This window comes from Thalia democratica, chromosome 3, assembly GCF_965202585.1.
Source record: "Thalia democratica chromosome 3, ktThaDemo2.hap1.1, whole genome shotgun sequence".
Taxonomy (NCBI): Eukaryota; Metazoa; Chordata; class Thaliacea; order Salpida; family Salpidae; genus Thalia; species Thalia democratica.
In genome coordinates, this window is record NC_139167.1 from 86,951,857 (window position 1) to 87,023,945 (window position 72,089).

Here is a 72,089-nt window from a genome sequence, read left to right on the forward strand (position 1 = left end):
ATTTACGACTTAAACATAGAAAAAAAAACTGAACAAATTACATATTCAAATGTTTGTTTAAAATATTAATGTCTGATCCGAAGTTTGTTTGCCTCTTCCAAATAAAGTTACAAAACAAGCTTTTCTTAAACGTAAAAAAAAATTCACACACAAGCACTTTTACGTTTTTTTCAACAAGTTAAGTACTGGTATCTTGTTTTTAATAACAGAAACAAAAAACAATGTTTAAATAGTTAAAATATATTTGAAAAATGTATTATTATGATTGAAAAAAATAAATTTATGATTTTTATCACTTTGTAAAAAATTTAGATCAGCTTTATTTTATATCTGAAAGTTATTAAATGACTACAATTAGTTTGATGAATAATTACCGAAAACTTGAAAACAGTAAAATTTCATCTACTCAATACTACAAAGTTTGAAAAAGAATACTTTAAATCTGCAAAAAGTAAGCTACGTAAAAAAAATTAATAGGTATTATTTTTTTACAATTTGTTAAAAACATATGGTTTGATTTTTTTGATTTTCTGTATATATAAGTTGTGGTTTGTAATAGTCAAATTTGCGTATAATACATTAAAAGTCGTAGTATTGTGTACGTAGTGTCAAATCTTATTATATAAATAAGGCATTAAAATACATTTTTTATAATTATATTCGTTTGAGTTTTTTTGATGTTTAGCTTTATAATAGCATGTTGATCGCATATACTTCTTTTACTTATTTATTTATTTATTTTAATAACAAAACTAACTAAAATCATAATTATGTTATTGGTTGAAAACTTATCATTTAAGTTTACAGTTTGGTTTTAGAAAAATTGTCTTTCAAAAAAGTATAATACGAAATAAGCTCTAAAAACTTAATAAATACTTTAAAGAAGCTTGTATATAAAAAACACATTTTCCTGATACAAATAAAATAAAAGTAACTATTAAAAACAGAGTATAAAATGTAACGATAAACTAAAACGCTAGTTTTTGATTATTTATTATATTTATTACATCAGGTGGTTTTCTTGCCAAAGAATAACAGCGGAGAAAGTATAATCGAAGAATTAAGAATAACTGATTTTCTACAAAGTAAATGAGGAAAATCACTAATAAAAATAACCTGGAATGAACTTCGAAGAGCTTTTAAATATAGAAAACTTAATGAAAAATATATCATAATGAAGTTCGATAAATATCTTTTGAAGCTAATTATATTGGACAATAATGAACTCAATTATAAGCACATTAACTATTGAAGATAGTTAATTTTACATAGAACACATAAAAGGAACATATACAATTAAAAAATATTGTTGTAGCTTCTTGTTTTGGTAAATGTTATGCACTTGGAAAAAGGTTATTTGATTTAATTATTTTAAATTGTACCGTAAATATATTAAAGAATATGTTTTATGGATTTAAATAAGTTTTTAAGAATCTAAAAAAAATATACTTTTTAAGAATTACATTTAATTTCACACTTTATTTCATTTCTCGTATTTATCCAACTAGTTTAAAATTGTAGTGAACACAAAATATTGTAACGAAATGTGCTAATGAAGCTTTTATGTTGCTTAAAATTAAATAGTGTACCAGAAAACTTTTATAATGTGACAATCAGCTTAATTATGTAGGCAAAGGTTTCATTAAAAATAACTAGTGTGATAAAATATGAATTTGTTATCAAACACAACTTAAATAAAATACTCTTTACTTTTTGAGTTTAGTTTTTTACCCATCAAAAAACCTGAAATCGCTTAAACTGACGAAAAATCGTGTTTATTTTTTGTAAATTAGCGGTTATGTTCGCAGCAGGGGCGTAGCGTGGGGAGGGACATTGGCGCATGCGTGCCACCCAAAAAAGAAAAGAAGTAAAAAAAAAGAATGTAATATCTTCATCCTTTATTGTTTATTTTTTCTGCTTAATTTGCCTTTCTTTAACTATGTTTATCTAGTATTCGAAAAGTTAAAGGAAATTTTGAATACTAATTAGTGACAAGATAGGGAAATTACCCAATATAATAATTCGGTGCGCAAGCGAAAATGCGCATCGATGTTGATAAAAAACTCCATAAGGAAAAAATTTATAACTTCACTAACTTTATAAAAGTTTAGACTCAAAAAGCACGCAACTAGTGTATTGCATCGCAGATATTAGTATCACCTTATGACAGATTTTTTTACAAAAAGTTTACAAAAATACGTCACGCTTAAAGGAAAATTAAACAATTTTACAAGTTTTTTTCTATGCTACAATAAACGTTAAGACTACTGCTAGTTTTCTGATCTTTATTTTTGTAAACATACAACAAAAAGCGTGTTGGCCTATGAGAAATAAACTTTGTTTGTGATTTTTAATTTAAACAAATACAACCAGATAAATTAAATTGAAAAAGTATACTTTTAACTTAAAAACTTTAAAGCAACAAACAGTTACTTTGAATTTATTTTACTTAATGAATTTATATCAAATATATTATTATAAAAACATCGTTTCAAAGCTAATTACAAAAGTTTTATTTTAGGGGATTTTTTGAGAAAAAAGTTTGCGCAACCCCTGACCAAAATACCACGCTACGCCACTGGTTCGCAGTAGTATCTTACATTTAGATAATCATACACTTGACAACAAATTCATACACAACATTTTAATTACATTCATTTTCTTTTTTATTCATGCTTCTTTTTCTGACCTTGCAGCATGAATTCATCTATGTCTCTTGGTAACAACCTTAAATAACGCCTATTAACGGTTAGCAACCATCTACGTAACTGTCATATTTATTAAAATTCTAAAAATCTAAAAAGTATGATATGAGATAAGCTCTGATAACAAAAAAACTGCTTTAAGGAAGTTTAAATATAAAATTAAATTTTCCTGATACAATTTATAAACTAAAGTTACAAAACAAGCTTTTCTTAAACTTAAAAAAAATTTCACATAAGCACATTTACGTTTTTCTCAACAAGTTAAGTACCGATAACTTGTTTTTAATAACAGAAACAAAAAACAATACTTGAATAGTTATAATATATTAGAAAAACGGTTTATTATTATTGAAAAACTGTAAGTTATGATTGTTATTACTTTGTAAAAAACTTAGATCAGCCTTATTTTATATCTGATAATCATGAAATGACTACAATTAGTTCAATGAATAATTACCGAACTTGAAAACAGTGAAATTTCATCTACTCAATCAATAAAGTTTGAAAACGAATATTTAAAGTCTGCAAAAAGTAAGCTACGTAAAATTTTTTTAGAATTTATTAAAAACGTAGAGCTTGATTATTTATTTGATATTCTGTATATATAATTTGTTATTTGTAATAATCTTGTATTATGTATAACTTCGATAAGTAATTCAACAAATAATTATCTATTTGAGTAAAAAATCAAATTTAGTTAAAACATACTTTACAGACTTTATGAATATAACTAATCTGTTTTTAATTAGATAATGTGTTTAACGCAAAAATATTACTAATTTTTATTCTTATATAGTTTTATATGTGTATACACTTACTTGAAAATTAAAACATAAGTTTATTAACATAAAAAAACAATTTATTTCGTTAAAATTTGCGTATAATTTCTTAAACTTCGTAGCATTGTGTAAGTAGTGTCAAATGTTATTATATAAATAAGTCATTAAAATACACTTTTTATAATTACATTCGTTTGAAGTTTTTTCGATGTTTAGCTTTATAATAGCATGCTGATCGCATATACTTCTTTTACTTATTTATTTATTTAAACAACAAAACTAACTAAAATCATAATAATTTTATTAGCTAATAACTTATCATTTAAACTTACAGTTCAGTTTTAGTTAAACTATCTTTTAAAAAAGTATAGTATGAAATAAGCAATAAAAACTTAAGAAATACTTCAAAGAAGTTTATATATAAAAACAAATTTTCCTGATACAAATAAAATGTAATTAAAAACAGAGTATAAAATGTAACGATATACAAAAACAATAATTTTTGATTATTTATTATATTTATTACATCAGGTGGTTTTCTTAACAAAGAATAACAGCGGAGAAAGTATAATCGAAGAATTAAGAACAACTGATTTTCTACAAAGTAAATGAGGAAAATCACTAATAAAAATAACCTGGAATGAACTTCGAAGAGCTTTTAAATATGGAAAACTTAATGAAAAATATATCATAATGAAGTTCGATAAATATCTTTTGAAGCTAATTATATTGGACAATAATGAACTCAATTATAAGCACATTAACTATTGAAGATAGTTAATTTTACATAGAACACATAAAAGGAACATATACAATTAAAAAATATTGTTGTAGCATCTTGTTTTGGTAAATGGTATGCACTTGTAAAAAGGTTATTTGATTTAATTATTTTAAATTGTACCGTAAATATATTAAAGAATATGTTTTATGGATTTAAATAAGTTTTTAAGAATCTAGAAAAAATATATTTTCTAAGAATTACATTTAACTTCACACTTAATTTAATTTTACCGTATTTATCCAACTAGTTTAAAAATGTATTAAACACAAAAAATTGTAACAAATGGTTCTAATAAAGCTTTTATGTTGCTTAAAATTAAATAGTGTACCAGAAAACTTTTATAATGTGACAAACAGCTTAATTACGTAGGCAAAGGTTTTATTAAAAATGACTAATGTGATAAAATATTAATTGGTTATCAAACACAACTTGAATATAAAATTCTTTACTTTTTGAGTTTAGTTTTTTACCCATCAAAAAACCTGAAATCGCTTAAACTGACGAAAAATCGTGTTTATTTTTTGTAAATTAGCGGTTATGTTCGCAGCAGGGGCGTAGCGTGGGGAGGGACATTGGCGCATGCGTGCCACCCAAAAAAGAAAAGAAGTAAAAAAAAAGAATGTAATATCTTCATCCTTTATTGTTTATTTTTTCTGCTTAATTTGCCTTTCTTTAACTATGTTTATCTAGTATTCGAAAAGTTAAAGGAAATTTTGAATACTAATTAGTGACAAGATAGGGAAATTACCCAATATAATAATTCGGTGCGCAAGCGAAAATGCGCATCGATGTTGATAAAAAACTCCATAAGAAAAAAGTTTATAACTTCACTAACTTTATAAAAGTTTAGACTCAAAAAGCACGCAACTAGTGTATTGCACCGCAGATATTAGTATCACCTTATGACAGATTTTTTTACAAAAAGTTTACAAAAATACGTCACGCTTAAAGGAAAATTAAACAATTTTACAAGTTTTTTTCTATGCTACAATAAATGTTAAGACTAATGCTAGTTTTCTGATCTTTATTTTTGTAAACATACAACAAAAAGCGTGTTGGCCTATGAGAAATAAACTTTATTATTGATTTTTAATTTAAACAAATACAACCAGATAAATTAAATTGAAAAAGTATACTTTTAACTTAAAAACTTTAAAGTAACAAACAGTTACTTCTAATTTATTTTACTTGATGAATTTATTTTAAATATATTAATTATAAAAAGATCGTTTCAAAGCTCATTACAAAAGTTTTAATTTAGGGGATTTTTTGAAAAAAAAGTTTGCGCAACCCCTGGCCAAAATACCACGCTACGCCACTGGTTCGCAGTAGTATCTTACATTTAGATAATCATACACTTGACAACAAATTCATACACAACATTTTAATTACATTCATTTTCTTTTTTATTCATGCTTCTTTTTCTGACCTTGCAGCATGAATTCATCTATGTCTCTTGGTAACAACCTTAAATAACGCCTATTAACGCTTAGCAACCATTTACGAGGCTGGCATATTTATTAAAAGTTCTAAAAATTTAAAAAGATGCAATTTATAAACTAAAGTTACAAATCAAGTTTTACTTAAACGTAAAAAAATTCACACACAAGCACTTATACGTTTTTTCAACAAGTTAAGTACCGATAACTTGTTTTAAATAACAGAAACAAAAAACAATGTTTAAATAGTTATAATATATTTGAAAAATGTTTTATTATTATTGAAAAAATTAAATTTATGATTTTTATCACTTTGTAAATAATTTAGATCAGCCTTATTTTATATCTGATAATCATCAAATGACTACAATTAGTTCAATGAATAATTACCGAACTTGAAAATAATGAAATTTCATCTACTCAATCAATAAAGTTTGAAAACGAATATTTAAAGTCTACAAAAAGTAAGCTACGTAACAATTTTAAAGAGTTTTTAATTTTTTAGAATTTGTAAAAAACGTAGAGCTTGATTATTTATTTGATTTTCTGTATATATAATTTGTTATTTGTAATAATCTTGTATCATGTAAAACTTCGATAAGTAATTCAACAAATAATTATCTATTTGAGTAAAAAATCAAATTTAGTTAAAACATACTTTACAGATTTCATAGACTATAACTAATCTGTTTTTTATTAGATAATGTGTTTAACGCAAAAATATTACTAGTTTTTAATCTTATATAGTTTTATATGTGTATACACTTATTTAACGGTTAAAACATAAGTTTATTAACATAAAAAAACAATTTCTTTCGTTAAAATTTGCGTATAATTTCTTAAACTTCGTAGCATTGTGAAAGTAGTGTCAAATGTTATTATATAAATAAGTCATTAAAATACACTTTTTATAATTACATTCGTTTGAAGTTTTTTCGATGTTTAGCTTTATAATAGCATGTTGATCGCATATACACCTTTTACTTATTTTATCTATTTATTTTAACAACAAAACTAACTAAAATCATAATAATTTTATTGGCTCATAACTTATCATTTAAACTTACAGTTCAGTTTTAGTAAAACTATCTTTTAAAAAGTATAATATGAAATAAGCAATAAAAACTAAAGAACTACTTTAAAGAAGTTTTTATATAAAGACAAACTTTTCTGATACAAATAAGATAAAAATTACTATTAAAAACAGAGTATAAAATGTAACGATAAACGAAAACGCTAATTTTTGGTAATTTATCATATTTATTGCATCAAGTGGTTTTCATGACAAAGTATAACAGCGGAGAAAGTATAATCGAAGAATTAAGAACAACTGATTTTCTACAAAGTAAATGAGGAAAATCACTAATAAAAATAACCTGGAATGAAGTTGAAGAGCTTTTAAATATGGAAAACTTAATAGAAAATATATCAAAATGATGTTCGAGAAATATCTTTTACAGTTAATATCATTGGAGAATATTGAATTTAATTGTAAGCACATTAACTATTGGAGATAATTATTTTTACACAGAATACATAAAAGGAACATATGCAATTAAAAAATATTGTTGTAGCTTCTCGTTTTGGTAAATGTTATGCACTTGGAAAAAGGTTACTCGATCTAATTGTTTTAAATTGTACCGTAGATATATTAAAGAATATGTTTTATGATTTTAAATAAGTTTTTAAGAATTTCATTTAATTTCACACTTTATTTCATTTCTCGTATTTATCCAACTAGTTGAAAATTGTAACAAAATGTGCTAATTAAGATTTTATGTTGCTTAAAATTGAATATAGTACCAGAAAACTTTTATAATGTGACAAACAGCTTAATAACGTAGGCAAAGGTTTTATTGAAAATGACTAGTGTGATAAAATATTAATTGGTTATCAAACACAACTTAAATAAAATATTCTTTACTTTTTGAGTTAAGTTTTTTACCCATCAAAAAATCTCAAATCGCTTAAACTGACGAAAAATCGTGATCATTTTTTGTAAACTTAGCGGTTATGTTCGCTGTAGTATCTTACACTTAGATAGTCATACACTTAACTTACTAGTTCAAGCACCAAAGTATAAGTTTTAAATTTAAGTTTTATCCCTACTTGTAGCTACACTGCTTTGAAAACAAAACCACTGTAAGTACAACTATGTTTTAAGATCTGCCAAAAAGCATTAGAAGACTCAGAAGCATATTTAAGGTTTTCAGTAGACTGTCTACCATTAGCACTACATACTTTAAATACAAGTAAACTCTCAATTCGCTAAACGTAACAACAAGTCGTGGTCCTTTAACTAAATAATTGTAATTGCGTAAAAGAGAACAATTAAAATAAGTGTAACTTATAAAGCAAGCTGGCTACTAAAATAACTCATTGATATTATAATCAATAGTTTCGACTCTATGCTTTGTGGCTATCTTAAGCTTTGTTTTCTCAACTCTCAATAAATAAATTTCTGAAACGACGAGTACTTATAAGCTGTTGTTGCAATTGCAAAAAAAAAATGTTATTAATATTTTGTTTTATCTTTGACTGTATATTGAGAGGAATTGTGTTTTTTCTACCTTTTTTTCCGAGGAAGGTATTTAAACGATACACCTTAAAACTTCAAAATTTTCTGTTCCAGACTGTATTTTTGTTAAGGGTTTTACTATTCCTATCGTGTTATTTGGTACTGTTAATGGTATGTAAAACTACTTTTAAAAAATTTTAATTTTAGTTAACATTCTATCTCTTTTTAACCTAGCCGTTTCTACTCTTGCATCATGTTAGTGTGATAGATTATAGAAAGTTGTTTTATTGTCTATTTGTTTGTATCTTACTGAAATTAACAAAAGCATGTATTATCTATTGTTTATAGCATAATTCTTTTTCTTTTTTCATCATTTAGGATCAGCCTTCCTTTTGGCACAAAAACCATAAAAATTTTAGTACAGCAAGTCTTAACATTTTATTTACATTCATTTTCTTTTTTATTCATGCTTCTTTTTCTGACTTTGCAGCATGAATTCATCTATGTCTCTTGGTAACAACCTTAAGTAACGCCTATTAACGCTTAGCAACCATTTACGAGGCAGTCAAATCTATTTAAATAATCTCTTTACAAGTCAGATTTAATTAAAAAAGCATACTTTGTAACTGTGATCATGAAAAAATAAACTAGTGTCTTACGCATTGGTTATTTTTATTAAAAGGAAAGTTTTTGAACAAAAATTTTTGTTTAGCGGTTCGTGTATTCCCTTCGACTACGAGTAGCACAATTCTTACTTACGGATTGAAATAAGTTCTTATACCGTTGTTTTAGAAAATTAAATTTTAGTTTGCGTCTTTAAATATGATCTAAATCTTTGAAAAGCATTTATTTAGGCTCTTTTGTATTTTGTAGCCTATTTTGTTCATTTATTGCAAGCTACATTGCTTTGTTTTAATTCATGTTGAATCAAAGTCACCAAAAAATAAACTTTGCTACATTACTTAAAATACATTGCTACAATCTTAGTGGTAGCAGAAACTTCAAACTCATTTTAGTTATGTTGAACATTCATAGAATCAGGATTACTAAATCCAACAAAAATACGAAAATTACTCAGGCATGCCATTCAAATTTAAAAAAAAAAGAAGTTTATAAAGTATTTATGATCAGTTGACATATCTAATCATTAGCAAAAAGAAAAGCATAACATATTCGCAGAAACAAAGAGATTTATATATAGAACAAACGTTTATTTGTTGTACTTACTTAAATGCTCGAGTTGATTTACGCTGATTTGCTTTTAGAACTCTGGCATCCATGGTATTTCTTCAATAAAATAGTTATAAAAAGCGGTACTACAAACAAGTACTCTGTATTTTTTCATTTTAATTACAACTACAACTTGTACTCTTTTTATTTAAATTTTATTCACTTATTAGTTCAAAAAACTGGTTTAAAATTAACTACAACTGCTTGAAGGGTGTGGCTTTTATTTAGTAAGATGTTTACTATTACGTTTTTTATAATAATAATTAAAACTTGTCAAAAATCAAGTTTTACAGGTTTTGTCCGTTGCTTGAAAGTTTTTTAGCATAAAGGCTAACGTGTAAAGTTTAAGTTACATATTAACAGTTAAACAAACATCTATAAAACTTTTGCAGAATGCATTCTGCAATGAAAATATTTAACTTTACACGCACTAAAAGAAAAATATATATCTTCAAAGACATATTAACACATAAAAATTTAAAAAAATGTAGTAAATCTGCAAATGTTTTAATTTGTAACATGAATTAAAAAGAACAAAAAATACATTCTATTTATTGAAAAAAGTACAAGTCTAAAATTAAAATATTATACAGCTTTAAGACTAACATTCGTCTTAAAATTATCTCAAAGACATTTTACTAAACTTCTTTTATTTTTTGTACCTATATAACAGGTAACTTTGCCAAAATGTATTTTTCATACTTTAGTTAGGGAAACATTATATACCTCACTTTTTGAATTTGGAACATTTTTGAATCTGTAACCATTCACCCAAGGAAATTAATAGAGTCTCCCAACTTTAATGCTGCATAAACTGTACTTACATAAGTATCATAAAATATATAAAAGTTGCAGAGTAAGAGGCAATATTTAATTTAACATCTCAAATATGTAAAGAATAAATACCGTTTGAAATTTCCCTTAGGCATTCCCCAGAAAATTTTTTCTCTAGAATTTTTCTTGGTTCAATTATTGACTATATAAATAAACACTCCTTTTACACTTTTTTTTCTCTCGTAGCTTATAAAATGAAGTAATTTAACCTTTATAAGGTATTCAAATGTTTACTTTAATATATAACTGAAAACTACTTTATAAAGTATTTTTTCAGGGTTGCCAAAAAATCTGGAAAAACCTTGAATCTGACAATTTAGGCTAAAAAATACTGAAAAAACCTAGAATTTGAGAAAATTTGAAAAACCTGGAATTTTAAACAAAACACATTTAAAAATCAGAATTTTGAGCAAAAGTTTCTAAAAAACTAAAATTTTAAACATTGTACATGTTAAGTAGTAAAATTTTAGATTGGCACAAAATATTTTTTTTGTCATCATCAAATTTTTTTATTAAAAATCACATTTAAAGATGCTATAAAATATCTTTTCAATATTTTTGTATTATTTAACAGTTTTTTACCCTAAAGTTAATTTCAAACTAAAAATAGACCCTTAAACGTGTAAATTTAAAAACCTGGAAGAAATTTTGAAAGCTTGGAGAAAACTTGCCAAAAACATTTGACAACCCTGATTTTGAAATTTTTTAAATTAAACAAAAATTATAACAGTCAGTTTTTAAATTAAAGTGCTCTTAAATTATTCAGCAATGTTAGTTTTATTTAAAATTGTTTTTATTTCTAAAATTCATATTGATTGTTTCAAAAAGAAATTGCAAATAAATTTTAATTACAAAATGTTTTGTATTATTTTGCTGTAAATGAATTTTAGAACTTAAGGATCTAGCTTTTATAACAAAAATAATAAGTTTTAAATTTAAGTTTTTATAGTGTCATTCTAACTTTTTTTTTTGAACTGTTTTTTCAACTAAAAATTTAAATTTTTTTATTGTTTGATAGTTTTTGTTTTATGAATAAACATCAGTACTTAACTAACTCTCCCCTTTTTAACTAGAATAAAATAAGTATGAGTTAAACAATCAAGTTTCATCATATAAAATTCTCCTCTAATGATTAAATTTAAAATAGATATATCAAAAAAAAGCTACTTTGCAATCACTCACAAGGTTAAAATCTAAACATTAACAGTGAGAATATACAAAAAATCCAGAAAATCTAATCCTCCTAGAAAGTATCAGCCATTTCTGCAACAAAAACACATCAGCAATTAAAATAATAAAACCTTGCCACTAAATGTATCAGCTGTTTCATATTAAATTGATAAAATACTCTGATCAAAAAATGCTAGATCATTTTAGAGGAAAACATATTATTTTTTAAAATAGAAAACAAAATATTTGTTGGTATACATAATATATTTAAATTCAATAAATGGTAAAATTCCATTAGCTGTCCAAAAATAATAGTATGCACCAAAATTATTTCATAAATATTTTTGGAAAAAAGACAATAGCAAGGTTGCCACACACTCAAATTCAGGCAAACTTGGTGAATTTTCAAGTTATACAAAATCCCAGGGAAAACTCAGGGAATTTTGATTCTTTTTCTTTTTAATTCAGAGAAACTCAGGGCAGTTTTGGTTTCAAATTTTTAAAAAAATCTTAGGTGAAATTTTCTTAATTCCAGAATGAGATTTAGTGTTCTGTTTCAATATTTTGTCCAAAAAATATAGTTTTACTTATTTAAGTGCTTGTTTATAAATTTTCTAGCTTTGTGGCTAGTTCTTCAATATTCTTAGAATTAACATTCTAGTTTTTTAATAAATAATAAATTTTTCAAAGATTTGAAAAAACTCAAGGAAGTTGAAGATTACTTGGGGAAGATTATTTGACTCAAAGAATGGCAACCCTGCAATAGGTTTTAAAAAAACAATTAACAGAACCTTCCTAATAGGGTATACAACATTAATGTGAGCTTTAACAAAAACTGCAATCCACTTTTTATAAAGTACTTGTTTCCAAATTGTATCTTAAGTAAGAGCTTTTAGGGCCAAAAAAATTCCTTTTTTAATACAGCTTATCTTTTGAATATCATTAAAATTTATCTACAACAGTCTTAGTGCTAAAAGTTTGAATAGGGTGTTTCAATGAAGAATTAGGATTGTTAAAATTGACATTTTTTAAAGTTTAACACATTAATAGTTGTGTAAGAATGTGCTTTTTAATGTGCTGCTATTTCAGTGCAAATATTCATACTATTTAAGCAGGGATAGTTCTGCAGTGAGTAAACAAAAAAAGCAGTTTAAAATTAAAGTTTTTCAAAAATAAAGTTTGCTGACAAAAGTTCACATAAGAGCATTTATAGAATAAAGTAAAAAATAAGAATTATTTTAATTGCCCAGTTAAAAAAAGATACAAATTTATAATAACAACAGAGAAAAATTATAAAATTAAGGCCATAGGGAGAGTTCAACATTTTTTTTAAATTAACTTAAGCTTTTACATAGAAGCTTTAAGTACAAACTACTAGCCAGTTTTTATAGAATTCAAAAATATCATCTAACTTTTGAGATATTTAGTTTTTTGTAAAAATTTTCTGATATAAACGTATGGACCGCAAATTTTTTGGAGTCAATTTTCTTGGAAATTTTAAAATTTACTAAAAATCTATCTCCTTAATTTTTTCGAGCAATCTTCTTCAAATTTTTAGGAAATGTTTTTTATAATAAAAGGAAAAAACATTACTTTAGAATTTGAATAATTAAAAAAAATAAAAATTTTATCATAAAAAAAAAGTGTTTTTTTTTCAAAAACAATATATTTTTACAAAAAAAGTTTTATATCTAAAGTAATGTTTTTTGTTATTGTATAAAAATTAGACTGAAAGTTTGAAGAAGATTGCTTGAAATATGTAGGAGAAGGTAGATTTTAAATGAAATAGTTTTTTTTTGCTGTTTTAGTTTTCCCTTCCCATAGGGAACCTTTTATGCGGCCCAACTTTGACTGGTCATATCTGAAAAAATTATTTGAGTTTTTAAAAACAATAAAAAGCATCTTGAAGCTTAGAAAAAACTCTATAAAATAAGATCAACTTGTAAAAAACATGGTTTACCCCTCTATGGCCTTAATTGATCTAATTTGTTTCAAAAAAAATTGGAGCATAAATCACTTTGAACAAATTTAGATCAAAGAAGATAAAGTATATTCAAACAGTTATTATACAAACGCAGCCTCTAGAAAAGTTTTTCTGAAATAATATATGTTTGTTTAGTTTTTGTACAAACTTTTAAGACAAACCTGTTTTTTTATAAAGTCTGTTAAAGTAAAATATCTAGTTAAAATTTTTTCTACCCAAAATACACTAAAATTAAAATCAGCAAAGCTGCTTATAAAATAAGTTATTTTTATAATAAAATTTGTTAGAATTAAAATATTATGTTTACTATTTCAGATTAAAACTGTAAAAGAAATATATGATCCATTAATACCTTGTTTTATTTTAAAACTTCTAGAATTTTAATTTGGTTTTAAACTACAAACAACTTGTCAATATTAAAAACTATGCAAAAAAAGATACATTTTAAGTAAATTAATATTATAAAATTGCAAAAACATATGTTGTATATATTCAAAAATATTAGGTTAAAAGGCTTTATAAAAAAACACTTAAAATAGTTATTTGTAAATTACAAAAACTAATGACTATTGCTTATTTAAAGTTTTACAAACTAAGAATATAAGTTTACAAGTTTTTAAGAATGCAACAACTAGTTGGCAAAGAATTAAAATGAATCTAAGGTGATGCTAGTCTTTATTATCACTTATAAAAAGTCTCATAGCTGCTACACACTCTGGATAACTCAAAACAATTTAAAATTTTTGAGATCTCAGGATTACCCAGATTAACTCAGGGTTACTCAGACCAGTTTTGTTTTTTTACAAAAATCTCAGGGTAGTTTAACATTTAAAAAAAAAAACCCAAGCTAGTTTTTTTCTAGACCATGAATGTTAATTAGTTGTTCCAGTTTCAATATTTTATAACTGATTTTGTCCAAAAACTTGATTTCAAAAGTTAGCAAATTTTTAAAAGATGTTTTTAAATACTTAATAATATTAGGATGATCTAGGACAGTTTAAGTTTACTCAGGACCAATTTTATTCCATCAGGATAGTTTTTGGTCACTCAGGATAATTTTGTTTTTAATTTGAAGAGTGGCAACCCTGAATCCTATTTATCTACTCAAAAAGATGTTTAAACTTTCAAAACTGTTAAACTATGTATGGTAAAATTACAAGATAGAATCAGAATTATTTTTTTTTAGATAATAAATTGAAGCATTGTTGACAAAATATATATTTTTCAATGTGCATAAACTTTTATTTAATTAATAAAAAGATCTGTTTAATTTCTAACAATAACCTATCTTTGAAAAGTATTTGAACTCTTATTGTTAAACACTAAATTTATATCTTTTTTCTCAAAACTTAATTATTAAATACTATTACCTTTACTGATAAAAGTTATTACTTTTTTTAGAGAAGTCTTCTTATCAAGATTTGTAAAGTGATTTATTATATAATAATAGAAAATAAAAATTGTCTTCAGTTTATTTGCTGAAAAGAAGTCATAAAATTACACGTTTTCAATAAAGATGAGTTGATAGACTTAGAAAATTATTTAAATATAATTTTGTTGTGTACAAAAATTACATAAGGATATTATGTTGAAAATAAAGGCTATCATTTAAAGTTTTCACATTCTACTTCAAAATACAAGATTTTATTTATAATACAGCTAAAATAATATAATGAAACTTAAGCAAAAATTAAGATTTTGTAAGATTAAAATACTACAATACTTTTTATATTAGTAATATTAAAACTTATATGGATAAAATTATAGCCGCCTTGAAAGTTCTTTTTGTAGTTTTGCCTGTTTTAAAATTTTATTAAAATTTAAAGCACTTTTTTAAAGTATATTGTATCTTTTTGGGATAAAAAATAGTTTACTTTTTTACTAATGTAACACGAGTTGGAAAAATCACTGAATTTACTAGTCATTAAACTGTTAAGTTTTTTTTTTAAGTTTTTGCTTTATTAAAAAACTTGTATTATGATCTTTTAAACTTATATGTTTAAAGCATGTTTTTATTTAAAAAATTGTTAGTTTTAATATTGAACTATTTCATCATAATGATAGATTTTTTTTATACATTTACATTATACACAATATATGTTAGTTCTTAAATAATTTTATAGCTTATTTAGTATTCTTACATAAAAATATAATTACTTTAATAAAAAAAACAAACTAAAAAAGTAATCAAACACATACATGAATGTTTGTTTATCAAAATTATGTTATCCTAGTGATAATTAACCAATTTTAAATAACTTGTAGAATAATAAATATTTTCTTAGGTTATTCAAATAATTTTTTTAAAAAAAGTTTTAAAATTGGGGAATTAAGTTTGTTGGAAAAGCAAAAACTTTAAAAAATTCTGAGGAGTGAAGTTTTCTCTGTAAGTAAACGTTTTTGGTAAATATTTCTTTGACGGTATTTTATATTTTAACACTGCAAGAAAGAATTACATAACACAATGAATAAACATGGCCAAACAAGTAGATTTGGTCTTGAAGTGGAAATACAAAACAAACTGTGCAAACAAGAAAGCATCATCCTAGACCTGTCAAAGGAAAATGAGGAACTGAAAAAGACTGTTGTTGAAGTGCAAAACAAGCTGTGCAAGCATGAAAGCGAAATATTAGAACTGACAGAGAAAATTTCCAGCATGGAAAGGCTGGTTCAAAGTTTGACCAGCCTGCCCGAGACGGTCAAGAAGAATTCATCCAGGCTGACTTCAGTGCAAAAAATGTCAGCTTCACAAGTAGACAAGACAAACACTTTGAGGAGAGATCTCAACCAGATGCTGACGGAAACTCAAGAGTCAAAAGCAAACATGGAAAGTAAACTAAATGAGGTGGGGACCAACTTGGCAGTGAACGTGGCTCTGTCAAAAGAAAATGAGGAGAACGCAAAGAAAAACTTGGAGAAGATCCACATACTGGAAGAGAAATTTACAGAATTGCAATTAAATTCTAATTCTAACCAACAACCTAGTCAGCAGCAGCAGGATGTGCCTTCCACATCAGCTGCCGCTCCTAGTAGCAACACAGCTAACTTAGATACAGTCACTAGGATTGTGGAGAGGCATTTGGGAAATTATGATTTACAACTAGCAGCACACGATCTCAGGTATGTAGAGCTTTTTAGACAATATTATTTACTTTAAAAAATTAAAAATTAAAGGCTATGAATGTCATAAGTTAAATATAATTTGTAAGGCATCACTTACAGTCATCCTTAAAAGATTATTTTTTAAAATATTAAAGAATTTTTATAGTAGATGAAAGAGTATGTATTGTTTTCAAATAGATAGAAGTACAAAGTAAATATTAAAACTTGTACAGGTTCCAAGTAATGGAACAAACAAGTTATGATGGAACTCTAATTTGGAAAATATCAGACTACAAGAGAAGAAAACAGGAGGCAGTTTCAGGTAGAAACCTGTCATTGTACAGTCAACCATTCTACACGAGCAGATATGGTTACAAAATGTGCACAAGGTTTTAAAATTTAGTAGAGTAACTAAAGTTATTTACTGGGTTTTAAAGAATATAATGTTTTTTTACAAAATGTGCATGAGGATTTGAAAATTTTGTGAGATTCCCCATGAGTGAAATAGTTTGTGTTTTTGGATCTATAAGGTTTTTGTTTCATTGAATAAAAATAAACTTGTTAAATGTGACAAAAAAGTTTCAGCAGAAATTATTAGTTAAACTTATAATTTTTATTTATTCAGAGTGTATCTAAATGGAGATGGTATGGGCAAAAACACACATTTGTCACTGTTTTTCGTGGTCATGAGAGGAGAGTATGATGCCATGCTTAGGTAACATATTTATTAATTTGCCTTATTTAGATGTTGTTTATAAGGCCTTAATGTGATTAACTACACTGTATTACACCACAAAAAATAATGAATTATTTATAAAACTTTTAAAATTAATATTTAGTATAAAAATACTATATTATATTTTCAGATGGCCATTCGAGTACAAAGTCACTCTCATGCTCTTGGACCAGTCCCCGCGCAGGAACAACTTGTCGGACACGTTCAGGCCCGACCCCACCTCCTCCAGTTTCAAGAAACCCTCCACGGACATGAACATTGCCTCGGGGTGCCCGCTTTTCGTGGCCCACAACGTCTTGAATGGCAACCAGGCCCAGTACATCAAGGACGACACCTTGTTTGTGAAAGTCAGGGTGGACACCGCCGACGTGCATTCAATATAGATGATAGAGGACTTCAAAACATTACAAAATATTTTTTATCAAAAAATTTGATGAAGAATTTATTTCTTCCAAATTAGTTTTCCTAATTGACTTCTTCTTTGGTAGATCCAACACAGAGAGTGGACAATTTGTTAAAATATACTATTTTTTTATGTATAATATAATTGATGAAAAACCTGTCAAATTTGTTTCTTCCAAACTAGTCTTCTTAATTGACTTCTCCTTGAAAAAGAACTACTTGAATACTACTTGAAATGATAACTCTTATACAACTTCAATAAATTTTGACTTGATTACGTGTTAGAAATTATTTCTTTCTTAATTCTTCGTTGCCACATCATTTCCTTTCCAACAACCATTTACATAACCATAAAACAGATTTGTTTTTTACTTAATTAGATACCAGGCCTGTAACATGAAATATGATCCTTGTTTGTGAAAGTTAGAGTTGATACAAAAGAGGTGCATTCAATATAGTTGTTGTGAATAATTTTGATAACAAAAATGATGTGTGAGTGGAACAAAAAAATTCCATGCATTTGAAATTCAATCAGTTTAGTCTTGGTTATGTGAAGATAACAGCTTATTTTATACTTCTTTCATGATAAATTTCTTTCTGCTGTTATTTAGTTCTTACCAACAAGCATTTGGATAATGGTAAAACCATATGAAGTTTGATATATGTTTTTCACTTAATTAGATACAAGGTGTTTTGATACTGGAGACAAATAGCTGTAAATTGATATTATAGACATTTTGGATATTGAGATCTCACTGCAAGAGAAATTGAAAAACATAACAGAATCATCGAAGCAAAAATAGTTGGCTGTGCAAAACTACTATATTTTAAAAAACAATGCTAATTAGATTTTTTATATGATGAAACTCTGTTTTTTATCGTGTTTTTTGGTATTTAAGGGGAAAAGTGTTAACAAGTTTTAGTTGTTAATTTGGTTTATGTAGTTATATAATTTGTGTACACTATTGTAGTTGTAAGGTATTGTGTCACTAACTTTTTCAATATTATAAGAGACTATTGATAAAATAGTAAATAACTAAAATAAGTATTAAAAAAAAATTTAAGTAATCTTTCTTAATGTAAGTTGTTTTGTTGTATGTAATATATGTAATTAAAATAATTGTCTTAACTTTTATAACGATAAGTTATATATGTAAAATGCAAATAGTAATCAAGTAAAGGTTTATTTATAAATTTATTTGCTTTTAAGTACCAAGCTTTATTAATTTTAATGTATAGTAATATATATACTATTGTAGAACTTTATATATAGTTTAATACTATAAAGAAACTTGACTTAGATATTAAATATTATAAAAAATAGTATTTTTAAATTGATATGTACTTTTTAAATTCTTTTGTCATGATAGTAAATCAGTTGAATGAGTAAACTAAAATTATTTTATAAAGTAGTTAGTAATTATTTTACGAAAACAAATTTGGTAAAAACTTTTCTAGCGTATTTAAGAGCATAACATGTTTCTTACATATTATAATTGTTTAAACCAAGTATTAATTTTCTTGTTTCATGCTTCTCAGTTTTATCTTCAATTAGATTTTTTCAAACATTGTTAGTTTCTACAAAAAAAAAGTTTTTATTACTAATACTTGATTAACCATATACAGTATTCATTTTGGTTTAATTTTAAAAAATATTCAAAAGTTTTTCATGATAACAAAATTTTGAGGGCTAAAAAAGTTGAAACAAACAGTAATAGTAGTATTAGTGATTGTGAAAAGGAAGGTTGAAAATAACTTAAATATTTAGAACAAGTTTCAGCATAAATAGTAATATTTTTTATTTAATGAATAACTGAAAAATGCATGTAGAGATTGAAATATAATGTATGTACAAACCAAATCAAAAAAATTTATCTTATACAAATTGAATAACCATTCTTCAAATTTAAATAATATTATATGTTTTCAAAATACTTAAGGTTTTTTTTTCAGGAGTCTTTCAGTTTTGTAGTAATTCGTTTAAAAAATTATCCGTAGTATATGTAAAATGTTGAAACTGAACTAGACATAGTTATCAATTTCATAGTTTCTAAAATGCTTTAAATATCTCAATTCAACTCAATGTTTGATTAATTATTTAATATTCTTATCTTTGGCCCAACTTACCCAGTGTTTTAAATTGCTATAGAGTTGCCAAAAAACCTGGAATCCTGTAAAACCAGTATTTTGACAATTTAGAAAAAAACAAAAGGAAAAACTTAAAGCTTGAGGAATTTTGAAAAAATAACTTTTGAATAAAATGTCCTGAAAATCAGAAATTGTTTTCATGAAATGTAACAAAATTTCAATTAGAAAAAAAAATCTATGATAAGCATAAAAATCTTTTTTTATCATTATAGACTTTTTTCATTAAAAAACACATTTTAAAGTAGCTTTAGGTATCTTGTTAATGTTGATATACTATTTAAGACAGTATTTACCTTAAGTTTAAATTTATACTAAACAGAGACCAAAAAACTTGTTTTTTAGAAACCTGGAATAAATTTACCAAAAACCTTGGCATCTCTGTTAATACCATTAAATATTTATTGTGAGAAAATTTTATAAAAAAATGTGATTGAAGTATATGAAAATGATAACTAGATAAAGTGACATAAACAATAAAATTTGAAAGGCATCTTCTTTCATTTTATAAAAGTTTGTGTTTTAGTTATCAAAGCATCTTTAAGCTTTGGTTTTATAAGAAAGTTGAAAATTAAACTGAATAATTCCTGTTAAAATTTATTTTTGAAACAAAGTATTATGATCACCATTAGTAAATGATAACCTATTTCGTAATATCAAGTAATAATAAGTTTATACTTTCATAAGCTTTAACTTCAAGCCAAAATTACTAAAGAAGAAGTAACTAATAGTTTGTAAAAATTATATATAAGCCCAGACTACAATAAACAAAAAAAACCACTATTGTAAACAGTTTTAGTTACCCCTAAATACACATTTCAAAAAAGTTCATGTTATCAGTTTGTTAATTGTTTTTGGTTTACAGGCTTTCATATTTAGAAACTATTTACAGTATTCAAGTTTAGTGTTGACAAAATATTTTGAGTTGAAAAATTATGTATCAAAAATTTAATTTAGTTTGTTAAAATTAATTAGTTTAAAAAATGTGTTTTTGTTCTACTTATCAAACATTTATATCACATCAATATTTATGTGAAAGCTGTTTATGATACTTTTTAGTTAGCAAATTGTGTTTCTGCTTAACTTTATAAATATACTCTTTCAATAAAATGCCTTGTTTTATACATACTTTGAAGGTTGAGTATTTAATTCATGCAGAGTATTTGACCACAAATTGCCCATTATAGTTCTAATTAACAGACAACTTTTAAATTACTTTAGCAATAATGCCCTTTAAGTACTCTTTTTAAAAGACTTTGTTACGCCCTATACTTTATTATTTTAAATAACAAGTAGATTAACTTCAGTTTTTAATTTTTTAATTAATGTTATGTAGCTTCAGATATCATCTAGTGCTTATTTATAAAGCTTGATTTATAATTATGTTTTGCAAAGTATTTAGTTTTCCAATTATGATTGTTTATTGTTATAAATTCAAAGAGGGTTGATATGATTTATTGTATGCCTATTTACTTAGCTTGTAAACATACCAAAAAACCTGGAAAAACCTGTTATTTGGCAATTTAGGCTAAAAAACCTGGAACTTGAGAAATTAAAAAAAACCTGGAATTTTGAATAAAAATCACTAAAAAACCTGGAAATTAAAACAATTTTTACATGTTAAGTAGAAGAATTTTGATTTGGCACAAAAAATCTACCATATGGATAAAAATTTTTGTCATCATCAAAATTTTTTTTATCAAAAAACACATTTGAAGTAGCTTTACAGTATCTTTTCAATGTTTTTATACTATTTAATAAACTTTTTAACCTTAAATTAAACGTTAAACTAAAAAAAGACCAAAAATGTGTACATGTAAAAACTTGGTAAAATTTTCAAAACCTGGAAAAAATTTGCCAAAAACACTTGGCAACTCTGATTTAAGCTTTGGTTTTAAAAATGATTATTAATTTGTATTTAGGACATTAATATTTAAGTTTTATGTAGACATGCCTTTGTTTTTAAAATGGTTATGTAAAACCTTTAAATAAATTATGTTCATCATAAAAAATGTATAGTCCTAATTTTTCCACACTTTTACATTTAAATTGTGTTTGCTGTTTGGCTTCAATAACGTTTGCAATTATTTTTCAAATCGTCTTTTCATTTTGGCACATATAAACTTTATTTCTTTAATTTGTTTTTCTTAATTCTAGCATTCTAAAAATATTTAAGAAACTTAAAAATTAAATTCAGTGTTAAATTTCCTTTGCACTTCATAGCTTAATTTTCAAAATTATTGTTTTTCTTTAAAAGATGTGATTTGTATTTACACTAAAATGTTTACTAATAATTTAAAATTTCAAAAATGTTTTTTGTTGTTACATTAATTTTTATTTAATATTTTTTGAACATTTTGTAAGCATACCTTAACTTGCTTTAAAACATATACAGTTACCAAATTTGAGTTGCTTTTTTAGCTCTTAATTTTAAGTAAATACGATCATGACAAAGGATTCGAGGTTCAATAAATTCAATGACCCCAAGTACCACAAGCCGAAAAATTACTTGAAAAAAACAAAGGTCGACCCCAGGTTCAATGCTGTGTTCGACTCTAAGTTTGAGGTAAGTTGAAAAAATATTATTATGTGGTATTTCTTAATATATTAATTATTTAGTACTATAAATAGTTTTATTATTTATTAAGATCAGTTTGAAAACTATTTTAAAAAGTTTTGGTTTTCACACTGTTTTTGAGATTAATTGAAAAAGAAGTATTTTTATTTTTATGAGTCTATTTATATTATACTTAAAGATCATAAATTAGATTAACTTCGTATTTAATGTAAAAACTAGTCAAAGTAAAACAAAATCTTTAAAATTTTCCTTAAAAAAATCTAATGCTATGTTTTAATCTATCTTTAGTTTAAATATAAAATAACTGTTGTGAAAATATTTTTGTAATTTATTTTTGAACATTATAAATTTCAATAAGTTTATGCAAGATACAATTTTTGGAAAAACTGTGGCTAATAAAAACATTTTATTATTATTACCATTTTTGACAGTTCTTTATCCTAGATTCGAAGTTATAAAAAAATATTTTTAGTAAGCCGAATGGGGTCAAAGCTTTATTTTTGCACGCATTAGGTGCAGACAAAAGAAAAAATGCAGTCAGCAGCAAAAAAAAAAGAAAACAATAATAAATAAAATATTTTGCACAGTTAAGCAACTATAAAGAGTTATTTAGATGTTTAGCTATCTATGTACATTAAACTTCAAAAATATTATTCATAAATTTATCATTTTTTATATGGTTCTACAGTCATTATTGAAATATAAGCTTATAAGACTTGTTTAGTACTAAGATTTAAGAGATAGAATAAATAAGCTTGAAACAAATGTTTTATTTCGTTAACTTTTTCATAGAACAATTTATATGAAAAAAAAGTTGTGCTACAAAGAAATAATTAAAAACTACTTTAAGTTATATACAGATAATAAAATTGTTTTTTTTTTAACACACTATTTACATTAGATAAAGTTTTAAAAGTTTTGAAAATAAATCAGCTATTAAAAAAATTACCAACAAAAGAAGAAAGTTGATTTAAATGAACTGAGCAATGTTTAATTATTGTCTGTTATAATAAATTTCATACATAAAATTATTCAAACTAAAAAATCACCATGAAAACAAACCATGCATCTATAAATTAACATGGCATATAATCAATCTAGATACTAACACGAAAGGTAATGAAATTAATTTGTTGGTACAGATCAGTTGCGATTATTTAACAAAAGAAAATACAGTTTTTTTTATTACCTGTAGTATCAGTCTTATTTTTATCATAAATTTGTTAGGATAAGTCAGCAGTCGACAAGAGAGGCAAAATAATTGTTGATGATGGCAAAACATCGCTGAGCAAGTATTACCAAAAAGAAAAGAAACATGAAATGGAAAAAGTTGATAGAGGTTTGTTTTTTTGTAATTTAAAGCATGGGGTATTGTAAAGGCATTTTTCTGTTTTTATAGTTAATATAAATGTTTAACTTAAATTAAAATGTGCTTAATTTTGGAATTAAGTTTATCTAACATTGTTTTCTTAATAATTAAAAAAAATGTGGTTGTTATACTAGAATTTATTAGTTAAAAAAACTGTTTGAAGTGCTATAAGTCACTTATAAATGTCAAACGTAATATATTTAAATTAAGTAAGGCCATAGGGGGTCCAGCATATTCTTTAATAGAGATTGGCTCTTCTTAAAAAGTTTAAAATTTATACTATAAGATACTTTTTACAGAACTAAAAATATCAATTAACTTTTAAGATATAACCAGTGTTGTAAAAAAAAATTCAAGGTTGGTTGTATCAGTATATTGAAATATACATAAAAAATATATCTCCTCCTTCAGTTTTAAAGCAATGTAGTTCAAACTTCCAGGAATCTTTTTTTAAATATTACAAACAACATGTAGGAAGCAAAATTTAAACTACTAATAAACGATGATTAAAAATTAAAAGAAAACCATTGTTTGTTTGAAAAAAAAATTAAAAGATCTTTTTCTTTTATTTCTGCAAAATTTATTAAAAGTTACTCTAAAAAGTTTTAAAACAATTTTTTTTAAAACTTAAGTAGAATATTTTTCATTTTTTGTTTGCGCATCCCAAGAAAAACCTCTAACGTTAATCGCTTATGGCACAAAATTGAATTTTGAATTTTTTTAAAACGGTAAAAAACTACTGGTAGCTTAATATTTTATGTATAAAGTAAGACTAAACTTTAGAAAGATTAATTTAAGGGCATAGGGGTCCACCTTGATTTTTACAAGTTGATCTTATTTTATTGAGTTTTATCTGGGCTATCAGAAATTTTTAACCGCTTGAAAGAATTCAAAATAATTTTTGAGATATGAGGGATCAAAGTCTTGCACCTCAATAGGTTCCTTACGGAAGGCGCAAAGTAAAAACGCGAAAAAACACCATTTCACTAAAAATCTATCTCCTCCTTCTTCTATCTCATCATTTCACTAAAAAATTGTATCTCATCATTTTTTAAGCAATCTTCTTTAAATTTCCACAGGAAGTGTATTATTAAGTTTTAAAACTATTGAATGTAGAGTTTTTTTTATTTTGAAAAATAAAATTTTCATTAAAAAAAAACCACCTATTTTTTTGTTTCTTTATCTAAAATTTTTATTTTTCAGTATTTCAAAATTCCAACATTCAAAGTCTTACAAACTATAAAAGGAATTTTTCTTGAAAACTTGAGGTCTCTATTTAAAAAATGAAGGAGAAGATAGGTTTTTAGTGATTTTATAAATTTCCAAGAAAATTGACCCTGAAAAACTTGCGATCCATACGTTTGTATAAGAAACTTTTGATAAAAATTACAATATCTCAAAAGTTAAATAATATTAAAATTCTATAAAAACTGTCTTGTAGTTTGTACTTTAAGCTTTCATATAAGATCCAATGTTATTTTTAGTAAAAAAAAATGTTGGACCCCCCATGCCCTTAACCCCTGTTGCCTAGCATTGTTAATTGTGGATATTGTGTTAAGTTTTTTAATTTAACTAATCTACAGAGGGAAAAGATGAATCCGACTCTGATGACGAAATGTTTTCTTCGAAAAAAAGAGAATACTCCGACGAGTTAGTTTTAAATTTAAATGTATTTCTTAAAACATGTAAATGTAGCAATGATCAAAATAAATAATATTTAAAATCTAATTTGTTATTTTCAGATAGTTATAAAAAACAACAAACAAACTGAGAATATTAATATCTTTTTAATTTCAGATCATTGTAAGCCAGACATCATTTAGAAAAAACATAGAAATATTGTTTCAGATTGTTAAAGTAAAGATTTACAATGATCAAAATAGTTTATACAATAAAAATGTTTAGTTTCAGGTCACCACAAGCATTTAGTAAAATAATAACAATTAATCTGTTTTTTTTTTTTCAGATCGGGTTCAGATGCCGATTCGGATGATTCGGACCACGTCGATCTTGCAAGAGGTAACTTATAAAAATAAAAATATTTGAATTTATAATAATATATAAACTCAACTTGTGCATGAACTAATATCAAGTTTTCTAAGTGTACATTTTGTATAACTTAAACAACCTATTACAGAACATTTATTTTATATTATCTTTTAACAGCGGTTTTAGAGCATTAATTAAATACGTTTACCAATATAGAAAACATTCATGTTTAATCTTCGACATAGTAATAAGAGGTGACTTGTAGTAATAAACAAAATTACAAATATATAAATCAAAATAGTCAAAGGGTACAATTTTTTCTATTTTGTACGACCTATCACTGAACATTTATTTTATATTAATGTTTTAACTGCGCACAATAGTTTCAGGACATTGATTAAATATAAAATATTTAACCATCAATGTAAGTTAGATGTTAATTTTAAGTTGATCACAGCATCTAATTAATTATTTTTTATTTATATTTAAAATTTTCACTAAGTTATATTTGAATTTATTTGACTTGTTTAAACTTACACGTAATATTTTGTAATATTCAAAAAAAAAAAAAAAAAACCAGCCTTCAATTCAATTACAGCTGTTTCAACTCTTCAGGACAAATATAAAGCTTTTCAGACAAAAAATATACTGCAACTCATCAAATAAATTCGAATGAGTTGCATTGACAACTTTGCATTGTTCAAACTTTAATTCAAATATGACTCTTGTAATATATGCTTCGTAGCGGAAGTAATCTTGAACTACTAAATAAGTCTTTTCACACAGTTAAATTTTCTGATTATTTACATGTCCCCTGATTGATTATGTTTGACTGATTAATTGTGTATGACCGATATTATAATCTTTTTAGAAGCTGTAGTTTTGTTTGTAATTTAGAAAAAATTGGAAACAATTGGTTCCAAATCATTTTTTATCAGCAGAAAACTTTTAATGTAGCAACAACAAGCAGTTATTGTTTGTACAATTCATTTTTTCACACGCAATAATTGTTTTTAAATATTACATTAAGTAAACAAACAATTTTTTCCCAATCTGCATAAAATAAAGCAACACCTATTTAAAATATTTTTTTCTGTCACTACAAGTTGATTATAAAAATAAAAACTCAACTGACCAGCATGAACATGGCTTGTAGTATTGATGTAGCGATTTTTAACAATAATGTTATATTCTCAAATGTATAATTGGCAGGGTGGGACTACAATTCACTATGTAATGATAACAAATGTAACGTAACTAACTACATAAAGTTACGATCTCACAAACTTCTTCTTGCTTTAAACATGGTTGCCAATTTACCTGGAAAAACCTTGAAAAATCTATAATTTGGCAATTAGGCTAAAAATCCTTGAAAAACCTGGAATTTGAGAAATTTTGAAAAAATTCCTGGTAAAACCTAGTATTTTTAAACAAAATTCACTAAAATAACCTGGAATTTTAACAATTTTTACATGTTCAATAGTAAAATTTTGGTTTGAATCAAAAAATCTATCATATAAATAAAAAAATTCTGTCATCATCAAAAATTTTTTTAGTAAAAAACATATTTAAAGTAGCTTTACTTTATCTTTTTAATGTTTTTATGTTATTTAACACAGTTTCTTACCTTAAACTTAGCTTTAAACTAAAAATAGACCCAAAAATTTGTAAGTTTAAAAACATGGAAAAAAATTGAAAAAACGAGAGGCAACCCTGTTTAAAGTGCTAGTCTGTTTTGGAAAAAAAAAAATAAATTTTAAAAGTTCAGTAATCTATGGTAACGCCGCAATATTGGAATCTGCATTAGAGATATTATGATACTTGTGTATTAAACTAATACGAATACAAATTAGAACCTCATTAGCTTTACCTCACAAGTACATTTGGATAATTTTTAACTTAAAGGTATTTGCGGTAAAGCGGGTTAACTGGAATCTTCAGATTACGATTCATAATAAATATAGTAATAACTTGTGTATTTTACGAATATATAATTCACAGGCATTTACGGAAAGGCGGGAATTCTTGAAAGCTCGGACTACGATTCGTCTGACGAGGATGAAGAATCAACCATGCGTGACGAAGAGGTATTTTGTTATTTATTATAACAAACTAATGTTTAAATTATTTATTAATAGTTCTTATTAAATGATAATATTATCATTATTTATTTATTACTTTATTTATTGTTGTTTTTCATCACAATTTATTTTTGAGGAATCATGTAACGAAGAGGTTTGTGTTTTATTATTAACGTTTTCGTTATTTGGTTTTTCTATAACTAATCTCATAGTTGTTATTGTTTTTGAACTTTTAAAATCTAAACAACTGCCTTGACCTGTGTTAATTTGTTGACACAGAGAAACATATGTTAGTTGAATAAAAAAACGTTACTGGGCAAATACAGATTATAATTGTTTTATGCACTGTTTATGACATAAAATTAATATTATTTTTATTTATTGATTTTTTGTTACTTATAATTTACTTATTTTACATTTATACTAATTACATGTCTTTATTTGTTTGATATTATTTATTACTACTGTTTTCTTACTATTTATTCAATAATAATTATCACTACTTATTTTCTTATTATATATTTAATACTATTTTAATTTTTGATATTATGAAAAATTTTATGCGTATAAAATTTTATTTTATATATTATTCATAACTACTTATTTTCTTATTATGACTATATATATATATATATATATATACATTTACTACTTTTTTATTACACAGGACCTCGGGTGGGGAGAGTTTGATGCCGACGCTCCGAGAAGCGAAAATATTTCAAAAAGATTGGCGTTGTGCAACATGAATTGGGAGAAAGTAAGGTTAGTAAAATGAATATATATATATATTAAGATTTTGAAAGTTAGTAAAATATAATATTACTTAATATACTTTTAGTAATTTGTTGTATTAGAGTAAGTAGCTTCTAAAAACCTTAAAACTAAACACCGAAGAAAAGTTTTTTTTTTTCGATAGTTTGTTTTGCATTGTGCAACATGAATTGAGAAAAAGTGAAGTTAGTAACATTGCACAATAGTATAAAGTAAAAAATAATTGTACTACGTTGTCGCCAAATAACATCTTGGTCTTCAGGTGCTTTTCGCTTAGTTTCAGTCAATTCAAGGTGGTTTACTCTGTTTTTGTGTTGTTATGTATCGAGTGCAATCAAGCGTAAATTAACTCTGATAAATTCTCTCATCATGTTTTCTGTTTTGATGAATTTTAGATATATATTTTTTTTATCTTGAATTTAAAATTTACAACTCCGTGGTCATATGTATGCCCTAAATATTTTTGAGCGGTATTAATAAACCCCGAGTGAGTTAAAATTTCAGTGAGAGGGTTAAGTAAATCTCATTCAAATCAGTTTTGGTTTATCCGCTAATTAAAAAGGTATTGTGTTAAAAAATTTAAAAATAACAGCATTTATTTTTCTGATTTCATACGGAGCTGAAAATATATTTTACGTGTTGTCTAGTTTCAAATCAAACCTCACAAAAATTTATCACAAATGTATACTATAGAAACACAACCACATATTTAGTATTAAAAAAAGTTCTCGTTAAGTTATTTATTATATACAAATTATGTTATTTATTATAGAGCGGAGGACATCTTCTACGTGCTATCCAGTTTCAAGTCGGAAGGAAAAATCACAAAGGTGTCAGTGTACAAGTCGGAGTACGGCAAGCAGAGAATGAAGGAGGACGGTTTGAAGGGACCCCAGGAAATAAGGGAAATCCCCGATGACGAGAACAGCACCATGAACGAAGAGGAAAGGGAAAAGTCGGTTTTAGTTTTAGTCAGGCTTTGTTTTGACTTGATATGTTTAAATTTAGTAGTACTATGTATTAAAATTTATATTTAAATTAAAAGTAAAATACACTTTTTTCACAATGTCTTAATATACTTTTTATATATGTTGTTGGTTTTAGTTTTAACTGAAAAAAGCTGCATGGTTGTTTAAATTTACCACGTTTTTTCATAATTGTTTTTTTTAGTTCAAGTTTTTGAAACCAGTTGAATAAATTGTGTTAAGTGTTTACTTCAAATATAATTTACTGAATAACTTGTAAACTTTAAACAGTTGTTAAGATGTTGCTGCAGTTCAAAAAGCTAAGAAAATACTAGCTGAATAAAATAAACTTGATATATATTTCTTTTAATTAGTTTACTAACTTAAAAAATAAATAAAAAAAATGTTCAAAACAGGTTCAACAATGAACAATTGAGAAAGTACCAGTTGAACAAAATGAAATATTTCTACGCGGTAGTTGAGTGCGATTCAGCGGCTACTGGTGATTGCATTTACGGGGTTTGTTATTACGTCGCAATTAGTTTTTACGTCACAATTAGTTTTTACGTCACTGTTCAGTTGCTTCATCAAAGCTACGTATCTTGACAGTTTACTGTGACAAAAATATATTTTTTTAGCTCAATTTAGTGTTGAAAGACCTTTTAATGACTTTATTTATTTTTTAGTTATATTTTATTTTTTAGTATATGTCACTTGTTAAATAGAAAAATAAAGTAAAATAAAAACTAATAACTTAAAGGAATGCAAAGACAAAGAGTTATCCACGACTAAACTCACATATACATTAAAACAATAAGTAAATGATAATAAGCATGTTTTATAATATTTTTAACAGGAATGCAACGACAAAGAGTTGGAACTGTATTCAACCAAGTTGGATCTTCGATTCATTCCGGACGACATGGATTTCGATGAGGATGATCTTGTTGACTCATGCGATAAGTTGGTGGAAAACCATAAATTGGTGAAGCCAACGACAACCGCACTTTCTCAGTCTAAAGTTAGTATTATTACTTATCTATTTTTATATCAATTTTTTATTAAGTGAGACCTAAGACTACTGTTCTGTCACAAACTAAAGTATAGAATTATTCATAAGTATCTGATTTATCGATTCCGTATTTTAAATTATTTAATAAAACGCAACTGAATATTTAGCTAAGTATGAAAAAAACCATACACTATAGTTTCCGATTTGAATTTACTAACAAATAAAGTTGATCATTAGTTCTTTAATCAACTTGAACCAATAATAAACCCAGGTAAAAATGTTTAAAGCTTATTGTACTACATTTATATTTAGAGTACGTGTGTAAAATTGTATTAAAAAAAAATTAACGAATTCATGTTAACGAACAAGTTGAATTGACCTGTCTATTACCTAATCAAAATTTTGTTTGTTGCCTTGTCAAGATTTGTTTTTTCTACTTAATTTTAAGTGCTTCCTAAAATATGTAGTTGATTAAGCTAATCCAAAGTTCAAACACTTGTTTGTTTTCAACTTTAACTTCAATTTAAAAATAATCAAAGTTCAAAATATTGTTAGAAATTAGCTGTAAAGCACTTTTTCTAGTGAAGATAAATTCTCAGTTTGATGATAAACGTTCTCAGTTATTTTAAATAAAAAATAATTAATAAAGAATTTAATGTAACTAAGAATTTTAATTAAAAAAATTAGGATTAAATAAGCTTGTTTGTTCTCTTAAAAAATGTTTTTTTATTGATGTGTAATTGGTTTATAAATAGAGTATTTAATTGACCCTATGCAACTAAAAAGTTTCCCTTACTTACAACTTTATAAAGTTCCAACTTTAATTTATTCTATAAAGAAAAATTTTAATTTCTTAACATTAAGTTTTAAACAGTTTAATATGTCCAGGTTAAAGTACTAAGTAGAGACATTATAAAACAATTTAAAAAAAAGTTTTATAAACATTTTGATTCAGGTATAGAAAAAAAAATACTGTTTTTTATGAAAATTGTTCTTAATATGTTCTCATATTTTTACTTTTAACAATACCTTCATTCATGTTTAGACAGCAATAAATTTATTGTACATTGAATATAAACCTTTTACATTTTAATAAATGCTTACATATAACAGCTCAAAAATTTTCTTTTAAAGTCGCGTAAGCATTTAACTTTGTAAACTATCATAACAATAAAATAGTATTGAGAATATTACTTTAAATAGTTTTGCACAAGTAACATTTTAATTGAAAAAAAAACTTAACTAGAAAGTATTCAGTTATTTATAAAAGGCATTGCAAGTTTTTAGTCATCATCCATTTGTTTCATAACGAATAATTTCCAGAGTACTTAGTAAGCTTACTTCCTGTGCTAATCTTTATCTGGTAGAGTTTCCACTAATTAAGAATTTTCAAACTTATTTTGATTTAAATTATCTCTTTTATTGTTAAACAGTATATATCATTAAATTTTTTACAATTACTGTTTTCAGAAAAGCCCTTATGTTAAATTCGCATTTTATTCTTAGCTTGCAGCCATCACTAGGTCTACCGGAACTAATATGTGTATATATAATAAGAATAAATGTCTATAAAAAATGAAAAAAAAATAATAGCCACAAGTTGATAAAATAGTAATAAAAACTACCAAGTCCCTGGACTAATCATACAAGTCTAGCAAAAAAAGTAAATTAATAAATTAAACAATTAAACAATCAAATAAGTTGTTTTCAGATACAGAACAAATTCGATTTGACTGAAAGTAGTAAAAAGTCCAACAGACTAGATGCACATTTTCTGTGATAAAACAAATCATAAAAGTCCAGAAAAAACAAAGAAAATTAATAAAAAAAATTAAACAATCAAAAAAATTCATTTTCAGACACAGAACACATTCGATTTAACTTCATTAAATACACCGCGGACTAATCATAAAAGTTAAAAATATCAAAAGACAATATGAGAAATAAAACATTGAATAAAATAAATTAATTTTCAGACACAGAACACATTCGATCTGACCGATCCGCGAAGGCTGGCCATCACAACGAGAAAGTTCGAAGAAAACGAAATCGACGAACAAGATTTCAAAGATCTGATCGCTTCGAGCGACAGTGACGAAGAATATTTCAACGATGTTTGTTTGTTTATTATATTAATATTTTGATTTATATTAAATCAACGAACAAGACTTCAAAGGTCTGATCGCATCGAGCGACAGTGACGAAGAATATTTCAACGATGTTTGTTTGTTTATTATATTAATATTTTGATTTATATTAAATCAACGAACAAGACTTCAAAGGTCTGATCGCTTCGAGCGACAGTGACGAAGAATATTTCAACGATGTTTGTTTGTTTATTATATTATTATTTTGATTTATATTAAATCAACGAACAAGACTTCAAAGGTCTGATCGCTTCGAGCGATAGTGACGAAGAATATTTCAACGATGTTTGTTTATTATATTAATATTTTGATTTATATTAAATCAACGAACAAGACTTCAAAGGTCTGATCGCATCGAGCGACAGTGACGAAGAATATTTCAACGATGTTTGTTTGTTTATTATATTAATATTTTGATTTATATTAAATCAACGAACAAGATTTCAAAGGTCTGATCGCTTCGAGCGATAGTGACGAAGAGTATTTCAACGATGTTTGTTTGTTTATTATATTAATATTTTGATTTATATTAAATCAACGAACAAGACTTCAAAGGTCTGATCGCTTCGAGCGACAGTGACGAAGAATATTTCAACGATGTTTGTTTGTTTATTATATTAATATTTTGATTTATATTAAATCAACGAACAAGACTTCAAAGGTCTGATCGCTTCGAGCGACAGTGACGAAGAATATTTCAACGATGTTTGTTTGTTTATTATATTAATATTTTGATTTATATTAAATCAACGAACAAGACTTCAAAGGTCTGATCGCATCGAGCGACAGTGACGAAGAATATTTCAACGATGTTTGTTTGTTTATTATATTAATATTTTGATTTATATTAAATCAACGAACAAGACTTCAAAGGTCTGATCGCTTCGAGCGACAGTGACGAAGAATATTTCAACGATGTTTGTTTGTTTATTATATTAATATTTTGATTTATATTAAATCAACGAACAAGACTTCAAAGGTCTGATCGCTTCGAGCGATAGTGACGAAGAATATTTCAACGATGTTTGTTTGTTTATTATATTAATATTTTGATTTATATTAAATCAACGAACAAGACTTCAAAGGTCTGATCGCATCGAGCGACAGTGACGAAGAATATTTCAACGATGTTTGTTTGTTTATTATATTAATATTTTGATTTATATTAAATCAACGAACAAGACTTCAAAGGTCTGATCGCATCGAGCGACAGTGACGAAGAATATTTCAACGATGTTTGTTTGTTTATTATATTAATATTTTGATTTATATTAAATCAACGAACAAGACTTCAAAGGTCTGATCGCTTCGAGCGACAGTGACGAAGAATATTTCAACGATGTTTGTTTGTTTATTATATTAATATTTTGATTTATATTAAATCAACGAACAAGACTTCAAAGGTCTGATCGCTTCGAGCGATAGTGACGAAGAATATTTCAACGATGTTTGTTTGTTTATTATATTAATATTTTGATTTATATTAAATCAACGAACAAGACTTCAAAGGTCTGATCGCTTCGAGCGACAGTGACGAAGAATATTTCAACGATGTTTGTTTGTTTATTATATTAATATTTTGATTTATATTAAATCAACGAACAAGACTTCAAAGGTCTGATCGCTTCGAGCGACAGTGACGAAGAATATTTCAACGATGTTTGTTTGTTTATTATATTAATATTTTGATTTATATTAAATCAACGAACAAGACTTCAAAGGTCTGATCGCTTCGAGCGATAGTGACGAAGAATATTTCAACGATGTTTGTTTGTTTATTATATTAATATTTTGATTTATATTAAATCAACGAACAAGACTTCAAAGGTCTGATCGCTTCAAGCGACAGTGATGAGGAATATTTCAACGATGTTTGTTTGTTTATTTTATTAATATTTTGATTTATATTAAATCAACGAACAAGACTTCAAAGGTCTGATCGCTTCAAGCGACAGTGATGAGGAATATTTCAACGATGTTTGTTTGTTTATTATATTGAGATTTTCATTTATATTAAATAGTAAGGTAGATTTCAAAAAATTAATTATATCAAACGACAGTGATGAAGAATATTTCAACGATGTTTGTTTGTTTGTTATATTTGTATTTAATTATATTAAATCAACGAAGATAATTTCAACGATGTTTGTTTGTTCATTATATTTAATTATATTAAATCAAAAAAGATTATTTCAATGATGTTTATTTATTATTAATATTAATTAATGAAGAAGATTTCAAACATTTAATTTTATCAAGCGATAGTGATGAAGAATATATCAACGATGTTTGTTTATTTATTATATTAGTATTTTATCGTTTATATCCAATTAGTGTGTCTTGCTGTGAATTTTTTGTAGGTTGATAGAAACAGGACCATTTTAGTTTAATTATAATAAAAATATAATATTTTTTTGAACAGCAACAGTAATTACATCGAATAATGTTCAACTACGTTATGTTTTATTTATATATTAGTACTAAAACGAATATTCTACAAACCATTTTTAAAATTTTAAATGTTAGTATCTAAATAGAATTTTTTGTTAGGAAAAAATATTTATTTTAAGTTCATTTATTAAAGCAGTTTCAGAACTTTAAATTAGTTTAACAATAGATTTGTTCTGAAGTAAAAGACTAAATAAAATAATCAAATATCTTTATCAAATTACTTGCTCTTTTTCTTTTCATCCTTGATAAAAATTATCATAGTTGTTAGAAATTGGCCAACTTAAAATAGTTTTAAACATTTAAAAACTATGTATTTTTTTTTACATTATGTACAACTTTAATTAATTTTTTTTCAGGAGAAAAACACGGTTCCGAAATACGCAATTTCAATGACTTCAAAACAAGACGATATCGAAAGGTTTTTTTATTTTAGTTCTTTTCAAATAATTGTATCAATTTTATTTATTCATGACTGTTTTTAAACAAAAGTTTTGTTTTATGATATTTACATGATTGTGTAGTTACATTCAGATAAAAATTTATGTAAAGACTTTCATAAAGCTGTATTCAAACATTATTCTAATATTATCAACACATAGTCATACTGTGTAGTTCTACAATAAAAAAAAGTGTTAACAAATCTAAATGTAACTCTGTAAATAGGTATTCAAATAACTTTCAAAGTACAGTTAACTTGGAAAATTTTACATGCAACTAATATTTTTATTTGTTTTATGTATATTAATTATTTTATTTATTGAACTTAAAGAATTTTACACACAACTAGTTTTAATATTTACTTACATATTGTACTTAATTTAACATGTAACTGTATTTAAAGACCAGTAAGGTTTGGGGAATTTTACATGCAACTTGTTATATTATTTATTTTATATATATTATTTATTTTATGTTTATTATTTTTATATTTATGTACATTATTTATTTTATATTAACATTTATTTTATGTTTGTTATTTATTTTATGTTTGTTATTTATTTTATGTTTATTATTTATTTTATGTTTGTTATTTATTTTATGTTTATTATTTATTTTATGTTTGTTATTTATTTTATGTTTATTATTTATTTTATGCTTGTTATTTATTTTATGTTTTTTATTTATTTTATATTTATTATTTATTTAATTTTTACTACTTTTCAGATACGGCGATGTTTGGAGAATTTTACATTCTACTAGTTTTTTTTGTTTATTTACTTATTTGTAATTATTAATATAATGTATATACATTTATTAGGTACGGCGATGTATGGAGGATGGCGATCGAAGAAGCTGAAAAAGATGATCCCTTTAGACACAGGAATCTGAGCGATTCAGATGAATTTTCAACAGAGTCTGAAAGTGAAAGTGAATCCGATTCAGATAACATTGTGGTTTGTTTGTTGTGTGATCATGTAATTTAGCATTAATGTAAGTTCAGACACAGGAATTTTAGTGACTCAGATAATAGTGATAGTATTATGGTTAGCTTGTTGTTGTGTGTGTATATAGATTAGCACTAGCACAGACCCAACCAAAGAAGGACATTCTCAAGAAAAAGAAACCTTTTTTAAATAAACTATTTTTTAAGATCTAAACATTAAAGACAGGGTTGCCACTTTACCTGGAATTTGTCAATTTGGGCTAAAATAACCTGGAATTTGAGAAATTTAAAAAAAAAACTGGAAAAACCTGGAGTTTTGATTAAAAAACCTGGAATTTTTAATAATTTTTACATTTTCAGTTGTAAAATTTTGATTTGACTCAAAAAATCTATCATATAATTAAGATTTTTTGTCATTGAATTTTTTTTTTTAAATACATTTAAAGTTATATTACAGTATCTTTTCAATATTTTTATACTATTTAACACAGTTTCTTAAATTGAAATTAACTTAAAACTAAAAATAGACCCGAAAATGTGTACTTTTAAAAACCTGGAAGAAATTTGGAAAACCTGGGAAAAAAATTATAAAAAAACGAGTGGCAACCCTGTAAAGATCTTAAAGCAGTCTAACGTTTCAAGCATCATGTTTGTACGCTTGCTTGGGTCTTTTAAGTCAACACAACAGACTGTTATCAACCAACTAAAAATATCAACCCTCGAACAACAGACCCAGCCGAAGAAGGGCATCCTCAAGAAGAAGAAGAAGCAGTCGGAAGACGGGGAGGACGGAGAGGAGGCGAAGAGGAGGAAGGCGGAGCTGGAGCTGGTGATGATGGAGGAGGATCAGAAGGAGGACGAAGGCAGGCACTTCGACATGAAGCAGATCATCAAGAACCAGGAACTGAAGAAGAAAGGTTTGTGGATATTATAATTAAAATAGTTGTCAATATATTTATTTAAACATTTCGACAATAAGTTATTAAGAATCAGGAGTTGGAGAAGAAGGGTTTCATATAATATAAATTGATATTATTAGTTTGTATAATATTTTTTGTTGTATTTTAATGAAGAGTATTTCGATACGAGGGTGAAACAAAAAAATAAGATTTTGAAGAAAAAGGGTTAATATAAGTATGTTAGATACAGTTAAAGTATGATACTAAATTATTAAAAAAACAATTAAAGTAATTATTATTTATGGAAAAATTTTTGACAAGAGAGCAATACAGAAGAACCTGGAATTGAATAAGAAGGGTTAATCAGGGTTCGTGCGCGTCAGGCTAAATCAGGCTAAGTCAGGCTAAATCAGTTTTTTTGAAAAAAGTTGAAAAACGTCAGACTAAATCAGTTTTTTTATAAAAAATTTGAGAATCTCAGTTTTTCTCAGTTCTAATGCTTCAAAATTTTAATAAAATAAAATTGAGAAATCTTTTTAAGATCTAAATGAGATGTGAATTTATTTCTAAATAAAATTAAGTTATTAAAGACAAAATCAGTCACTATTTGTAAAAATAAATGCTTAAAACCTTTTGTTGAATCTCTAAAAAAATTTTAAGAATTTTAATTGTTTTATTTTGAGTAGATTATTTATGTCATAATTATGAAAATTCATAAAAAAATACAGTTTAAACATTACAGTTAGTTTAACAACTTAGATCTTTGTTTGAATTCGTTTACATCAGCTATGTATTTCATAGCTTAGTTGGTTGAACTGTTTTAATTTCTAATATAAAGGCTTTATACCAAATACTTTTTAAATTAAAACTCTTAGCAGTTTATTCATATACTTTACTGTTTGTTTAAAGTTATAAGAGATATTCATAAGACTAAAACTTAGCTTTAAGATATAAGTATTAAGTTTTTTGGGTGTACGAATTTTAGGTACAATTAATTTTTATTTACAAGAACAAAATATTAAAGGTCTTTTTTTAATTTAAGTGTAAGCTTTTTAAATCTATATGACATAAACAATCGCTGTATTTATTTAGAGTTTAGGATTTATAACTATATATTAATTTTAAGTATTAGTCAAAATACTATAATAAACATTTTTTACTTATTTTAATACTCATGTAAGCGTTTCATTTTAAACTTTAATAAAACACGACAATGCACGTCGTTTTATTATAAATCTTCTGGTTATAATGTTTTTACATAGTGCTTAATTAAATTGAACACTTGTGTTTAGTAATATATATTAAATTTTTACACTAGTAATAGATTAGATATAACTCTTATTTTAAAACTTACCACTGAATTTGTTATGTTAAGGGCATAGGGGAAAGGTCAATCACCTTTTTGACAATTTAGTCTTATTTTGTTGATTTGTAACTAAGCTATGAGTTGCCTTTTGCAGATTTTTAAAGCTCAAAATATTTTTGAGATAAAGCTGGTTGAAGTCGGAGACTACAATAGTACTAATCAAGACCCCCCCAATACCTAAAATGACTTCTAAAGGGTATTTTTTTCATTTTTAAAAGATGTCAGGCTAAATTGGTCTCAGTCAGGCTAACTGAAAAAAATTTCGCGCACGAACCCTGGTTAATAGTTGTTAATAATATAGTGTTTTTAATATTTATGGTAGACATTTTGATATGAAGTAGATTAGTTAAAATAAGCAGTTGAAAAAAGGTTTAACTAATATTTATTTTATATAAGATAGTTATAATTAAGATATAATAAATATCACATTCTAGTTAATAACCTTATGTCAAAAAAGTTCAAGATAGTTAAGGTAAAACATATAGCAGTATGCAAACCTTCAATATTTAGTATTAAGTGAAATAAAGTGACACTTGCAGTTGAACACTAAACAATTTATCAAGGTAACAAGAGAAAGAACCGTAAGAAGTTGAAGGAAAATAAAGAGGAAAAGGAGTTTGTTGATGATTTCAAACTCGATCTCGAAGACAGCAGGTAGGATTAATATATTATTGTTTGTTTATGTTAAAAAAAATTGTTGATGGTTTTAAAAATTATTTTGGAAATATTAGGTGAGTTTCACTAAACAATACTAAATTGTTTCAAGCTTGTTCTTAACGATAACTTCAAAGTTAAACAACCTCCTAAATAAAGCTCCAGTATTTTCTGGCGTGATTAACAATAATATTTAATTGTGACGTCACAGATTCTCTGAGGTTTTCACGTCATCCAAGTTCGCTCCAGATCCGAACCACCCGTCTTATAAGAACATAATTCACATTATCTATAATAATAACTTTACTATTATGACGTCACAGATTCAGCGAGGTTTTCACGTCATCCAAGTTCGCTCCAGATCCGAACCACCCGTCTTATAAGAACATAATTCACATTATCTAATATAATAACTTTACTATTGTGACGTCACAGATTCTCTGAAGTTTTCACGTCATCCAAGTTCGCTCCAGATCCGAACCTGCCGTCTTACAAGAACATAATTCACATTATCTATTATAATAACTTTACTATTGTGACGTCACAGGTTCTCTGAGGTGTTCACGTCATCCAAGTTCGCTCCGGATCCGAACCACCCGAGTTACAAGAACATAATTCACATTATCTATTATAATAACTTTATATTATGACGTCACAGGTTCTCTGAAGTTTTCACGTCATCCAAGTTCGCTCCAGATCCGAACCACCCGAGTTACAAGAACACGGAGAGCATGCAGGAGCTGATGAAGAAGAAGATCTCGATGAGAAGGAAGAGCAAGAAGCGGGTGGGCGAGATGGAGAGCATTGAAGAGGAGAAAGGTAATTATTGTTTACTTTTAATATAACATATATAAGTGTTTTTTAATATATTATAATAAGTTAACAAGATGGAGAGCATTGAAGAGGAGAAAGGTTATTATTGTTTACTTTTAATATAACATATACATAAGTGTTTTTGATATAGTTTTATAATAAATGAACAAGATGGAGAGTATTGAGGAAGAGAAAGGTTACTTGCAGAGTGTTATTATGTATTTTCACTATTGTTACTTGTACAATCTTTTAAATTTTCATAACTTCTTTACCTTTTACATATGTTAATATATTTAATGTATTGAAGAGGAAGAGAAAGGTTGCAGAATGTTTTTTTATTTAAATTTTTTTTTTAATGCTGGGAAAAGTTTTATAATAAAAAGCTAAATCGAACTTTGAAGAGAGTATTGAAGAAGAGAAAGGTTTTAGTTGTTTTCATAATTTTTATTTTTTTTAAATACAACATATGAAAGTGTTTACTAATATAGAAATAAAAAGAATAATCAGGTGTCAACAACCTAACAATAGATAGTGTGTTTTTGATTTAAATTAGTAAAATTATTATTTATTTTCATTATTGTTATTTGTAGAATCTTTTATATTATCTCAATTTTTATTAAAATGCTAAGATTTTTAGTTTTAAAATAAAAAGCTAAACCAAATTTTTAAAAACTAACAACAAAAAGCCTTTCAATTTGCTCAGTATTTAAAAAATGTTGAGATATTTTAGGTTAAAGAAGGGTTATTATTGTTTTCATAACTTCTTTACTTTTAATATAACATATGTAAGTGTTTTGTTTGATATGAAAATAAAAAGAATAATCAGGTTTTAAAAAACTAACAATAGATAGTGTGTTATTGGTTTAAAGGTATTAAAATTTTTGCGGTCATAAAAGCGCTTTCAGTTTGAACTATTTTTTGAAAAAAAAAATTCAATATTATTTCGGAAAGAAGTTTTTTTATAACTATACAATTCTATTTGATATCATAAGTATTGGTAAAGATGTTCTCTATATATCCTAGTTTAGTTAAAATGTTTTTTACAGGTCTTCTACAAAAGTTGATGGCTAAGGAGATACCTGAAGGCAAAAATGTCAAGAAAGTCGAAAAGTTGGAAGGAAATAGCGTCAAAAAGATGCAAAAAATTGGTAAGTTGAGATTGTAGTTGATAAAACTAATATTTAAACTTAATTTAATAAAATTACTAAGCTTGACTTTTAATGAAATGTTAAGGTGCTCAAGTTTTGTTTACTACTCACATTCAAACTTGAAGACGATTAAGAGATGTTTAATGTCAACAGAGTAGTTTTTAAACCATTTTCATTTACTCAGTTTCATGAGTGTTTGATATTTAGCACAGTCAAACATGTGTTTTAGCTAAAAGTAGTCTTATGTATATAAAATAATCATCACTTAAATATAAAACATAAAATAATACGATTCTAGTTGCCGATGACAAAGCTAATGAGACTGCAGACGTTGCTAAGGATGATAACAAGTTAGTTTTTTAATGTTTTTGTATAAAGATAAAATTATATTTTATTAATGTCAAAGGTTGTTATAAACTTAATTTGCAAAAAGAGTAGTACATTAGCAAATAAAACTTTTTTTTTTGTTTAAGAAAATAAAAGTCTCTAAAATTTATACTTTAAAAATGGTCAAGTATAAGATACACAAAAAGTTTATGCTTTTATTCTAAATATCAAAACAGGTTTGTATTTATTTAAACAATAAAATAGTTAAAAGTAATGTAAATATGTAGATATAAATTTAATATCAATATAAGTTACCTCCTTAAGTTTTATAAAAAATTATTCGTTTGCATATTAATTCATTTGAATATTGATTAAAAATAAAATGATGATGTAAAAGCTATATGCAATATTGTTGAAAAACATTTCTTATTTGCAAATTATAAAGCTTTGCGTACTATTAATTTAAATAATTTGTCTTTGATAGGAAATAGTTGTAGGTCAACATATTAGCATATAAAATTTATTTTTAGTTGTAAATACAGAGTTTTAATGAGGCATATAAAAGTATATACAAAAGTATTTAAAGTATTTTTTATACAACTGAAAAAATATTTATGTAGGTGTAAGAAATTATACGGATTTTTAATTTAATATTTTGAATAGTATTGAAATGGTTTTAATTCCTTTGTAGATACTTTGTATATTTTATTACAACATTCCTTTATTAATGATAGTACCTCCTTAAATGTTTTTTCAACTTCACATGTTTCAAAACAAATTACACAAATCCTATTTTTCTCAAAACATTGTACGTAAAATAAATATTTTGAATGTTGAAATGTTTTTCAAGAGATCAGCTAAGGTCATGTTTTTCTTTGAAAAAACATTGTAAAACACAATGTTGCTAATAAATAAATAAACTTTTTTGTTGGTCTGTTTTTGACTTAACATGAATAAAAACATTATCATTATCAAGTTAAGATAAAACTTTGAGTAAAATGAATAGATTTATACAATTGCATTCAATAAAACGTTAAAACTACTATAAAGTTACATATACTTTTATTTATGAAATATTTCAAATAATTTTTTACCTACAACTCATTGTTTGAGAAAAATCAAAAATTAAAATTGATAATATATTTTTAATATTCATAGTTATCTGAAATTACACCTGCTTTTTTAAACTTATTGTTTTACATAAACATTCAAACTTCGATATTTAAGGTGTTAAAACTATACAAGAAAATATCAAAATAGTATTAGAGGAAGTTTGCATAATCAATTATATCATTACTATTGTAAGGTTTCTTTTTATAAAAGTTTATTCTTTATTCAGGCTTTTTAAAGCCATTAGGTTTTATTTTCTCGTACACTTGGGGCATTAATGTGTAACAGTCTGTAAAGAGTTAACAATAAAGTAAAATTTCACAATTTCTTGGAAATTTTCAACAATGGAATATTTAAGATTGATCACATAAATAAAATTGAAAAAATTTCAGTGAGAAAAAAGTCATTGATTAAAATTTGATAAAAAAATAACGTTATAAAGAACTAAGTAAATTAATAATAAAAAAATTACAAGACATACTTTGAAGTATTTTTATTTGACCAGTTTAAATTAGTAATAATTTAAATAAATAAAGGTTTACAAATGCTAATGGGTTGTATAGTAGTGAATTAAAGAGGAACGTTAAATAAAAAAACTAAATAAATTATTATTTTAAAAAGTTACAAGACTTACTAAAAGTACTTTATAAAGTTAAACCATTTAAATTAGTAATAATTTAAATTAAATAAAGTTGTGCTAATATTAATTTGTTGTATAGGGGTGAACTAAAGAGGAAAGTATCAGAAGAAAATTTAGCTGATGATGGCATTATTTTCAGGAAAAAGAAAAAGAAGACCAAAAAACAGGCTTAATAAATAAAAGATATTAGGAAATATATAAAGTTTTGAATTTGCTATTTTTCAAAAGTATGTCTGATTAGTTGAATTATTTCTTAAATAATGATTTTAAGCTTTAAAATTTTTATTTTTGCATAAAAACTTTTTGTCATGACTACTTGTGGTTAGTTGAATTTTATTTAGAAGTATTTTTACCTCGTTTAGTACTAATAAATTAGTAATAATTAAAGGTATTTGTTTTTTTTTTTTTCTAAATAATAAATAAACTAAAACATGCTTACCTAATATTAAAATAATTGTTTTGGTGATTAAATAGTTCTATTACTAATTCCAATTTTAATTATTTCTCAAATTTTTTTGTTAATATATTTTGATAAGCTACCGTATTTGGCTATTATTGAATTTATTAAAAACATTCTAAAATTTAGTTTTATTTATTTATGAGTAATTGAGTTACAATGTGTGAAGTACTCACAATACGTATAAATTTTGGAAGTTATTACGCACATAGTTAATCTCAATGATTTATTGTTTAAAAATAATTATGTTCAAATATCACCTACGAAGAAACTTAAATTTTGTACGAAAGTCGTTCACCTGTAAAGTAAATCGCAATTAATATTAAATTACAGTAACCTCTCGCTTATTTACACACATTGTGTCTACAGAAAAACTGCGTAAAGATATGAGAGATCGTAAAGATACGAAAGGTACCAATTATACTTACTATAATCGCTGTTTTTTGATATTGCTTCTGGTTAAAAGCAGACTGGGGACTTTCTCACTTTTAACAATTTGTTTACTTTATTTATAAATATGAAAAAAAAAAGATAAAGCTATACAATGTTTAAATTTTACTTTATATAAAATAATAATACTTGTAGAAATATTTTAATAATAAGAAGATTTAATTTTTAATTATATGACTTATTTGATACTTAACATTAATATTCTATTCTACTAAGCAAATTCAATGTATAATTAAGCATTTTTATATAATTAAGAACTGGTTTGGTGTCTATAATAATCTATGTCTATTCATATAGGGCAAAAGTGCTGTTTTATCTATTCGTGTTTCGAACTCTCATTATTTCATTATACTTTTGTTACTTAACACAGTCATATTTCTTTTAGAATTTTAATTTAATCTCTAGTTGTTAATTAAATTTCTATTATACTGAGGTATAACTAAATGTTTGTCAATTATTCAAGGAACATAAGTTTACATATATAGAGAGGCGAGTTAGCATTTAAAAACATGTTTTAAATTAAAGTTATACAATAAACCTAATTTGTGCAATATTAATTAAAATAAAAAATTTACTTGTTGAAATGTTTAAAATTCTAAAATGCGTAACTAAACGAGAGTGCGTAAAGATGCGAGAGGTTACTGTAAATCTAAAATTAATAACTTTTATTTATGTAAAAAAATAAAATAACAACGGTGTTGATATAGAAATTTACTTGAAAAGACCAAGTTAACTTCAATAAAATTTAAAACCAAATAAGGTTCAACAATAATTATCCACTAAAGTTTTGTTTTATTTGCAAGTTTATCATTAACAATTTGTTTTTGAGTCTATTCAGGGTTGCCAAAAAACCTGGAATTTTACATGTAGAGTAATTGAATTTCGAGTGTATGCATAATTCTATCATGTAAATAAAATCATTGAGTACACATTTAAAATAGCTTAACAGTATTTTTTTGTGTTTTTATACTGTTTGAGACAGTTTTTATTTCAATTTTAATTAAAAATGGACCAAAATACTTGTTTAAAAATAAAAACTAGAAGAAGCCCAGAAAACCTGGAAAAATGTTAAGAACCTTTGGCAATCCTGTGTATTGTATGTTATGGGTTTCGATCTTGCAATGTACTCAGAGCGTTATAGAAGAAAAATCTTGTATACTATATGTGTCAGCAATGGGTTTCGATCTTGCAATGTTAAATTTCCAGAGTTTTAAAGCCGTCATTAGGACCCTTAAGCCATCAGACCACACATTAGTTAAGATATTTTATCATTGCAGAGAAATTTTATCCTTACGTTAAATTTTAAAAAATTCCCCTAGACATAAAATGCTCAAAACATTTGGTCATATGACCTGGTGCACGAAAAACCATTGTGCGACTGGATAATCAAGTCGCACACCACGGATACAATTTTGACGTCTTGTCCAGGAAATAACTTGCATGTTGATCACATAAAAGTTTAAATTATTGGTAAGTTTAAGCGTTTATAAGTACATTTTTACGATTCAAAAGGAATTGAAAAATCACGCGGTAAAAATTATAAATATAAAAATATACTCTAAGGGTATTTTTTATTCAGAACTCTCTACAGCAAAAAAAAATGAACATATTTTTTTTTCAATACAAATTAGGTTTTAATAATAAATAGCATTTCATACTTTTAGTAAAAGTTAAATACTTTTAATTATTAAAACTTTTTAAGAACGATCAATGAGACAAAAAAAAACACGACCGCGCATACTAATTATATATTTTTTATATAATATTTACTATTTATATATAACTGTTCAAAATATAGTTTTAATCGTTTGCTAACAAAAGATCCTAGTAAAGTAACTTCACTGGAATATAAATAAAAACAAATTATACAGTAATCTTCCTTTATTGTACCAACATATGTTTCTGTGTGTTAACGAATCAACACACTTCAACTGGGTTCTGTAAAAAAATAATTACTGTAATGAGAGAATAGAAGCATAGAATAAAGTAGGTGTATATATGTTTTCATTAAATAAGATATTTTCTACAGATAATAGTTATTAATAGGTGAAATACTAAATATTAAATCCGACTGTTATAAAACTATATGATATTTATTATGCTATTTATATATACTAATTTAAGGTTTACTATAGATTGTGTGGAGTTGAAAATAACCTTTAAACATCGCTCAAGTGTTTAAGCATTAAGTTTTTTCAGTATTAAATAACTCTTAACTATTCTATGTTGCAAATTTAATTAAAATTTAATCCAAGTAGGTTTTGAACAAAAATGTTTTACTTAACTTTAAGATGGGTAAGTAATAATTTTCTGGTGATCTACTGCTATGTGTTTCGATAACTACCGACCTTAAAACTTATTCACGAAAAAATTATTAAGTTCCTTTACAACATCTTTTTAATAAACTCATAATTCTCTGTAAATGATACTTGAATTTTGTGCTGTGCATGACGCCTATGTAAGTATTTTCTCGCTTGAGTTCTTAATTTTACACAAAATTGAACTTAGTCTAAAACATTTACACTTTGTTGATATGATTTTTCTTCAAAATCATCAAGAAGCTATAGCACGTTTAAATTTGGTGCAAAAGAAGCTTAATTTTTAACATAATTTTAGGAGTAAATATTTACTTTTTTTTTTAATACACAATTTCACGCTATTTAAATGTAAATTTCAGTTCCTGTTTGCCAAAGCAAATATACGTTATTTTTTTATCATATTGTATTAAAATATGTACTTTTATGTTTTTAATATTAGAAGTATGCAACAGTTATAGGTTTTCATTTCACATACAAATTTTAGAAAACATACTTAATAAGAATTATTTTCCTCAATTTTTTTTTAAATACTAAATTCAAATCTCCTATGCAAAACTAAACAACAATTTTTTGATTGCAAATTAAAGAGTTTTAAACAGTAGTCAACCGAATAATTTATCTTTCATAGCAAGTAGTCGTAAATCAATATATTAGCATATTAACTTTGGATAAGTTTTATTTTATTTTATGAGAGTATTTGCTTGTAAGATTTGAATGTAAAATCAAAAATGAAATTGTAGTGTTTTACAAACCAAAGTTCTACAAAACATCCACTTGTGTTTCTGTATGTAAGTTAGATTATCAAGAGAGTGTTTCAAATTGTACTTCAGAAGTCAGAATGTTTATTTTTTAAACTCTGTTGCTTTAAATTAGGCCTTCATTTTGTACATATATGCTTAGAAAATTCCGATTTTTTTAATATCTTAAAAAAGAAATGTTTAGTTTTAAATGTTTAAGATTTATGAATTATATTATAAAATTGATTAAACAACTTGTAAATAAATTTCGAAATGTCAAATATTAACAAGTATAAACAAATTTAATTGTGTTTTTTAATATTTTGAATAAACTATTCACATTTGTGAAATATATTTGTATGAATGTTTAAATATAGTTTCGTGTAAACTAATTAATAACTGTATTAAAAAAGTTTTGAAAGTTGTAAACTTATTAAAAGTTTAACTTTAAGTTAGAAGAAAAACTGTAAATTTTAATTTGAACTAGATATTTATTATTGTGTAGCTTAAAGTAATATTGTTAGTTAAATCTAGTATATTACCAACAAATTACCTCTAATTAAAAAAACCTTAATTTGTGTTTTAAAAACTTAAATAAACATAAAATATTTTCGGATCTATTAGGTTGTATATAAAACTGATTCCACAAGAAAAGTGTACCAATTTATAAAAGTTAACTAAGGTTTTTACGCTTGATAACTTTTTACTTTTTGTTGAAGTTGTTTTATTTAGTTCATTTAAGGTATTAAGTTAAACTTAAAAATAAGAAACCTTAGAGATGTGCAAATTAAATATCTTATTTATAACCAGGTTTCAAAACCAGAAACCTACAAAGTTTTATAATATACCGGTAGGGTAAAAAAATTAATTTTTTTATCAAACTAAGCTAATAATCAAAATGTTTTGTTTAGCTAATAATTATGTTCACCTACAAAAAGTTGAATTCTCTTATAATATTTTTTTTTAAACCATACTAGCTTATATATTGTTATTACTGTTAGCAAACTAATGTGATATTTTAAATAACATTAGAGATTGTAAGGTTTTTTAGTAATTAATATAAGTTATAAAATTATGGTTTAATTTTTAAATTACAGCTTGTAAAACTTATTGTGAAACCGATTTTTCAACAATTTATTTATTTAATTATTTATAAGCTGATTACCAAAAACGAATGTAACCTTGTTTGAACTTATACACGTTATTGTCTAAAAATGCTTATCTAAGACTGAGAATATTTACGGAACAAATTAACAAAATATACCTTGAATTCTTGTATACTTTTTTTCTTTTATTTATTCTTTTAATTCTTTAAATTCAATAACGATGACAAAACATTTTTTATATTTAATATTGAAAAGGAAACTGTATTACACAGTTTTTTTCTTAAAACTGATATTTACAAATGTGTGCATAGTGGTATATTTAAAAGTTTTTCAACTTGAAGTAATTAATATTTGAAAGTTTAAAGACCACAAAAGTAATTGATTTCATAAAATTTTTAAATATAAGACATTAGCGTTACAAATTCTACTATTAAAAATTAGTTACGATACTATAGCATAAAATTTACTTTAAAAATTAAAGTAATGTTTTTTTGTGATTTTAATAATTAGTAAATTTATTTGTATTAATAAATTCTTTATAAATTAAATATACTGTAGTGTTAAAAAAAGATATCTTTTAAAATTCTAATTACATCCGTAGTATAAATATTAGTTTTAACAAGGTTATTTAAAAAAAAAAGTAGTGTAAAACATTAAACAAATGTACATTTTTATTTAGCCTCAAATTTTGAACAAATAAAATTGTTTTTTGCAAACAGTTTGCAAATAAAATTGCAAACTGTTTTTTAGTGAGTAGTCTTTTATTCTTTTCAAGTTTTCAAGATTAACTTTTACCTTTAAACAAGCAAAATAAAAATTTCAAAGCTGAATAATAAACTTATTCCAAAAGGAACTAAGGGAAAATTTTAAGGTAAGTTTTTGAAACTTTAAAAGTTTATCTTGTGGAATTCTTTTTATACAGCGTAATTCAAGCATTTGAACAACGGTTAGTAAACAGGAAATAAAAGAAAGACAAAACTTGATGTATATACTTTTCTGTTAAGTCATCTGTTTGATAATGAATAGTTTTTAAAAGTTTTAAAACCCTAAAAGTGAAATTTCAAAACTTTGTTTTTAATATTAATTGCTTTTTACAATGTAATGTGAGAAAAGTTTAAGACAGAAAATATTTTTAGTATTTTTACTGTTAAGCATTTTTATAAAGATTTTATTGCATAGAGTTTTTAGAAATTATATACTTAAATAAGAGTTATAAATAGAAAAACACAATTTTAAGTAGTTAAAGCATTAACATTAAATTTTATATAAATATATTTATCTATAGGAATGAAAAAAAGAGAAAAAAACTTCTGATTAAAAACTCGCAGACGGTGGAGTTATGGTTAGAAAAAAAAGAATCAAAAACGAGCTTAAAAACAGGAAAATATTAAACTACAAGTTTAAATAAGAAGAATAGTTTTCTTAACTATATCTGATTAGTTGAATTTTATTTAGAATTATTTTTACCTCGTTTAATATTAATCAAGTAGTAATAATTCACATTAGTCGTTTCATGTTATTCATAGTAAAAAAATAAAGTATACATATTCAAGATTAAAATAATAATTTAGGTATTTATAACTCTATTACTAAATAAAATTCTAACTATTTCTACTTTTATTTCCATTAATGTATTATAATCAAAAATCATATATGAATATTCAAAAATATATATACTCTAAGATATTTTAATTTCAATTTGATAAGTATTAAGTTATACTGTATAACTTGTATACAACTACATTTAAAAAAAATTAAAACGGACATAACTAATCTCAATGATTAACTATTTAAAAAAAATCATATAGCGTTCAAATATCGCTATGAATAGATATTCTATACAGATAATTCATTCATCTTTGAAAGATATCAATTTATTTTATCTAAAGCTACGAACTTGAACTGATTTTTTTTAAGAAATTTAATAATACATGGCTTTGATTTAAAGTTTTACTTGAAAAAACACATTAACAATCAATCAATAAATTTTTGTAATCAAGACAAGGTCAAAATTAAATACTGAACAAATGTTTGTTTCTTTACAGTTTATCAACAAGAATTTTTGTATTACGTATTAATTAATTCATATCTTCTCTTAGTACAGAAAAATTTTATCTAAGCGTTTATTTGAACGTATAATTTAAAAAAATCCTCGGACAAAGTCTGCAAAATTGGTCCAAAAATTCATCAACCAAATAAACTTTGACTTTCGCAGGATTGAGTTTTGAGCGTATTATTTAAGTTTCTTTTTTTTATTTTAGAAAAATTTAAAATAGTAGTTACTATTTTTCACTTTTTTTTTTCAATCCGCACTCCACCGTACAGCAAACGAAATAAAAAAGTGTTTTGTTGTCAATACAAATGGAAATAACTTTTCTTGTCTTGAAAATAACTTTTCGTATTTTAATTACGAGTAGAACGCTTACTATCTGTAAGAATTAATATGTAGAACAACAAATCATGTAACGAAGTGTTTTAACTTATAACACAGGGGTCGGCAAACTGCGGCCCGCGGGCCAATTGCGGCCCGCGAAGGGTAAATCTACGGCCCGCGAGCACGTTATTTTTTTGAGTGGAATGCGGCCCGCGAAAGAAAATTTTGTGGCCCGCGAGCATGTAAATGTGGCCCGCTAAGTAAAAATATATTTCAAATTATTTTTTTCGGAAAATCGATTTAATTTGATTAGTTTGTTTTTAAGTCTCTGTATAAAATTTTAAAATAATTATAACAAATTACTGCTTTAGTTTAAAAATGTCAAAAAGACAGATTATCATTCTAACAGGATATTTTTCTGAGTTTCATAATAACTTCTTTTTTACAACAGCAAGTAATTATCTGAAAAAAAGAGTGTAAATAGTACTTGGATTTAATAATTTAGTTATATAATACCTATTTATGAAATAAACTAAGTGCAAATGTTATTTTTTGTGTACAAAAGTAATGCACAGTAATTAACTAAAGTGTCATTTCTTTATAGCTCGGATTTTTTTTTAAATTTTTTCTATTCCTAAGGATATTTTATAGATTTTTTATTTTAAAATGTTGTATTTTAGTATAAAAACATTTAAAGTATCAATGTAATAAGAAATAAAATTTATTTGATTTTTTTTTTGACACATTTTAATTTTTTAAAAGTTTTCTTTGCACTTTAATTTAATTTCTATGTACACCAACTTAAAAAGATGCTCATATTTTAAACAACTTTTTATTTAATACTTTAGTTAGTTTGAGTTGAGTTTATGCATAACTTTCTAACAATGTTTTTTTTACATGTAATATATAAATTTGTACAGAAACAATTAAAAAATTTTTATGACATAAATTAGTATAGTTTTTCTTAGGTATACATTTTCATTTTTCAAACATTGTTTTTGTCAAACTCAGTTAATTTTTATGCCTTGCATATCAATACACACAGTTGCTGTTTTGTTTTAGAGCTACCTATTTAATATAAACTAGATTTAGGAATTGTATATTTATCAAGATTGTACATTGTCAATCAAAGTAGTTTAAATTTAAATAAATAAAAATAAACATTGCCACACACTCAGACTATCACTATTTGAAGACTTCAAACCTTATACCAACAAGGTCATTTTTTAATTTTTTGGCTAGAATTTCTTTTTGTATATAAAAATGTCAGTACTGTTTTTGTTGACTCAGGCTGGCTTTTTTGCTTGAAAGAGCGGCAGATTAAACTTATGATGTATGTTTTGCTCAATCCACAGTGTTAGTTTGAATTATAATATATGTTATATTTTAAGTTTTGCAGTTGATATATTTCAAAATATTATTTATATTATTGTGTACATTTAAGTGTGGACAATCAGTGTTGCCAAAAAACTTGAATCCAGGAAAAGCCTTGAAATTTTTATTTGACACAAAAAAAATATATAATTAATATTTTTTTTTAATATGTTAAAGTACCTTAACAGTATTTTTTAATATTGATATATTTTTTAAGACATTTTTTAGCATTAATTAAACTTTATACTAAAAATAAAAGAAGGAATTGTACTTCGAAAAACTTTTTGTTGGTGCATTGCACCTTTAATTGTAAAATTTTATCGATTGTTGTGCTTCGCGTTGGAACTAGACCATTAAATTCTACTAAAATGTCAAAGTCAGTAAAATCATCTTTAATAAAAATTCTCAGATGAGCAATAGTTTTTCTATCAGTGCTCTCATGTTAACAAATTGATTAAAGTCTTAACTTGATTTATCCGTTTTTATTATCTTAGTGCATTCCTAAACACGACTTTTTGTTTTCATTGAACAAATAAGCAAAAGTTTTCCAATACCGCCAACATAAATTCTTAAAAAAATGTTTTCAATTATAAACGGTATCTCATTTCTTATATCATTTGCCTTAAAAATTCTTTCTGGTTATTCTGTAGTTACTGAAGATAATTATGTGCTTTGTTGGAACTGACTTCGGTGATTTGTTTCTTTATCGTTTCTCGCAATAACTCCCAACTAACTCTTCTTGTTGCTCGTCTTAAATTTTACAATTACTATTTTTAAATGCAATACTCTTATTGCAGATAAATAACTGCTATGATGCTTAATAAAAAATAAGTTTTTTTACTTAGCAAGTACTCAATAAAGTTTTATACTTTTGTTAAATTTGTTTAAGAAACTTAATTGTCAATTCCAGCTGACTTATACTTTTTTGGCATGTATTTTATTTACTGTTAATAACCTACATTATTTTTTTATGTTGTGAACTTTATTTTAACTGGGTTGCTGCACAAACAGGCTATTTTAAAAGCTTGAAAACTCAGGTGTGTGTGAAACTTTTATTTCAAACACTTCGAAAAATTTTTAATGTCTCATAATATTTTTTATGACTGTAATGTAGTTTTCTAATTGTATTTTTTTCTTTTTTTCTTACACTATGTGTACTTTTTGATAATGACGATATTTTAACTAGGTATTTAAGCTTGATTTACAACTATTTATTAGCTTTTTCAAATTGTAATAAACTTAAGCTGGTTTGATACAACTCAGAAATTTTTGCTTTTTAAGTGGCAACAACGTATAAGACTAATTACTAATAAGATATTTTATTAAAGTATTAGAGAATTAAATATATTAAAGAATTTGTTTTAGCTTTATGGAATAAAAACAGGTATTAGTTTTATTAAATTAACTGATTACTAAATTTTTTAATAAGTGTAAATTATTTAACACGCAAAAACTTTTTTTGAAGTAAATATTCTTAGAAATAAGAAAAAAAGGTTGATAATATAACAAATGCATAAAAGTAACCCATAAATTGTCTTTCAAGTTAGGTTGTAAGTAAATTTACATAAGTATTAAGTTTAACTTATTAGTTATGATAGTAAATAGTTTATTAACACTTAAGTATATTATTCAACGTAAATTCTATTCTAATAAATATTAATTTAAATAGGCATTCTATGTATAGCTATAAGTCATTTAATTAATAAGTTGAATAAAAGTATAATTCTCTAGTGTGACTAAAACTATAACCAAAAGATTATTTAAATGTCGCTAAAACTAAAACTGCGGCCCGCGAAGACTTTGGAAACTTGAAATTTGGCCCGCGACAGTCAACTACCTGCCGACTCCTGTTATAACAACTGTACTGACTTAGCGCCCGCTAAAGAAATTATGAAAGGCAATTTTGTATCCTCACTTTAGTAATTGTAAGTTCGTATTTAATAAATTTAAACTAACTTATTGTATTTGATTTTTTATTATCAAAGTAAAATTTACTTAAAAATGTGTTACTAAATACTCTGAACTCTGTAGATGGTTGTCTGTCAGTAATTCGATGTTTCAAAACTAAAAATCTTTAAATACGGACAAATTTATCTTATCGCCTCTTGAGAAAAAAATTACCCAAACATCAAATACCTTGCTTTTACTATTTATTTACTTTTTCACCCCCTTACTGGTTAGTGCCCCTGATGGCTAAAATCGCCCGTTTTAAGAACCATGCTTTAGATTTTCTTTAAAAGGCATAGAGACTTTGTTTAGTAAAAAACATAATTTTTGACACCAATATAATAGTAATTATTTTTATATAGTTTAAAAGTCCTTGCGTTTTAGCCGTGTACTTAAATTTTAATCTATTAAGTAAACAAGCTGAAATTTTTACAACAACTACTTTTCAGTTAATTACCGAAACATAATGAACTTAAATAAGCTATTTGTTTAAATATTTAAGCATTTCTGTAATAAAAGCTGTTCTTAAAACTTTGTTTTTATTTTAATCGAATTAATATAAGCTTTTAAGGACTAAAAAAACATAAAATAAAGTAAAAAAAAATATTTTTCAATCTTTAAAACTTTGAAGAGTAAGTTGATTTTGTCTCATTTATAAAAACTAAATTAAAATTTTGTAAGTTTGCTTTATAGTTGATACTTTGTTATATATTTCCAATATTACATAACTTATTTCAATATGCTATTTCTTTATGTTATTTTTTATTTTTAAATTTTTGGTATCAAGAAAAAGTTTAAAATAAAAAACTAAACTTTTTTTTAGTCAATAATTTGAAAAAAAAAAATTATTAGTACATATAGACGCAAATTTATAATCTAGAAAATAAAGTTTAACGACTATAACTAGACATCACAACCAGAAATGGTAACAAGCGTCGCAAATTAAATATATCACTATCAAAAATCCCCGACAATAGGATTTTTTAATCTCAAATGTAAACAAACTTTTAAAAATAGTTATAATAGTTAGTTTATATTCTTAAGATAGGTTTTCACCTACTGAGGATATGAAAATTAATTCAAACTAAAATCTTTTAGTTTCGTTATTTAATCCTTTGATTTATTTTATAGCCTCAAATTAAAACCATTTAGTTATTTTTTTAGAACAATTCAGCCTATAATTTACAACTCTCATTTGTGGACGAAGCATGCACAAAACAAAATGTATTTTTATATTCTGTAAATATTCTCTAAAAATGTTGTTTCTAACTTTTATTGATTGTTAAAGATATTAAAACATTTAAGTCTAATTTACCTTAAAGAACTTATGTACTTAACTTTATAAAAAAAAAAAAAAAGTTAATAAATAATAATGTTGAAAAAAAAATTAAGTTACAAATGAAAATTATTTTATATTTTAAAGTTTTTTTATTCTGTTTATTTTTTAAAAAGTTATAAGTTGAAAATAATTTGAGAAGAACTTTATTTTTTGGTTAAAAAAATATTATTTAAAAATAATAATATAAACAGTTTTAATTTTACAATCAAGGTTTTAAAATTGTTTTAGTACATTGTAAATTGAAACTTAAGTAATTTAACACTATAGTAATGTTATAATAACAAAATTAATAAAGATTACATTATGAAATTTTATCCAATTTAAAGTATAAGAGAAGAAAATTAGCTATATTTTGTAACTTTAGCTTTCTAGTGACTATAGCGATTAAACAGCTGTAATTAGTGGTTTTCAAATTTTACCATGCCTGATCACAACTACAAATTTGAAGATTTGAATTTAACCTAACCAACAGTGATACTTAATTCAGTTAGCGTTTACTCTAGTTATTACTATCATATCGTTTTATTTAATATCTTGTTTGTTTTCCTGGATATTAAATATTCAAAACAAAAACCTATTTTGTAAACTACTTCACTGAGCGTAAGAAACCTAGGTTGTTTTATTTAACTTGTTTTAAAAGTATGTAAGTTTGCAAAACAAAAAAAAATTGAATCGAAACTTTTCATTTAATACTAGTTTTATTATACAACATCAGGTTTTAACATTAAAGCTCTATAAGTTTTGTGCTGCACAAGTAGTTTAAGGAAATGTAGTTTAAAAGTTTTTGCTTTTTAACTGAAAAGTATTTATTTATCTAGAAAATAGTGTTTGTTTGTTTGTTTAATGATAAAAACAAACATACAAACAATATGTTTCCAGGTGATGAAACTTTTCATGGAATATTTAAAAATTTGTAAAAAAACCACAACAATTAAAAAGAAATCTGAAACTCAACAGTGATAGTCGCGTTTTTGCCGTTTTATTTTTTGTTTTTATAATTGTTGTTCTAATGGTAATTAAACCTAATAATATTTAAATTTGAAAATAAACAATATACATTTATTAAAGTAAAGGAAAAAAATTAGTTATGGTTATTGCTTTTCACGTTTTTAGTTAAATAAACGTAAAAAGTAACAATCCAGAGACTTATGACATAGAATTATGTTCTTTAAATAATTAAATACTGATTAGAACTTATAAGAGACAGTATTAACAATAAGGTCAAAATAATGTCTAAGATAACGAGGACTAATGTCTTTAAGTAAGTAAGCATGACTGTACAAAACAATAAAATTATATTTTACAACAAAGATAATAAATATATAGATTTAATGTTTGCGATTTTTCTTTTGTTTACTCAAGGTTCTTAATTTTTTACAAAACTTTCAAAAGGTTTAACACGTAAAACATTTTTCTAGTAAGCACGAGATTATATTTATCTACCACAGTATACGTACTCTGATATTTTTGCGTCATTTGCAATGTTATAATAACTTTTGACATCTTAGGTATTTTATTTACAAATTCACTATAGATATAAAACCCACGAACTACAAAAATTTGAAAATGCTTATTTAAATAGAGAAAGGTAGATAGTTAAAACACTAACTGATTATTATTTCTTTTTTTGAAAATTGTCTTTGTAAGTTACTTTTACAAAATATATAGGATAGTTAATTATACACTTAATTAACACTTTGAACTTAATGTATTTTTTTTTAGTTTAATTTTTCATCGTAACAAGTGTTTAGATTTATTAACTGTTTTGTAAAAATTAGACAAAACCGCTTATTTTTATGTTTTTTTCGTCACTTCGAATGAGAAAGTATATACTTGCTATTTACAATTCAAAAGAATAAATGAGCAAAATGATAATAAAAAACTAACTGCTTTTTACTTTTAGGTTTGTTTGTATATATATATATATATAAATTTAAAATTTCTAAAAATGTTTTAATAACAACAAACTAAACAGTACTCTTTTTTTATTACACTAACACATGTTTCTGTGTGTTAAGGGATTAACACACTTCAACGGAGCTATTAAAATCAATAAATACTTAATTTATTATTATATATTCCAAAGAAATTGTTTCGCTAAGATCTTTTGTTAACAAACGCTTAAATTTATATTTTTCAGTAGTTAAAAACGTTATAAAGATATAATAAGTTGAATAAGAGTAAGTAAAACATATGTAAGAAATAATAATTTGTTAGACCTAATTTTATTAAAAGTAAAGATAGTTATAACTAAGAATTAACAAAACGGCTAACTTTTACACTTGAGTTTGACACTTTTAAAATAAATTAAAAATCAAAAACGAGACTTAGATAGATATCTGTAAATAGTTTATCACAAAAGAATAAAGCTTATAAATGTTTGTCAATTAAGCTTTGAAAAATATTTTTAAAGAAGTTTTACAACTCTCCAAATATAACACAAACAAAGTTAATGGCAATTGTTTGAAAACAAACTAATTTAAAAATAAGCTGATGAAAAAAAAAGTATAAAACTTTGTCAAGTTTTAAGTTTAAATCATAAAAATCATGTCACATTATAGTTAAAAATAAATAAAAGATTCAGCCAACTTTGTATTGACTTCATCTTGATTTAAATAAATCATATAAGGTTATAATAAAAATGGACATATTTTATTAAAAGAATTCTTGTATTTGAAAAGGACAAAGCTTAAATCGAAATAGTCTATTGCTGTATAACATAAAGAAAATTGGTATTTCATAACTTAATAAAACTCAAAAATAATACTTTTTAAATTCTTTAACTAACATTTCTCCTTATTAATTTAAAAATTTTTGTTGCCTTACTTTTTTTAAATAAAAATAGGTACAGAAATATTCAGCTTGTTAAGTTATAATTTATTTAAAATGTATTTTTGTAATCAAAAAATACAAAATTAAATTCATCTTTTTTAATGTTTTACAAATCTAGTTATCTAAAATTTAATTGTTTTAAAAAAGTAATAGAACTTACTTTTTACTAAAAGCAAAAATGAAAACCTACAATTAATTTGATTTTAACCTCATTGACCTTCTTTATTCTAAAAATTTTGTTATCTCAATTGTTTTTAAACAAAACAGATACGGAAATGATACAGCTTGTTGAGAATTGATTAAATGTGTTCTTGTATTCAAAACGGTAAATTTCGAATACAACGTATGTATTAGTGACGTCAAACCTTTTTCAATATGCAAATTCAAACTAGGTGATAGTTTAAAAAAGTTTAATTGCTTTTGTATAGCTTGTACAGTTTTATTACTAGTGTTTTTTGCAAATAAGTAAACCTCAATTATTGTATTTAATTTTTGTATTAAAACCGTTTTACTTTAATAACTTTTTGAGTTATACCATGTAAAAAAAATTATAGTTTTTAATATTTATGAGAGTATTGTAACTTTTTTTTTGTTTAGTATATTTGACTAAAGTAAATAAAACTTTTCTAAATTCCCAGTTGTTACTAAATCTTAAAAGTTATAGAAACATGTAAAATCCGATTTATAAAAATAAAGTAATTTTCATTGGATGATAATTAACTTTTTTTTTTTATTTAAGAAAGAATTAGAATAGGATGTAAATAAGTAAAAAAAGATGTTTTAAATATTACTGAACAAATTAGTTATCATATAATGTTTACTTATTGTTAAACGTTGTTTGAAAAAAAGTGCAGAAAAGTCAATTATTTTATAACTAAACTTGTTATAAACATCGTAGAACCAAACAAAAAGTTAAATATATAGAAAAATTAATTTAACATTTAAAATATTTTAATTTGAACTTTAAAACAAATTTTGGTTTGTTTTTTCGCTGATACATAGATAATCACCAATATATAGATACACGCACAAAAATGCGTATGTAATAGTGATAAGATTGTATTTGTATTGAATTAACGTATTCAATGTATTTGTGTCGAAGTTAATATATGTTGATAAGAATAGAAGAAGTCTTACTTTGTATATAAAATATTTGTCATTAATTTTAAATTGATACTTCTGATATATTTATTTCAACTAACTTCTAAAATATAATCAAATTAAACTATAACTCTCTTTTTTTTTAACTTATTTGTTTGTTTTAAAAGTTATTAAAAAGTTATACATATTTTTGTCTCTTGTATCTGTTTTTTCTATTGCTAGAGAAAAAGTACAAGATTATTTCTGCAAACTAATCTGTAATTAAGTTATACTTATTTCAATAAAAGTATAAACGTGCCTTTTTATTAATATTTATCAAACTAGCTTAGTTGTTTTTTTTATTTTAAAGCGAGCTTTGTTTACCTTGATTTTTATAATTAATGTTAACAACAGCATCGGCGAAAGTCTGCAGAACAAGTCCGGACTTTCGTATGCCGTGAGATAAGCTCAAGTTTAACAAAAGGGTTGACCATATCAATTCGACTATCAGACTATCTAATAATAATTAATGTTAAGTAAAGTTTTGTATGTTATTCACTGTACAACTATAGATTTTAGATAAATAAATGAATGAAGTTTATTCCAAAGCAAACAAACATAAAGTTTTTATAACTTACCATACTACCATTTTTTAAAAGTTATTAGTTTGATTGTTCTTGTTATTAGAAGTAAAAGAGTTGAACATTAAGAAAGTTCTCAATAAATGTAACTCTAATGAGATAACATTTTTCGAAAGAAAGGTTTGTCTAGTGGAGACTCAAACTTTTCTCATTTAACAATGTTTTCTGTAAATACACATTTTAAGTCTTTTTAATTATATTATACTACCGCAATGTTCTTTTTGTAATTTAAAATTTTTCAAGCAATTTGCTTGTATTCAAACTACATTTTACAAAAAAAAAATCTTGGAGTTTTCTCATTAATTTTTTTTTGAAGCAGAGGTTTACTAAATGGATATGGATTAAAACTAGCTGTTTGAAACTTTTACATTTTTGACCATAGTTCGTCAAGACTGAACCCTTGCCAAGCTATAGAATACATACCGCTAGATTGACAGCATGCTTAAACTCTAATAACGATGATTCAAACAATAAGCGAGATTAAGTTAAAAATATTCGAACAATTTAAATTATTTTTAATCACACAACTATTTTGACTGAATCTAAACAAATATACATGTGCCATAATTTCGATTGTAAACAAACAATAAACATGTTTTTGTTAATAACATATTAGCATTTGAAAAAGTAGATTTGAAATTTCACTGATTTTTACTTTTAAACTTTTTTAAAGTATCTTAAAATTTAGCTAGCTTTTTTTTTCAACTTTACTATCTCATTTACATTTTTTAAAGTAAATAATTTAGAAGTTATTTTATAAAATATAAATAGAATACCAAGTTTGAAAACTAATCTAGTTTGATAGAAAAAAATAATAATGAGTTTTTAAGTATATTAAATAACAAAAACATTAGCAGCATAATTTGTTATAAAACTTTTTGATACCACAAGTAATTTGATTAAAGTTTAAAAAAGTAGTTGTTTTTTTGTTATAGTTTTATTAAAATACTAAAAACATTTCTTATCTTTATGTACACTTTTTTATTTTTCTTTTACAGTTATTAAACCAGTAAAGAAAAACCTTTATTTTGTAAAACATGTGTAGTTTACTTTTGATTTTACTTGTATTGGTAAAGTGTATTTTTATCAATAAACTATTATTTTGAACTTACAGCTAAAAATCAACTTAAAAGAAATAGACTTTTTTTAATTGTACAAAAAAGACTTTGTTTTATTGTATGAGTAATCACATCTACAAAAAGCTTAAAAAAAATTTTAAACACACAATGATACGTACGTCAAAATTTTTGTTATTAAAACTATTAAAAAAAAATTATTTTTCCAACATAATTGACCCAACAAAACCCTAACAGAACTTAAACTAATTATAAATTATGACTTATATAAATTAATATATTATTGAGTTCTTATCAATAAAGCTAGAGTTTTTAGTCACATGCAAATTGAGGAAAAAAAGTTTTATCATAAATGAGATAGAGAAAACTTTCACTTAAATGTATGTAAGCTATCGGTTATATGTTAAGCAGATTAGTATTTTAAATAGCACAATTGAACTTTGTTTTCACTTTTTATTATTTGTTTAAGTCATCTAATAATTTTGCTAAAATATTTTATTATCTATTTTGCGTAAGTTTTCATAATGTTTAAGTTTATGGTCAGTAACTTTCTAGTTGAAAGCTTAAATTTTAGTAGAAATGAAAACACATTACAAATACAAAATATTACATGTTTTGAATAGAAGTTAAGTTTTCATTTAAATATTTTACTATTTTAAATGCAAATAAAAAATATATAACTTTTTGCATTATTCTGCAAAGTTTCATGTTTTAAACGAAAGGTTTGTTCATTTTTTAACCTATAAATTCAAAATTTTGATGGGATAATTTTAATTATTCAGAAGCGCTTATTTGTCAAGTATGATAGAGCAAGCCAGGCTAGACATACCAATTCATGCATGAGTGAACATGCGTATCTAGAAAACAATAATGACCTAATTTGTTTTCATGCGTAGAAAAATCAGTTCCTAAAATGTTTCTTACTACAGTATTAGTTCCATGCAAATTCAAAATGTGAGAAGTATTTTAGATACGCTTGCATATATGTAAAAAAGTAAAAACAACTTATAAAGCATAAAATGCTTTTCTTTCAAGACATATAGAGTAATTACTTGCTATAAGGGGAAAAAAGGATTCTTTTCGGTGAAAATTGTATCTTGTTTTTAATTTAGTTTAGATAAATGTCTTAAAAAATGAGACAATAAATTAGAGAACTTGTTTTTTTAGTTATTGATTTTTTTTATTAATGTTTAAATTAGTTTTAAGTTTAGTTGTTTTTATTCAAATAAAATTTTATTCAGTGCAGTAAAAATCAAGTATAGGTAATTTAGTAATGGTATACAAAAAAATTTTTATTTAAATCATATTTTTATAAGTTATAAAAAACAAACAAAAAAAAAAGTATTATGTACTAAATTTTGTACTTAATATTTAACAGGTCTTTCGTTATATTATGCATATTGTTAGAAAAAATTTGTATTAAATAAAACAACGTCAATATTGCATAAATTACTAAAAAAGTTGTCGGTTAAGAATTTTTTTTGTATTTAATAGTGTTTATTAATTTAACGGTTGTTTAAAAAAAGCTGTCAAGGTATTTTTTTAATTAGATTTTGTTTACATTACTAAACTAATAATTTCAATCTACTAAAACATACTTAAATTTAATTTTTCAGTGTAATACTAATTTTCAAACCAAATCGGTAAGATTAAAATTATTTGAACAATTGAACCATGAAACCACAGTATTTTAATTTTATTTAACTATTGAGAAAATGTTTTAATCTATTACAAACTTAGCTTAATTTATTAACACTAAAATTTTTGCATTAATAAAGTTTAGTTGATATGCACAATACATTAAGTTTATGACTTTTATTAGTAAAAAAAATAATGATACAAGTAAATACATTAAACAGCTTTTAAACTAATGTGAAACAACTTCAACAAAAGTAGAACCGTCATTACAAATGAACAACACGTCACTCCAAGCAGTTTCTTCTGTGACGTCACCATCAAATTATTCTCAGGAAAACATTGAAAATAAAGAATCACAACTGGCTGTTGTATATACGAACAATCGACCTTTATTTATACTAATTGTTTGTTTGTTTATTATATTAATTTGTGTTCTACTGAGCTGGTACATAAAAACACGCTTGCCAAAAAGGAACAGTTTGAATAAGCTTTTTGTGACTGAAGAGTTTGATTTTACGAAGGAAGAAAGGCTACTAAATGAAGTTTGAGAACTGAACACCCCGTAAAATAGATCCAAAAAATACAGTTACATTCCGTTGATATAAAACATGTGCTCTTTACTGACTTTTAGTTTTTATATGTTAGAATTAAATAAAGATGTGGAATTTAAATATTTTAATTTCAACAAGGTTTTAGTAACAAAAAAACCCGACCTTTTTAAGTAAAACAAAATAGAAAACTGTTATGTTTGTATTACAGATTTTTAGGCCCAATAAGTAGTTTATGTGAGCTCACTTTTTAAAAAACTACCGTAGTTGAAATACCAATCATTTTGAATAAAACAGTTTTTGATTGCAATAGCTACTTTTAAATTTTGTTTTATAAATCATATTGTTTTAATTTTACTGTTCGCAGATAAATAGTAGTTATAAGAATTAGTAACTACATAATTTAGCATTAACTATTAGTTAAAAAGTGTTTGCTTAATATTTAATAAACCTTTGTTTAAGCGCTTTTTTCGAATGTTTTTTTATGTATTGTTTATGAAGTTTCCTGTTTAATAAATGTTTATGTATCATACTTTTTGTGCTTTACTGTTTAATACAATTATAGTTAACTTAAACTTTAACTTTAAATAATTTTAAGTGCTTTTAAAATTTGAGGTTCTAAATTTAAAATCATTTAACTACCATAACAATTTTTAAAACAAATAATAAATCTAATTACTTTAACATTTAAAACTGCTAAAACTTTTTCAATAATATAAAAACGATTAACATTTAATATTTTTAGAACTTATTTCACGATCTTATAAAGGTTAATAACAGCCTTAAGGTTTAAAATATACATTTTAATTCAATTAATGAATAAAATTAAGACTTCATAAAATTTAATTTGATTTAACTAATAGTTTTATATTTATAATTAAAGAGTTTGATAAAGTAAAATGATATTAAAATCATATAAGTAAACGAAGTCTTACAAAACATTTACTTAGTATTAATTCAAAGAAACTTAATGAACTATAACGAGCTGAAAGTTATTAAAACACTCTTTTTATAATATACTAATCGATTAAATTTTATATTCAATAGTAACATAAGTTTTATAAAAAAACTATGCTTTGTTCTATATTCTATTTTACTTTTAATAAGCATATGTTCTTTTCTTTAGTATTGTCTGTAAGCTAATAAATATTCATAAGATTTTTTTGTATGTTAATAGCATAATAGTTGTTATGATAAAAACATGCAAAATTCCAGATAGATAACCTTAAATGATAAGGAATACATTTCATATTCATTTTATATTTTTTATATAACACTATATCATGTAATATAAAATATATTTCCGTTTTAAGTAGTGTTTTTGTCTGATAGGCTTTACTAAAGTACAAAATGACTAAAGTTTAAATGAAAATTAGTAAATTGTATCAGTAAAGCTGAGTTATTTTAAATTTTTTAAAACTTGATATTTTCAAGATTAAAACAAATACCTAAATTTAATTAAAGTAATTATAAACTTTTAAAATTTATTTCCAACAGTTATAATACAAATATATTTCGTTCTGTTTCATGTATATTTTTAGCATACGCTCTTTTCTTTAACATTTTATTATCATTATGTCGAAATCTATAAGCTAATCAATATTCATAAGAAATTTTTGCATGCAAATATCATAAAAGTTGTTATTACAAAAACATACAAAATTCAAGATAGATAAACTTTAATGATAAGGAGTACATTTCATGTTCATTTTTTTTTCTTATATTAATTTATATCGTACAATATAAAAGTGTTTATAGTTATTAAGTAGTTTTTTTTTTATGGTAGGCTTTACTAAATTAGAAAAAGACTAAAGTTAAAAGAAAATTTAAAAAATTATTTCAGTAAAGTTGAATTTTTAAAATGTTTAAAACTTGACTTTTTTCAAAACTTATAATAAACATCTAACATTTAAGTAAAGAAGTTAAAAATTGTTAAGACATATTTCAAAGAATTATAACACAGCTAAGGTTTGTTCTATTACATGTATATTATTAGCATACGCTCTTTTCTTTAACATTTTATTATCTTTTTGTCGAAATCTATAAGCTAATCAATATTCATAAGAAATTTTTGCATGTTAGTATCATAAAAGTTGCTGTGATAAAAACATACAAAATCTCAGATAATCTAATTTCATTGACAAGGTATGGATTTTTTGTACATAATTTATATTTTCTTATATATCATATTGTATATAGAAACAGTTATACTTCATAATTAAAGATTTTACGTGACAGGCTTTACCAAAGTACACAAAAACTAAAGTCTAAAAGTGAATTTAGGCATTTAAACAGTAAAGCTGAAATAAATTAAATTGTTAAATAAAATATTTTTTTCAATTTAAGACAAATAGTTAAAGTTTAGTGCAAAAATTAAAACTTGTTTTACAAAATTTGTAATACAAGTGGCCTCTATCCTATATTTGATGAATGTGTTTTCAGTTAACTTTTATTCAACACTTTATTATCATTATGTCGGAGTCTGTAAACTCATCAATAATAATAAGGGTTGTTGTGTATGCTAATACCATATGATTTGTTATGATAAAAGTCAAAATTCTATGACAAGGTCTTGGTTTTACATTCTTAATTTATGAAATAATTTTTTTATGTATTGATTTAAAACTAGCTGAGTAATGATTTATTTTGATAAAGACTATACAGCAACATTTAAATAAACTTAATTCGTTTTTATTAAAATTTATACCAGTAAACATTAAAAACATTTTTGTATCATTAATCATTGAAACCGATCTTAGTAACTAATTTGTTGTAATGTTACTTTATTATATAAACTAAAGCAATTATTTTGATAACTACTTTGCTAAACTTTATAGTAAAACGAATTTCAAAATATGTTTCATGCTTTTTACATTTGTTGTGCTGAAGCAAACAAATGTTGTAAACAATTACTTATATTTGTTCATAAACGTTTTCTTGTATAAACTTAACATTATATTGAATAAAATAATTTGGTACCTACGTCATACGTAATATTCAATATGTTACTATAAAATTAAAGTTTTGTATAGACACTGACTAGTTGTATCATAAAAGTAACTTTACAATTTAAAAAAGTTTTCCGGTAGCTCTTAAACTTTGGTTAAAAAAATACATTTTTAACGTTTAATAAAAACATTTATTTTAAAACACCCGATGAAATAAATGTAAACTTCAGTTTTAGTTTTAAAATCAATAAATAGCTGCATGAAATACTTTTACTGCAAAAACTTAGAATAAGTCTTACGAATAAGTTCACAATTAAATACTTAACGTTGGAAAACGTAATTGCATCATAATGTATGTAATAATTAAGTGTTTTGATAAGAGTCGGGTTTAAATGTAAAGATTTTATAACCTAAAAAATATATAATTTAATATCTCAATTTTATAATAGACTACTTATTAAACTAGCGTTCTACTTTTATATGAAAATGATTATTAGCCTTATAATTACTTAAGTCATAATGTTTTACTATTAATACAATTAAACTTTTGTCTCGCATAAATATTTGCAAAAAGTAATAATTTTAATTTGAATATACAAAGTTATTTACTTTGCATCAATCAACGCGTTGGAAGACTTATAGAGAAATTCTAACCAAAGTACGAGATTAGAGAGAAAGTGTAGTCTGCGTATAAAACTTGTTCTTAAAAGCTTAAAAGCTCACATTGATTTAATTAGTTTGTGTTGTGTATTAGCAATTACAAGTAGATTCTTTTAAATAGTTTTTGTTTTTTCTGCTTAATGAAAGCAAAAAATCTTCTGTAAATGTTTTAACGATCAATTATTAATAACTGTTTGAAACCAGTCTTAGATTAATAAGCTAATCTCAAACCAGTATAGCTGCAGTACAAAAACATATTTATATAGTTGAGATAAAACAAAACTTAATCAAAATATCAAGATAAGTTTTTTTACGTTTTAACAAATTAAAAGTTGCTTTAGTTTTTTCAGCTTTTTTTGGTGTTTAAAAGAACTATAATTTTTTAAGCTTTTTACAATCACTTAAAATTGCACTCTACTATATAAAGTTGTTAAGATTTATATAAACTTACTACCTGATTATTTCAATAAGGTTATAGTTTTTTATAAAATTGTTGAGATTTTTGTCAATTAAAGTTTTTATTTGCAGTAATTTAAACTTCATTATCACAATAGAAGTTTTTTCGAGAAAATAAGAAGCTTTCTGAGCTTTCTAATATACAAAATATATTGGTGTTTATGTACTTTAAAATTTACTAAATTTTCAGTGAATTAGTTACTATCTAACAAACGCTTATATTGGAAAAAGGTAGCATCGACTACAAAAATGAAAAAAACTTTAGTTGAAACAACTTATAATATGACGTCACAATTAATTCATCCTCAAGAAAATGCTCAAAATTTGGAACAACTGATCAATAACTGGAAAAATAACCAGCCTCTAGTTATGTTAACCTTTTGTTTGTTAATTGTAATGTTTTGTGCTGTTCTTAGCTGGTTTATTTACTCAAAAAGGAAAAAAAAATACAAAATTTGGTCAGCTGAAAATTTTGATTTTGAAGCAAACAAAAACTTTAAAATAAACAACGAACTGCTACGCAGCTTTTATTTGAGATGAATCAAAGTTTCATTTTTAAATGTTTGAAAGAACAAAACTTGTTGCATAGTTGGTGCATTATAGAGTTTTTTTTTTTTTTGAAAGGTAATTTTTTAGACACATAAATCATAATAATTTTATTTTAGAAAAAAAGTTGGAACAAAACGGGATTTTAAATATGTAAAGTGTTTTGAAAATTAAAGGTATTTAAAAAACCTGTTTGCAGTATAGTTTCACTTTATCAATGCCTTTTACTCTTAAAAACCACATTTTCATATATTTTAGTCATACAGTTCTGTAAATATTTAGTTTTAATCTTCACTTTTAAAAACAGTTTTGCAGTAATTTTAGTTTTTAGTTTATTTCATTTTAGTTATAATTTACCCTGAAGTTTATTTCTATTCACGTTTTTTCAATCATTGTTTTAAAACTTGTTAAATTTTTGTGCAAAGTTTTAATATAACTTGGTGTACTGACCTCTTATGAAAGAACTTATTTATAAATTCAAAAAATAAAATAGCACAATTTTTATATTTTTTATTTTATTGTTTAAGTTTAACTGTATATAAGTTACCAATAAATTTTATACCTATGTACAATTGGTTTCAATTGCTGAAGTTTGCTACAATATTATATAAAAAACTAGCTTTACTATAAAACTAAACATCTATTAAAAACTAAGTCATATTATTGCATCTAAATTTAATCAACATTTTAGTTGAATGTAGTAAACGTTACTAATTATTAACGTTTCAGACAAAACTATTACTATAAATCTTAATATTTAGTTTAAATTTAAAAAAAGGATTTTGAGAATTAAACAGTAAAGTCTAAAAAGTAGCTATTGTTTTACCTTCCTAAAAAATAGATACAATGAGATTTTGTAAAAAAAGCGTTTTATGAATATTGATTAGGTTACAGATTTATTTCAAAAGATAAGAATAACATTACTTAAAAGCTATAAAAAAGCATATGTTATTTCAGATACACAACATTTTAACAATTTTAAATATTAAAGTTGAAGTGAATGTAGTTTGTTTTGTTTTATTTAAATTTGAGATTATTAACTTACAGTTTCACAAAATAAAACTAGAACCACAAAGAATTAAACAAAAGATATATGTAAACATTAATCAATGCATAAAAGATTTATTAAGTAAATTTAAATTAAATCTTATTTACTATTTTTGTTTCATTGTTTTAATCTCTAAAATGTTATACTTAGTCTAAGTTTCAGAATGTTTTTAGTAATGTTTAAAACTAAACATCTATATCTCAAAATTTTTCATTAAACAATCTAAATAGTTACTATTATTGTTTTTAGAATATGTTAATGTGTAATATAGCTATAATTGTAAAATACTACATTACGTCAAATAACAAATAACAAAATAAAGTTTTTAACTTATATTACAAAAAAACTAATTTGCTTTAATTTAAAAAGATTATAGTGTCACAGACTGTATAGTTATAAAATAAATAATACTAGTACAAAAATATACAAAACTATAATATAAACAATATAATAAATATTGTTTTACACAAAAAAGACTTATGGAAATCATTGTAAAAACAGTTTAAAACGTTTAAAAGCAAAAAAATAAACATAGCTTAAGAAGTTTAGTTCAATAAATTAGAAATAAAAGCTAATAAATGTGAAACTCATTAGTGTTTTTTTAAGATAAAAATTATACCTTTTATTAAAATTTTATAGTTCAAAATATACAGGTTCAACTTAGTAGTAAAGTACCAAATACCAAAAACTTATAAACGTTAATCTGAAGTCTTAAAAACTTACCTTTTAACATGAGCAAAGTTTACTCTAATTGTGTTTAATAAATTGTACTACAACAATTAAACAAATTTAACATTAACAGTTTTTAAACTCTTCCCTTAACTTGATCAACAAATTAACAAAACTATAAATTGTGCTCTACTAAATTGAGCATTTATGATTTGTATTATGATTGAAGTTTTAAAATAATCAGTTGCACATATCTACTAATTAACATAATTTTAATTGCTCATAACAGTTTTAGTAGAATGTTTTATTCAAAACAAAGTTTAAACAGTTTGAGAAGGTGCAATTGTTACTCTGAAACTTTTACTACTAGTCTTATTGTCCAAACTTTCAACATTCTCAGTTTCTTCATTTACCAAAATCTCATGCGACTTATTCTTTCTCGGGAAGTAAGTATCAATGTACCAACTAAGAACAGTGCAAAATATTATAATTAACAAACAAAAAGTTAACATAAACAAAGGCCGGTTATTTTTCCAATCAGAAACCAGTTGTGATTCTTCGTTTTGAACATTTTGTTGAGGATTATTTAGTTGTGACGTCATATTATAAGTTGCTTGAAGTGATGTTTTGTTCATTTGTAAAGCTATTTGCATCTTTATTGAAGTTGTTTATAAATGTATCGAACTGTAAAATTAATGTTTCCTTGAAAATTATAAATTATTTTAAAAGAGAAATGTTTGCGAGTAGATAAATATTGATGTTAGTTCTACTTGAAATAATATTTTATACTAAGAAATATTTTCCTAATAAAAAGATTCTAAAGGTTTGAAAAAGGTTATAAACATAAAGTAATAAGTTACAAACTAAAAAAACGCGTTCTTAAATTTTTTGTTTTTTGAAATATTTTCAGAAACTACAAATATACTATATATTCAACATAAATTTAGGAGAAACTAAACTCTGTTAAACTAATACTTCAACTTCTTTTCTATTTAAAAAAATAATGCATATTAATTTTCTATTCAATTCAAAAGTAACTTACTACTATAAAAATACTAATCCTCAGAGCAGTTTTTTAGTTGTTCTAATACCTTACGAAAGTTTTTTGATACATCCATAGAAAACTTTTTCTAAGATTATATGTAAAATAAAAAATATATACCTTCTTTTATAGTCTCGGAAAACCTAGTTTTATAATGTTATAATAATAAACTTAACTTAATTAATATTTTATTATGTGTTGGTTTTCAGTCATAGAACTAAAAATTATTTACTAAAGCAATGTTTTCAAATAGAATATATCAATAGGCTTAAAGAAGACTTAAAAACGGTGTGAAGAAATACTTTTTAAAATGATTTTTTTTTTAATTTGTATTTTTTTTAAATTTAAACATACTTAACTACAACTTCTAAAATATTTTTAACTTTTGCAAAAGTAAAAGTGCAGTTTTAAAGTGTTTTGGAAGTTAAATATAAAACATAAGCAGGTAGTTCTTTAACTTTTAAATAAATATAACTTAATCAAATATAATACTTCAAACTAGTTTATTGTTTGCATACGTCATTTAGTAGTACATTTCTTTGAAGAGCTTAATTTGTGATTTACTCTTAGACAAACATTAGTTCAATTAAGTATAACCAAATAATATTCTAATCACAACTTTTCATGTTTAAAACATATTTTAAATTAAAGCAAAACTTTAATTCATAATCATTACTTTTGTACAATTATTATTCATTTTCAGTTATGTTTTAAAGTAATTTTATTAACTTTTTACAATTTTTATACTTTATTTAAATTATAAACAAAATATTTGAGACAAAAAAAATAGCTTAATTTTTTTGTTTTTACTTTTTGCTAAACTTTTTCAAACTGTTATATCTCTAGAAAAAAAAAATTCTAACCACTAACTGTTTAAGTACATTAGATAATATTAAAGTATACTACAATTAAAATCATAATTTTTACGAACAATAAATAAAAGACTGTTTTTAATGCATTTAAACACTCAAATAAGTTTTAAAAGTTCATTAAAACAAAGTAAATTGTCTAATATAAACAACATATTGCCAATTGATTATGTACACATGTTCGAGAGTTTTGTGTTATCTCATTTTTTTATGAACTTTCTCTCAACATAAACTGATGGTGAACTTTTACTTTCCTTTTTAAGAACTAACTTAAGTATGATAAACTACTTTTAAATTTAGTTCCTGAAAATTTTTATGTTTTTTAAACTTTTTTTTAAATATCTGTACTTAAAAACACAACATTAAAATAAAAAACAGTTAATCGTTTTTGCTAACTAAGTTTTA

The 72,089-nt window shown here is 24.3% G+C and overlaps 2 protein-coding genes across 2 annotated transcripts; both read left to right on the forward strand.

The window, feature by feature from the left end:
• Nucleotides 1–15,730: 15,730 nt before the first annotated feature.
• Nucleotides 15,731–18,892, forward strand: LOC145831324 (TNF receptor-associated factor 3-like). Its single transcript, XM_082938536.1, has 4 exons — nucleotides 15,731–16,560; nucleotides 16,776–16,931; nucleotides 17,168–17,257; nucleotides 17,409–18,892. Exons 1-4 carry the CDS (start codon nucleotides 15,905–15,907, stop codon nucleotides 17,659–17,661), a joined length of 1,155 nt encoding a protein of 384 aa, XP_082794662.1. The 5' UTR covers nucleotides 15,731–15,904; the 3' UTR covers nucleotides 17,662–18,892.
• A 3,362-nt stretch (nucleotides 18,893–22,254) lies between these two features.
• On the forward strand, nucleotides 22,255–43,852 carry LOC145831530 (uncharacterized). The gene is made up of 18 exons (XM_082938810.1): nucleotides 22,255–22,391; nucleotides 23,631–23,742; nucleotides 25,356–25,422; nucleotides 25,739–25,791; nucleotides 27,763–27,848; nucleotides 28,510–28,604; nucleotides 29,386–29,568; nucleotides 29,995–30,097; nucleotides 30,435–30,599; nucleotides 32,567–32,704; nucleotides 35,545–35,606; nucleotides 36,447–36,582; nucleotides 37,303–37,489; nucleotides 39,401–39,491; nucleotides 40,150–40,310; nucleotides 41,351–41,452; nucleotides 41,751–41,802; nucleotides 43,609–43,852. The coding sequence occupies exons 1-18, from the start codon at nucleotides 22,272–22,274 to the stop codon at nucleotides 43,700–43,702; spliced, it is 2,007 nt and encodes a 668-aa protein (XP_082794936.1). The 5' UTR covers nucleotides 22,255–22,271; the 3' UTR covers nucleotides 43,703–43,852.
• The last annotated feature ends 28,237 nt before the right edge of the window (nucleotides 43,853–72,089 follow it).

Bases quoted from the DNA above. Each gene is read 5' to 3' on its own strand.
- LOC145831324 (XM_082938536.1), top strand. From the start codon at position 15,905: ATGAATAAACATGGCCAAACAAGTAGATTTGGTCTTGAAGTGGAAATA. The intron at 16,561-16,775 runs GTATGTAGAGCT...AAACTTGTACAG, and splicing joins CTAGCAGCACACGATCTCAG to GTTCCAAGTAATGGAACAAA. The intron at 16,932-17,167 runs GTTTTAAAATTT...TTATTTATTCAG, and splicing joins GGTTACAAAATGTGCACAAG to AGTGTATCTAAATGGAGATG.
- LOC145831530 (XM_082938810.1), top strand. From the start codon at position 22,272: ATGACAAAGGATTCGAGGTTCAATAAATTCAATGACCCCAAGTACCAC. The intron at 27,849-28,509 runs GTATTTTGTTAT...TTTATTACACAG, and splicing joins CAACCATGCGTGACGAAGAG to GACCTCGGGTGGGGAGAGTT. The intron at 36,583-37,302 runs GTTTGTTTGTTG...CTCGAACAACAG, and splicing joins CCGATTCAGATAACATTGTG to ACCCAGCCGAAGAAGGGCAT.